At 44.4% G+C, this 69897-nt stretch overlaps 3 protein-coding genes across 5 annotated transcripts; 2 read left to right on the top strand and 1 right to left on the bottom strand.

Moving 5' to 3' along the window:
- The first annotated feature begins 1738 nt into the window (after window positions 1-1738).
- Window positions 1739-13142, top strand: POPDC2 (popeye domain cAMP effector 2). 3 transcript variants are annotated; one of them, XM_021548847.2, is made up of 4 exons: window positions 1739-2460; window positions 4793-4901; window positions 8773-9139; window positions 12697-13142. In XM_021548847.2, exons 1-4 carry the CDS (start codon window positions 1916-1918, stop codon window positions 12777-12779), a joined length of 1104 nt encoding a protein of 367 aa, XP_021404522.2. In that variant the 5' UTR covers window positions 1739-1915; the 3' UTR covers window positions 12780-13142. The 3 variants fall into 3 exon arrangements, with proteins under 3 accessions (XP_021404522.2, XP_021404521.3, XP_021404523.1); XM_021548846.3 differs by having other exon boundaries at window positions 8773-9277; window positions 12697-12784; XM_021548848.2 differs by having other exon boundaries at window positions 1959-2460; window positions 8773-9227; window positions 12719-13142.
- A 2474-nt stretch (window positions 13143-15616) lies between these two features.
- Window positions 15617-30863, bottom strand: PLA1A (phospholipase A1 member A). Its single transcript, XM_021549045.3, has 11 exons — window positions 30766-30863; window positions 28968-29169; window positions 27800-27977; window positions 26943-27051; window positions 24090-24191; window positions 23205-23294; window positions 22193-22360; window positions 21021-21110; window positions 20436-20544; window positions 16928-17092; window positions 15617-15701 (listed from the first exon to the last, which is right to left on the bottom strand). The coding sequence occupies exons 1-11, from the start codon at window positions 30836-30838 to the stop codon at window positions 15617-15619; spliced, it is 1371 nt and encodes a 456-aa protein (XP_021404720.3). The 5' UTR covers window positions 30839-30863.
- Window positions 30864-35594: 4731 nt separating this feature from the next.
- CD58 (CD58 molecule) lies at window positions 35595-57767 on the top strand. The gene is made up of 11 exons (XM_021548880.3): window positions 35595-35688; window positions 44383-44676; window positions 45315-45569; window positions 47556-47651; window positions 49929-49991; window positions 50172-50228; window positions 51714-51761; window positions 53148-53216; window positions 54126-54194; window positions 54908-54976; window positions 56344-57767. The coding sequence occupies exons 1-11, from the start codon at window positions 35646-35648 to the stop codon at window positions 56355-56357; spliced, it is 1077 nt and encodes a 358-aa protein (XP_021404555.1). The 5' UTR covers window positions 35595-35645; the 3' UTR covers window positions 56358-57767.
- The last annotated feature ends 12130 nt before the right edge of the window (window positions 57768-69897 follow it).

Genomic DNA, 69897 nt, shown 5'->3' with positions numbered 1-69897 from the left:
GGCAATGGTATGAAAAACAGAACCTGGATCCCAAGATTTTTATTGTGGTGCTTTAGCAGTAAGATCATCTGTCCTCCTTTGCAGAGACGGTCAAGAGAAAGTTCTTAATTTCCCCATAACTCTTGCAGATGTTCTGCTTCAGTAGATAGCATTTATTTCTTCACCTAGTTAAGGGGCCTCTGAAGACCAGTTTCCCTATTTCACTTTACCCTTAACAGAAAGCACCTTTCTGAATGGACTGTGCTCACCCTGTGCAAGTTTAATTTGTCTTCTTTCCTTCCCGCATGTCAACCTGCCAGGATGGCTCTTAGGAGCCATGCAGCTCTGTATTGCACGTGGCCTCATCATTGCAGAAATAAGATTGTACTGGCCAAGACCTCTATAAATTCTTGAAGGTTGCCATAAAGCATTGCTGCAGCCTTGCCTGGGAGACAGAGTTATTCCAGAGTACTATTAGTTAGGAGAGGCGATCAGTGTGTCTTTAACTGAATGGTGCCAATGGGAATGGCATGTTAGGCAGGGCAGCTGCAAGCTCGGTCTGAAACACGACCACCCTTGAAACCCTATCTCTACCCCACTGACCCATGCAGGCTGACTTCATACTGTGATGGGAGACCACGTGGGTTGCGTCAATGCCTGAAATGTAACTGCATCCTGGCAGTGGGGCAGATCCTGCCTGTGTGACTGATAATTACTTGAAGCAGGGGAGGAATTGCATTTATGCGTGTTTTGTGTAGCTGACCATGGAGGACTGACCTCAAAGGCTCTTTCTTGTGCCTGTGTCCTGGGCTACCTGAGTGGAAAGTGTTGGCTGTCGTCTTTGGGCTAAATGAAGGTCTGGGGCAGGTTCTAAACAGCTATTAGAAAAATGAGAATGTGAGATGATGTTTCTCAAGGGTGCTTCCCAACAGAGCCTGTAATTCCTCAACTAGGATTTCTCCACAAAATGTGCTTCCAAGTGTTATATGCTCACAAAGCTTTTGGCAAGCAGGATAGTCTCGTCTTCATGATAGATGAAACTGAGGTCCAGAGGCTCATTTGCTCTAGTTTTATCCCTTGCATTCACAGTTCTCTGGCTGTGCAAAGCTTTTCCTTGTGCCCCTTGATCTAAAACACCCCATGAAAGGAAGCTCCCTGGAGTAAGGGAAGGCTGTAATGGACCTGGAAATTACCAGCCTCTCTTCCTTTGCTAAGTCCTTGTCATAGTTATGAACCACAGTGAGAAAAGGGGGTGACCTTTTTCTTTGTGCTGGGTGAAAGTCGCTCTCTTGCAGGAGTGCAGAGCAGGGGAGAGCCCGATGTGTGACTGGAGCTCGCCACGATAAGCTGGTTGTTTTCCCTTCTCCTTTCCCCTCCTCGCGCTGCGCTGGGCTTATCTGGCTGCCTGAGGTATGTTAAGTAGCGGGTGCATGCTTGCTGTCTATTCTCCTCACTGCTATTGCTCCTTGGATTTCAATTCCAAACATGGTTATCCATTTGGGGTCTCTCTCCGTTCCACTGCCAAGAGATACACATTCCACACTCAACACCAGCTCCCTCTGCTGCTCTCTCACGGTCGCTATTCCATTTGCTGCAGCGCAGGCGGGACAGGCAGTGCAAGGAGATCTCTGTCCTGTCTTTGAGTTTTCCAGCTAATGGCCTCGACTCTTTTTCTGACAGAGCTCTTTTGGCCTCACGTTTGCCAGATTCTTTTCTCACTGTTGTGGATAAGAAGGGAGCCAGCCGACGCTTTGTGAGCCACAAAGAGAAGAAGCAAATGCTTTTGGAATTTTTCGGGTGCAAAAACATTCAGTAGCACTTTTTTAGCATGTTACTTTGAAGCACTGCTGTGGGATCAGACGGTGCACAAGAGGAAGAGGAGGAGGAAGAGCTACCCAGCAGCTCTGGTTTCCAACGTCTGCAGCACTCTTTGTGTATGACAATTAATTCTGAGCGCAGGACGGCTGGGGAGGGTGGGGAGTGGGGCAGGATGAGCGCAAAGAGCCCCTCTTGGGACCAGGCTGTTCTCCAGCCTCCAGTGTGTGATGCCTGGAAAGAGATTATGGAGGAAGCAGCCTACCAGCTGGCCAGCTGCATTGTCCTCCTGGGTTACATGGGGGGAAGTGGCATCTTTGGGTCCCTCTATATCTTTGGCCTCCTGGCCCCAGGCTACTTCTGCTATGCTCTGTGGGGCTGGCTGAGCGCTTGTGGGCTGGACATCTTCATCTGGAACATGCTGCTGGTCCTCGCCTGCTTGCTTCAGCTGGCTCATCTGGCTTACCGGCTCCGCAGAAACACCATCCCAGAAGAGTTTGACCTCCTCTACAAGACCATGTACCTGCCCTTGCAGGTGCCCCTGGAAGTCTACAAAGAAATCGTGAAGTGCTGTGAAGAGCAGGTCCAGTCACTAGTCAGAGACCAGAATTACGCAGTGGAAGGCAAGACGCCCATTGACCGCCTCTCATTGCTGCTGTCTGGCAGGTAAAGGCTCTCCCATTTCTGAACAAAGTGTGATAGCAAACTGCTGTGCCTTATTGGTGTATTATCACCCTCTGTCCAAAACTGGGGTGAGGATTGTTTTCTTCCTCTGAAAAGGATCTGAGTTATGCATCAGTTTGTTGGGGAAGGGGAATATTATTTGTTTTTTAGGGTTTTAGTTTTGTTTTGTGTTTCTAACTTAACAGTATTTCAGGGGATGCAATGAAGTGGCCAGCTCAGCCTTACCTGTGATACTTTTGATGAATCCTTACCCCTTTGTCTGTCATTTTGAAGTGATCTTATTTCTGATGGGAGCAGAATGGCTGTGGGAATGTGTTTCTCAAGGCAGAAAAACAGTGTTTCTGTACCTGTGGACCTCTGGTGGTACCCAGCACACCTCTGTGATGTAATGAGCTGTGTGCTGAGTATGCTGAGTGCTGAGGCCTCACTTCACCAGCTCTCCCTGGCCAGCAGTGATCAGGGAGACTTTCCTGTTCCCAACACCCCAGCCCTCCTGTTCCCAACACCCCAACCCTCAGGGCTTTGACATTTTTCACTTTGAGCACCTTTTCATCAAAAGAGAGTATTTTCCTGTGGTGGATCCTGCCTAATCAGGTGTCTTTCTTTCCCTGTGCTGTCAAGCATTTGTGATATTCCTTCTTCTGGACCACCAAGGAGAACCTCAGGGACCTCTAGAGAGTCACACTGGAGATTTGATTGAATGAACTGTGCTGATCAAGTACTGGCATTTGTTCACCTGAGATCCTGTGGCATGCCTTTAGCAGCATATCCACTTAACTGGATTTGCAAAATCCAGATGCATACAAATAGCAATAGTGTTGGCTTCCAGCCTGCTGCCAGAGACTTGGCCCTAATGTTACATAAGAATGGGAAAGGAAGAAGATCTCTAAACAGGAGCAGTGCTGAGCTGCAGGAGGTGTGTCTCACAAGGATTTTCCTTTGGGAATACAAAGCATCACCTTGGTCTCTTGTTCTACTGCAGTGGCCAATCCTTTCTGGTGAGGGAGTGTGCAAAGAAGAACCTTCTTTGTGACCTTCCTTTTTTTGATGTTGATCGCTTTTCTGAGACGTGTTAAGAGCACCCTGGGTACATCAGGTTGTTGAATGGTAAAGCACTGGAGGGATATTTGGTATGTGTGTTTCCAGTAGCACTTCACCATACCAAACATCTCTGGTAAGCAGCTGGCTCTGAAATTTACTGCATCTGTAAATAATATTGATGGGGAAGACTCTGTGCTGTCTTGACCTGCACTGGATAATGTGATGCTACTCTGTGGGCATGAAAGTGCTGCAACAGACAGTAAGATGGTGATGGTGAGCAGTTGTTGGGCTCTCTTTTGCAGTAGGAAGTAAAGGATGCTTCATGGAGATAGGAGTGGATTTACATTTCCTAGTATCCACTCTATTGCCTTGTGAGATCCATGTTGACCAGCAGAGCATTGCTGTTATGGTGCTCTTTCTTAAACTGAGCAAGTGGGGTCTTAGAAATGCAGAATATGCCTGGACTGGGAAATGTGCCTTACAATCCCTGAGCCTTCCAGGCAGCACTGACAGCGGATTAGAAGCCAAAGGGGAACAAAATCTTTTAACTCCTGAAGGCAAGAATTGCCTTTGTGCATCATACAACAGGGGTACATGGTGACAGGAAAGCAAGAGGCCCCAGGTCTGGTGATGCAGAGCTATGAATAGAACTGCAGAGTGCCCTGGCATTGTCCTTGCTTCAGGCCTGTGCAGGTCCTTCTCTATTCCCACAGCAGAGCTCAGTGCATGTTTGACCTTGACCTGGCAGGCAATTGTATCAAAAGTAGGCAAAAAGAATACTTGGAAGGCCAAGAGAAAGTGAGTGGTAACGTGCAGCAAAATATGAGCTCTCAGGGTGATCTGTGAGGAACCATGGGCAGTAGGATTTTGTGGGATCCTGAGTGTAATGACTTCCCAATACTGGAAATGCCCTCATGCAATCCTGGAGGCTGGAGGAAGATACAAAGAGCCACAGGCTGGCTTAGAAGTACCTAGAAAGCAGCAGTCCTGTGGGCTGAGAAGTCCTGAGTTAGGACCAAGCATTGCACCTGTGAGAGCTGTCTTTGTAGCAAGAAACAACACAGATGCAGTATGGGGAAGTGGCAGCAATTGGTTTTCCACAGAGAAAGGAGGGATAGCCTCATCACTAAAGCACCTGCAGCTGTCCCGAGAGGGTACAAGACATGTGTGAGACAAGTATTTCTTTCCTCCCTGGTGGAACACACTGAGCTATCAGATTTGTGTGACATCTGTTTTGTGCCCTAAGCCTGTCTGCCTCACCTGTCCCCTGCAGGATCCGAGTGTGCCAGGATGGACAATTCCTTCACTACGTCTTTCCATACCAGTTCCTGGATTCTCCAGAATGGGAGTCTCTGCGACCTTCTGAGGAAGGAACTTTCCAGGTAACTGCAGCTCAGCTTCTCTTCTTGGCTCCTTGGCCCTTTGCTGCATGTCTGAGAAGGAGGTAGAGAGGTCACATTCAAAGCTGACCAGGAATACTTTCCTCCCCTTCCTGGTGGTTTATCCAGCACAGGATTGTGTGATCAGCTGTTTAACCTGAAGACCTCAGGGCATGCTCCTACTATCTACTGATAGCAAGGAGGGTGGAGCATGATGCTTTGTGAAAAATGCCAATCACTTGGTTTTTAAAATTTTAAAAGTTTAATAATAATAAAATGGTAATTAAAATAGTAATACAATTAGAGTAATAAAATTTAGAGTTAGGACAATTACAAGAGAATAAAAAGCAAAGAATTACGGACGTCCAGATGCTTTTGGACACTAAGTCACAAACAGCATGCCTTGTGAACAAAGGAATAACCTTAAAAGCAATAGCCTGTTGCATATTCATATATCTCATATATGATGCATAAATTCCTTGCAAATTAAGAACTTTTCTGGTTTTTGTCAACTTCTTCCCCTTAATCTGGGTTGTTCCATAAAGACAGAGAGAAGGTGGAAAGGAGGCAGTAACTCTTTATGGGCCCTAGGTCACTCTCATCTCTGTGTGAAGTTTCTTGATTATCTCATCTCTTGCTTGAGCTAGTGAAAAAATCCTACATCGCAGAGTTTCTATTTCAACATTATGTTGTAACCTAAAACTACATTTAACACATTACTTAAGAGAATTAATACAGCATAATTTTCTAACATTATACATATAATATTCATTGTAACATTTGTGAAAAGCCAACTATAAAATATGCATTTTTCACATGCTCCTTCCAGTTTATCAGGGAATCAAGGTGTCAGATTGCCTGCTCCCTTCCCTTACCATGTTTTCTAGTACCTGTACTGATGCATTTGCCCTGCACACTGCTAACAGGGTGCATTGTCCTAGCATCACAATGGCAGCCATGGCAATGTGCAGCGGTGATGTAAATCCATAAACATCCTGTTCCTCACCGGACTTTCTGGTGGTCATGTGTTTTGGGTGGAGGAGCAGAAAGGATGATTCACACCCAAATATGGTTCTTTCGGAGCAGAAGGTTTCCCTGCTGAGAGGCCAGACCAATTCTCAATTGCAGTAACTGAAAGGATTTTGGCCTTGCTGTCAACACCCCACAGCTTTTGGCTTTCCTTCTGGAGAAGATTACTTAAGCCTACATCCCTCTGTCTTTAACACACATCCTAGGATGGCCTGATACCTATCAGGATGTCAATCCTGATGATGTCAATTAGGGCATATGAGGAGGGATTTTGCTAATCCCTTGGGAGCATGGGAGGGTCATGAGGGAATGATGCTTTCTCATGAGGGTAGGTAGCCCCAAGCAGACTTGGTTAAACCAGGGCAGCTCTCCAAATCTGCTTTCCTAGGGTCTGAATTTGGCTCATGTGTGAAAGGTTCATGGTGATTGCTCCTGAAAACAGTGCCATCACCAGTGATTATGGTTGTAGGAGATAGCTGGCTGTAACTGTGGCACAGGGCTACAGATTGTGAGCAGAAATTGGGATGTTGGACCAAGGTAATGAAGTAGAAAAGGCAACAACAGCATGGCTGTGCTAGGGCTGGTGGTATCTCATGTTTTGCACAGGTCTTCAATCTGGAAGCAGACTGCTGCTAGCTCCTGGGCTGTATTTGCCCAAGAATCCAGCAGGGAGAGTGATGGCTGCCCAGTACTTCAAGCAGGGAAATGGCTGACTGCAATGGCTGACTGCAGGCATGCAACCTGCAAAGACATCCACAGCATTTTCTGAGCTGATTTCTGTGGAACTGAATGTTCCCAGACCTCCTGAGGGTCTTCATCTGTGGTGTGTGAGACAGCCTGGGAGCAGGCTGGGGCCAGGCTGCACCAGCCCTGCCAGCACCACGCTCTGGCACATCTCCTGCTCTGCAAGACAGGGCTGGTCAGTGAGGTCAGCCGTGCCAGGCATCAGGATAGGGAGGTAGAGCCTTAGGTAGGGAAAGCCATATGCTGAAAATGCCTAAAGACATGTGTGCTTACCGAGGAGCATGAAGAAGTACCAGCTGTGTGAGACCAGCAGTCATCAGGTGTCACTTGACCAGTCCATGTACCTGGAAGGACCTTACTCTTGGTGGCCATGCTGAACCATGGCAAGGTGCTGCTTTTGGCAGATGTTTAACAGATTAGTCCCTCTCAACTGAGTAGTAAAACTCTGTAACTTATCTCAACCTTGTCTTAGCAACACAATAATTTGGTTTAAAAAGTGCATGTTGGACTCTGGGTTTTTGCTGGAGGAAGGCATGGAAGGTTTTTTTTGCCTGAGGTTTTTCTTGCCCGTGACTCTCTGGATTGAACAATTTCAATTCTGAGCCCACTGAAAAATGGCAGAAGCATGACTCAGTCTACAAGAATAGTTGGTTTCCTTGAGCTTTCTGCTTTGGCTGTCTGCTTCCCACAGGACTGTTGGGTTCCAGTGCCTGAAGGAGTTTGGTTTCAGGGCTGGCACTTTCCTCCAGAAGGCTGAATTACAGGCTCTTGCTGATGCTGGAGCACTTAGGGGGGATTCAAGAGTGAAATCTTCCTTGCTGTCCTGGTTTGATGGCAGGTTTGCTTATTACATCTCAATCCCTCACACAAAGGGATCACTTTTGATCGCTGTGCCAGAGGTTGGCTAGGAAAATGAGATTCCAGTAATTTCAATTTCCATGTGACCCTTTTTTTTGCTTGCCTGGCCTGGGAAAGTTCTCAGGTTTTATCTCCTATATTTCTTTCATCAAACAGCTGTTTGCAGGGCAATGGCATTAAATATCAAACCCAAGGACACACACACGCCGCCAAGCCATGTTCAGCTTCCCAGTGGCCCTCTGCCATGGCAGCTGACCAAGGAGACCCCTGGGCATAGAGTGAAAGGGAGCCCCCGGAATATTTTGGCTCCGGCACTTGTTCGCATGCCAGTGTCTCCATTACACTCGGATGTTCTTCTTTGGCCCAGGGCAGTCTGACCCTTCCTGCATTTCTTGTCTTTATTATTATTATTTATTATAATATACACTTACATACTATATAATGTTTTTGACTGAAATGGTTCTTGTTCTATACTTAGGGGGAAAAGGTCTCTCTTTACCCCTCTCATTTTCCTGCAAAACCAGCAGGAAAATGAAACATTCTCTAAAATCAATCGAATAAACCCTCACGAGTTTTCTTCATATGTACAAACACAATAAAACCTTTTTATTTCCCCTCTCACTGAGCTGTGCTGCCATGTCTTTCAAGGCCATTCAGCCCTATAGAGTCCAGCAGAACTGCTGAGACAGGATGTCCCTTGGGCACAGGATGACCAGACAAGCCTTTCAGATGGCCCTTCCAACACTCAAGGCCTTCTTGGAGCAGGGCCTGTGGGACTGTGCAATCCAGCAGCAGAATAGGTCAGCAGCCTCCCCCAGGGCTACTTGCTGGCAATTCAGACTGACTGAGCATGCAAAAAATATCCCCCTCTGTAGCATTTTGAGGGATAAGGGTGTCTGTGCTGCCCTGTCCATTACAGCTACATCCCTCGGATGTCAATAGGGAGCATCATCTGGAAGCAAGAGAGTGAATCATAGACATCCATGTGGCTGGGATAAATGAGGACATGATACTAATTGCATAGGAAAATGGAATCTTTGCCTCCTTAGGGAGAGGAAACAGCAGCAGGTAAGGATTTATCCAGTCATTCAACCAGGACAATCTGGCTCTCCAGCTCCACCATATCCAAGGAGATTAGGATTCAAAGGGGCTAAGGGCATTCCCTGGAGTGAAGCACATGGCTCCAAGGTGGGTGACCCCGCCCAGGCAGTGGCACTTACTCCACTCACTCCCTGCCCCACAGGTCACCCTCACAGCCGAGACCGATTGCAGCTACATCACCTGGCCGAGGAAGAAGCTGTATCTCCTCCTGAGGAAGGACCGCTACATCGCTCGGCTCTTCTCCTCCCATCTGGGCTATGACATCTCAGAGAAGCTCTACTCCCTCAATGAGAAGCTCTTCGCCAAGTTTGGCCTTCGCTTCGACATCCGCTTGCCCAGCCTCTACCATGTCCTTGGGCCAGCCTCCTCCGAGGGGGAGTCGGAGGACTGTGAGGAGCTGCTGCCAGGCTCTGGCCAGGCCAGCGTCTCTGAGCCACCGCCGCAGCCGCCACCGCCGCCACCGCCGGCTCCGCGCCCCCGGGCATCCCGGCCCGACAGTGATGTGCTGGGTGAGGACTCCACCAGTCTTGTCTTGGAAGATTTTGCTGAGTTGCCGGGGTCTTTTATGGACTATGTGAGCGAAGGGGAGTATATGAAGTGAGGGCACTCCTGGCACGGGCACACCTCACCCTGTGTGGGACCCTCACGTAAGTACCCACTTGCAGAGCAAGTCTTTCCCGTGATGCATCTGCCTGGATGAGCACTGGACCCCATTTGCCATGGGTTTGCTCCTCCGCAATGTTTTTTGGCCTGCTGCCCCAAGGAATCCCAGAAGGTGGGCTCAAGCTATGTGGTTTTCCTAAGGAAAAGCAGCAGGGCAGAGGCTTGACTGCATGCACCAGCTGTACTGTGGGGTAGAAGGGCCAGTAACCTGGCCACAGAAAGCTCTTACCCTGCCCAGTTCTCTCCCGATCCCTGAAAAGAGGCAGAAACACTCAAATGGTGTCCAGGCTGGCAGGTGGTACACAAGTGGTCAGAGAGACCATGAGATAGAGCAATGCCAGGAGATTCTCCAGTACTGAACTGAGCAAGAGCTCTGCAGGTGAGAAAGCCCACATCCCAGGAGATGCCAACAGGACTAGAAACAGCTCCAGGTTTTACAGCAGATTGGTAGCAAGGAGTTGCTAAAACCCTGCAAGTGCTCAGTCTGGGCAGGAGAAAACTCAGAGTCCTTCCTCTCCCTGCCCACTGCAGCTCATCCCAGCATTTGATCTGTCCTCCTTGTTTCTGCTCAGATTCATCTCTGCCAGATCAGTAAGGTGTTGTAGGTGGACTGACTGTTGTAGGTGGACTGTCCCAAACTCTGCTTTCCAGTGAGTGGGAATGAGATTCTCTCTTCCAAAATGCCAACTCCTTACTCCAAAAGGGAAAAACATTCTTGTGCCTGGTGGCTGTTGGGGCAGAGGAACAATGCAGGCAAACAGAAACAGATGGGAGACTGGCTTGTTCTTGAAATTCAAATCCAAGTGGCCAAGAGAGAAATTCCACCCTGAGCTACTTTTAGCTATCCACTGCATGCCAGCTGCTACACACCAGCTGCAGACCCCAAAACATGCATTCCTGCTGCCCCCCACAGTAATCCAGCTGCCAGGCACAAGCTTTGGACTGGGATTTCTGTCCTAGAAGTGACCCCTGCCTGTGTCTCAGTTGGGTCTGCATAGCAGGGAGGAAGTTGCAGGGCTGGGGTGCAGCTCGGGAGGCTGCCTTCCATCAGGCAGCCTTGAACACAGCAACATTGCACTTTGCTCTTCTCTGTGCCTGCTTGGGTCTACCTACTTCTACCTCTGCTATGGACTCAGTGGCAGGGAGCATTGGCTCCTGGCATGAGCCCTGACAAGTCTGCAGTATTCTTCATATTATCTGGGATATGAAGAAAGTGCCCGAGAAAGAACAAGAGTATTTGTTTGTGGTTGAATCAAATAAAGAGTTAGGAAGAGTTTTGATTAGGGTTTTGTTGTTGGGGTTGTTTGGTTTTGTGTAGTTGGTCGTTGTTTTCTTTTTTAAGGAGGCAGAGAGAGGAAAAAAAACCTCCACATTTGTTCTAGGAATGTGAAGCCCCTGGTTTTGCTGGTAGGCTGCTGGAGATATGAATTTGCAGCTTTTTCAGTCCTTACTTGGAGAGGCAGGAACACTGAATCACTTATGAGACATCCATCCTCCTAGCTGTCAGAGTGTCTGTGAAAACATGCAATCAAAGTGAATGCAAGGAGTCTTGTGAACATGGTGAAGTTACTTTGCCTGTGTTTCATTCTATTTTGCCTTCTCAGGAGGATGTCCATTCTCAGATCACTAGTTAATTAATTCTCCTAATTAATCAAACTCAATAAAACCAGAATTTCAAATGCAACTAAAAAAGGAGGGAGGCAAGTAACACTGTAGCTTTTTTGGAAAAATTTGCACCCATTTTTGGCAGTGAGGCAATACTGTGAACATACACACAAGGGGAGTTTTGTGTGTTGGGCAAAACTTTGCTACACAGCAAAAAGCTATTCTTTCTTTCACACAGTCCTGTTGTGAGCTGGAAGCTCTTGTCTTTCTAGATCTTGTGACAGAGACAGTGTCAAGGAGTACTGCTATTAGCAGCAGAGACCTGCAGTAAAAGCTCAGATGTTTGGAGGCTTGTGTTTGAGGTAGGAGAGAAAGATGATCTTCCATGTCCATCAGTCTGGAGACAATAGACAGTGTGGTATATTAATTTTTAAGGTAATTAGACAAGGAATCAAAAACTCTCATAAGGTAGAATGAGAGCTTCCCTGTTGCCCTACTTGGCACTTGTGTGTCCTAACCACATCATATCCCAGCACATCCCATCACATCTCACATCACATCCCAGCAGCACAGCAGCAGTTGTCACATCTGGACAATATTCCACAGGGACTTGAGTGCCTCACCACAAAAACTAGTGATACAGAGGGGCTGCAGGTTTTCCCTTTCTCCAAGCACTTGTCACAGCTCAGAAAATAATCCAAGCCGGTCTGCCATGGCTCAGGTAAAGCACTTCCCTAAAGTTTTCCTACATCTGATATAAACAGGGAAATCCCCTGCAGTGTCATTCTTCAAAGTCCCTGAGGTCAGAGTTCCCCTGGGGCTTTCCCCTGGTCTGTGCTCTCATCTCCTTTCCCAGTAACCCCCTATGTGGGTAATCACCTTGCAGCTCTCTAAATTCTCTGTGCTGAGGTGTTTCTGTGGGTGGCGTTCCTTTTCCTTTTCTGCCACTACAACAGCCACCTTGCAACACTGTGGTTCAGGAGGGCAATTCTCGAATGCTCAAAGTGCTACGAAGGTCATATGCAAGAAAATATTCATGGAAGATATATTGGCCTACTATTCATGTAATCTAGTTCCTTGAAAGTGTTTCTAGTCTGCATATGAATAAGATGGACAGTGATATCCCACTGATGAGCAAATTCATTCTCTAAGGAGGATGCTGCCTGTTTGAAGGAGGCAGGTTCAAAGGTTCTGTTCAGTATTGCTTTAACAGTATAGTGTATCTCAGTGCTCCAAAGAAAACGAAGCTTTATTCCTTGCCAGGAAATTTGAAAAACCAAAAGCCACCAGCTTTTTCTCCTGTTCATATTGCATTTGTTCTAGTTTGTTGCTATCAAGTGCTTGCAGGAAGTGTAGCTGTTGCTACCTGTTTTTTTACAGTTACATCTTGGAGCTGTCTTTCTGTTTGGTGGGTGAGATGGGTGGATGGATGTTTGGTATCTAAGTTAGTAGTTAATGTTTTGTACCTGCTTTGAGAGCAAAAGCAAAGGAGCTATCGGCTTTGTTTAACCCATATCACCGAAGGCACTTTGGAAAGGTTTGTTTTTGCCATCTCAGAATGGGTGCATAGCCCTGTTTCCTGATTTATCAGTTGTTGAAGAATTACATAGTTTTGCATGCTCATTTATGAGGGGAGGGGAAAAGAACAGGTAATGAAGAACATGGTGGGCTCCATGAGGTTTGTGTCTTGGAAAAGTTTGAAAGTGTGATAGTAATGGTGTGCTCTCTTTCTCTCTCTCTCTCTCCCTCCCCCCTCTGTTCCCCTTTTCCTCCCTCCTCTACGTCATTCCTTCTGCAGCCTCTGAAAACCATCTCCAGAGTTCTCACCCTCTCTGCAAAGGACGAGCCCCTCTGGCTCCCACCCAGACCCCTGAACTCTAGGGAACAACAGGCTGTTTTGATCCTGAAGCCCCTCCAAGGGAGCAGATGCTCACACAGGTTTTTGACCAGAGACACTCTTTAGCATGCAGAGACGTCTGCCAGCAGATATCCACACTCAGGAGCACATGAAGCACATGCTTAAGACTGCAGTGTGACACTCCAGCACCTCCCACCCCATGGCTGTTCACCAGAGCTGCCTTCCCCAGTGTGCTTCCATGGTCTGTTTTCTAGTCCTGCCTCTCCAAGGTTATCAGCAGCTCTGTCACCAAAGTGCACCAATATCCTGCAAGCAATACCAGCCTGCTTGCAGAATCTGTGTTCCCTTTGATTCAATGATTCCCATTAAAGTCAGAGATGAAACTACTGGTGTTTGAGTATTTCAAGAGGGAGAAAACAGCTGGAGGGAGGGAGGGAGGATTTGAAGAGGGGGATCATTTGAGGTGATCTCAAGGCACAGAGTGGATAGGGCAAGGGGAAATGGGCCACCTGACAGCTTTGGTAAAGGGCTTGCAATGGAGAGTTCGATAATATGCATCTCACTGGGCCTCCACTCTAGTAAGTCCAGAAATTACTTTTCCAGGAGTTAGGATTTCTCATTTATGACAAGTACAATTTCTCTAAGAAGCTGGTGAAAAAAGACTTCTGGTTGGTTGTTCGCATTGATTCTTGAAATAAGAAAGAGAATGAATTGAGATTGGGAACAGGTGTAGGTAAGAACCCTTTCTTTTTGTGTGCTCAAGGGGGCATGACCTCAAGGTGCTCAAACATCAAATGAAGAAATGAATGGATACAAAACATCTGTGAAGAGAGTAGCCATTGGTAGGAAGAACAATGCCTTAATGAAAATAGTCTAGAGATGGAAGGCCTCTTCCAAGTCCAGCTGCAACAGGATTTGTCTCATGAGCTTCCCCAGCCATTTCCTCAGTCAGGGAATTGGAAATACCTGTGGAAGAATCCTCACAGAGCCTGGTGCAATCAAGTTGAGCAGTGGGAGTAGAAGCCTTTCCAGGGCAGGTATTCAGGGAAAGAGGAAGGAGTGTTGGTCCTTCCATCAGCACAGGGAAGGGTGTCCTTCAGTGCCTGTTGGCACACAAATGCTGGGGCACAGCTATTCTGCCTGTGGGGCTGGCTTTGTGTCAGCCCTGGGCTGGTGGAGGTGGCCTCACCTGCCCTGCCCTGCTCACACAGGGGCTGTGGCCCAGCGTCTGGTTTGGTCTTGCAAGTCTCAGCTGGGCAAAACCTGTGCCCTTGGGATCTGGCACTCTTGCCAAGGGCCTCTGGAGTGGTGGGTATGTGAGATCTGTGATGTACACAGCTCCTTGCACTGCTCGCATTTGCTGCCACACCAGAGCAGGAGAATGGGGCTGCCCCAGGCCTGGGAATCATCCTGCTCATGGTTGTTACCATGCTCTGTCAATGCACTGGTGCTTCAGCCTGACCCCATTGCCTTTCACAGCTCATAAATGTCTGCAGCAGATTGACATGGGAGTTGTCGGGCTCTCTTCTGCAAGGGAGCTGAAATGTGCAGTGGAACTGGGTCCATCTGTTGAGGTGCTTATACACCTGCCTAAAGCAATGGACCAGGCTGGGCTGAATTACACACTGCCCTTCACAGGTGTCTGCTGAGCTTATATTCCAGTCTTCAACAAGAAGATCCCAGGAAACTCTTCAGTCATGGTGCCAGCTAACATGGATCTCTCTCAGGTTGTCAGAGTCCAGCTCTGTCCCCCTCCCAAGTGTGTGTTTGTTAGCTGTCCTTGCAAACAGTCATAAGGCAGGGCCTAAAATCTTGGATGTGAACTAAAAGCAGGAGCTAATCCTGCTGTGACACTGTCTAGTGGAGCAGGAGTGACAGCAAATGACTTGAGACAATCCTTCAATGCTTTTAGCATGTCCCTCACCCTGATTATGGAATTCCTGGTGCACTTTTCTATTGCTCAGTGAAGCCAGTACAGGGAACCAGAGAAAACAGTCAAAAGAAGATGTGATTTGTGGGCAGAAATTATGAAAGACTTGTCACCTCTTTAATTTGCATATGTATCGTGGCATGGAAAAGGTGTGGGTGGGTGTGTTGTTTCTGTGGTCATGCATCCACCGTAATCTTTCACCAATTATTTCCAGACTTCATCTACTTTTTCAGGTCTGAACAGCTGTGCTGAGTTCCTAGGATTAATTTGTGTTAGGTGGCCCCGTGGTTGCAATGCTCCATTCTCCTACTATCTTCTAGGCAGATGGTGAACGCAGCGCAAAATTGCAAGTGAGAGCTCTGTGCTGCTCCTGGTGTTTGCTTCACTTCATGTGAGCTTCAGAGAGAATTATGTGCTGTGAAATCAATAGAGTCTCCCTCTGAAAGCACCTTGTGGATGGAACTAGTGAGTTTCCCATTGGAGCTCTGGCTAAGAATGACTCCTTCATGTGCCCTTGCTGAGGAAAAATAATACCTCTTACCTTTAATAGGAAGATTTCAGGACAGTTTAATATAAAACACTAATGAATTATACTAATACTCCCACTATATAAAGAGTAATATTATCCACTCCTTCTTTCATACAGATTCAAACCTTGAGATTAAATTACTTTCCTGTCTCACTTTGAGAGCTGGGTACAGAACTTGTGAGACAAAAGTGTCAATCCAGTCTTTTAACTGGAATATTTTGCTATAACCAGTTAACCTTGTATTTTGTCAATCTGCCATGCACTTCAGTTCCTTGACATCTTGCCCCTTATGCAGGGAGTAACAAAACCCATCCAGTTTTATGGTGAAAGGATCATTTGAGAGCAGAGAGCAGCAATAGGTTTAGGACTCCTTTCTGCTTCTGTGTACCCTGAAGGTAGAGCTAGGCACAAGCAGCAGGCAGTTCATAGGAGATGTCTGTTTTGCTGGGGAGGGTGAGGCTCCAGGGCAGACATGACATTGTCCTGCTGTGGGAAGAGCACAGAGAAGTCAGGCTGGGCACTGACAGGTGGAGATTGCTATCCTAACACAGAAGCAAGCAAAGTGCTGGACCCTGCACTGCTTTGCAAGGAGTGCTGTGCCCTGGCTGGGATGAACTGGCTGGAAGGATGGCATGGGCTTATGTCCTTCACCTTCCCCTTGACCTGAGCAGCACCACTGTTGCTTTGAGTGCTCCCAGCATAGTGACATGAGCACAGTTGTGAGCCTGTGCAACTCCACAGTTTCTGTCTGTATCAAAGCCAAGTCCAGTGTTTCCAGGGGTGCAGGTTAGCACCTCTTTCAGGCAATGTGCCTTGCTGTCCCATTCATAAGGGATAAAAACACATCCATCCCAACTCTGGAGTGCAACAGGTGCTAGTAAGGAATAGTCCTTATACTCAAGGCAGTACCTGGTATTTATATAGAATTGTCTTTTTTCTTCCCCTGTCTGGGTCTACTGGATATATTTTTACTGCCTAGAACTTCAGCCTCCTTCCTGTCCAACAAAACAGAATTTGAACCTGCTTTGAAGTATCCACTAGCTTGCTTCAGCCTTGAGCCAGCATTTCAGAAGCAATGTAGATGGACAGTTTAATGTGTCAGTATAGACCCAGCTGTTTTGGCCTGCCTGCAAGAACTTTGAATCTGCAAGACTCCTGTCAAGAATATTGTATTATGGAGAAGACAATTATCTCTCTCAGGATGAGAAGGACTTGGCTGCTTTTACTCCAGGAAAGGTAACTATGGCTGAAGGTATATACTCTACTATGTCTGACCTAGAAAATGCCAAAATGGTTATTATTGGTCCTCTGTTGTCTCATCCTGAAAAATGTTCACCTGTCATGTTTTAGATGGAGGCCCATTGTAGACAGGGGAAGATGGACAGGGCAAACAAGGACAAAAGAATTCTAGTTAGTACAAGCTTTTGCCATGGCTTGTGATGTAAGTATTTTCAAGGTGATGTGAGTTGCAGCCCTATTCCTTCCATAGCACAACACTTTTATCCTGGGGAAAGAATTTTAGAAAACTCCTAGAAAACTACCTTTGTAGCTTTTCTCTTTCACAAATGCAAAATTAGTTACATAGGGACACAGAGGTGATGGAAAAGACCTTTTAAGTGTTTCCCTAAATAGGAGGAAAATATGCACTGCTTCAAACCACAAGCTGCATCCATAGGTTCAGTGCATCCCTGTATGACATTGCTGAGGCTTACCTGCTATTGAGAGGCAGTGGTGCTACACAGAACTTGCCAACAATGGATGGCTCATCCTTGCTCCAAAAAAGATTCTTGGGGATATACTTCAGGGTCACACTGTTTATCTGGCAGAGGGGAACTCGGTGGACCAGCAGCCGTTTGCCTGTCTCCTGGTCCTTAGGTCTGCAAGGCAGGATGAGCGATGTGAGGGATGTGTTCAGTCAACCTGCAGACACAGTCCATGTGCAGATCCAGGGAAACACTGGAGGAATCTGCAGTATTATTGGGAAGCCCTCACATAATAAAATGGAGTGAGAAGACTCATTTGTCAAAACAAGGCATTGCATGAGCACCTTACAGGCTGTCTCTCCATGCTTGATCTCTGTATTCAGGAATATTGCTGTATAAATATCCTTCCATCACCAACTCTTCTTACTGTTGCATATTGATTGAAACATTGCTCAGCTTGCCACAGAGGCATATGTAGTAGATAAGTCAACATCTATGAAATGGATGGGGATCAGTGGGAATCAGTACACAAACTGGGGTCCCCAAAGAAAGCTAAGAGGTGTCAGGCAAAAAAGAATACCCACTGCACAGAATACCACTCCTTTCATGCTGTTAAAATTCCTGATTTGGGATGGTGTGAATACCAAGAAGCTCGTATGACTGCACAAGTCAAGGGAGGGGGACTGGACAGGTTTGTGGAATACAAAAGCTAGTAAAGATAAAGATCTCATCTTTGGCTCTGAAAGTCCCTCAGATGTAACTAGACAGAGGGAAACTCTTTGGGGAAGTATTGCTATATGCTTACATGGAGATTTTTTATACTCTTCTCTAGCTACTTGCTTTTGATTATATTGAAGGTGGGATGTTTAGATAGAGGGACCTTTGTCCATCCTATGCTCTTACCCAGGCAATGTGAACTGAGAAATGACAGAGGTTTGGTAATGAGCCAATGACCAGAGCCCATTGAGTTGTGTGCCACAGATCTGTGCTACCCAGGTATTTTAAGTCCCTTCTATGGAGTCCATCCAGGGGGCCTTGCACTTGATCTACTTGGCACCTCCTTGAGCATGGAGATCATTTATTTCCTTGTGCTCACAAAGAATGACATGTGCAGCTGGCTTGGCACAGTCCCAGAACCACCTGGATGACTTATCAGCAACATGATGGCAGGGAAAGGGGAGTGGTGACAAAAGGGTCAGGAAGAGCCTACAATTCTGCTAACCAAACTCTCAGGCACTGGCTGACAGCAGCACTCACAGCAGCCAATCCACACCAGCACACCCAGTCCCTCCCTGAGACTGCAGCAGTAGTTGCTGGGTTTTGTGTGTCTGTGTCTGGCTTGAAGATGCTAAAAATAAGAAGCATGTCAAAATTGTAGTTATAAAAGTGAATAATGGATAGCAAATGGAGGCCATCTTTCTATGGCATATTTTCCATGGACAGAGGAATGCAGTACAGTTAAGCATGTTGAAAGAGCCATTCCTGGGACTGACACTTGGTCCAATCCTGCACAACGTTTGGATGGATTTATGAGACTTAGCTGACTTTAGAGGTATGTTTTCTTGGATGTGGGGGATGATGTCATGTGATGTGCAAGCACACAGCAGTGCAGCTGGGAAGTGTCCTGTGTAACAAACTCCTCACTCATCAGGCCCATGTCAGCTACTGAACCTTTGGGACATGTCTCTTGGGGCATTCTGAGCAACATGTAGGGAGGAGTAAGTCTGGAATGGATATTTGGGGGAGGAGACGAGAAGGGCAGTTTGAGGCAAGACACAACCCATGTGAGTCCTTTGCTGAAGGTCTGAGACTAGCTGAACACTCCCAAGTAAGTCCCACTGCACTTCTGGGAAACTGCAGGATGATATACATGACAGATCATCTGAGATAAGTCACTGATCGATCAGTGTCTCAACTGTGATGTGAGGATCTATGTTTAGATGCCCATTTGATACTCTGAACTTGACTACACTGGAAGGCTGAGCTTTGCCTACAGCAGGGAAATTTGCCCTTTGCTGCTAGTGGGAAATAAAAGGGATATCTTCATTTTTTTGCTCTCAAATCTGTAGGTTTATTGCTGTAAGCAAATTTTTTAGTTTAGCCTTGTGCTTCTAAGAAAGGCGTTTAAGAGAAACACAGCTGCTGCTCCCCCCCGCAGGGCATCTCTGGATAGGTTACCCTGCTCTAACTCCACTGTCTCATTAAAAGCGGAGGGTACAGCAAAGCCTCGGGATTGCCTGCCTGGCTCACTTCCTTTCCCTCCAGCGCTCACATGCCTCCTGCTGGACTCCCACCAAACCTAGTGTCTGACAACTGCCAATGGAAGCGCTGCATGGTCCTGGTCTGACCTGGGCATTACTATTTCTTCCCTCCTGCTGTGAAAAAGGCACATTTGGCTTCCAAACCAGGAGTTGAACAGACTGAGCTCCACCAGGCCGGAGTACCAACCCAAATTGTAGTGCCTGGCTGGAAATCTGTGTCCAAGCATCTGCGTCACTCTGGAAAGTACCCTAGAGTGTGGTTTCCCCTTCCCCATTTCTCCCCCCTACCTCCTGGTGCCCATGACTGAGTCAGCAACACAAGTAGGCCCACAATATCAACACAAGTAGGCCACAATATCTTGGCTTAGCAGTAAGGACTGTGTGGGAGCCAGCACTGTGATCCCTGTGATCCCAGGAGAGCTTCCTAGGACTCTTTAGCAGGCTGCTTTCCTGCTTCCTGAGGCAGCCAGCAGCATGTGTTAGCTGTATTGTGGTTCCCAGTCCAGAGCAATGGGCAAGGAGTAGGAAGAAGTGAGGAAGACTCTGCGGAACTTGTTGTGGTGGGGAGATCCCCTGGTGGCAAGAGCTGTGGAAGCTGTGGAGTCTGATCTTTTAATTCAGACAGTCTGGTGGAGGGTGGTGCTTTCAAGAGGCATGTTTCTGTCTACACAGTGGATCTTGGTCACCTGCCCCTTGCTTTTGTCTGCAATGGGAGTGAGAGCATTGCTGCATTACTGCAGAGGCAGCAAGTACTAACACATTTCTGACTGTGCTGAAGTGCACTTGTCTCCTCTTTGCAACTGCTGCCCTCTTGGGCATCAAGAGATATGTCTAAGCCACAAAGTCCATCCCTCTGGAGCCCCTGGTGGATGGGGGTCTTGCTGTAAGCCACCCCTATCTGCCAGAGCAGGGCTAATAACTATCTGACAGTGATTGCAGTTTAAGTGAAGCCAGGTCAGGGTATGGTGTGGAAAAGGAATCAGCATAGCCACACAAAAATATGCAAATCTGGGGCTCCCAGGGTGCTCCTGCTGCTTTGTGCACTTGGGAAAGATGTGGACCCAGTCAGGGTTACTGAGTAATGGTAGCACATGCCTGATTCTTGAAGGCATTTAAGGAAAATGTGGAGGGACTTAAGAAACAGGATTGTGGTTCATCACTCAGGGAAATATGCTGTTTCTGTGCTTTGCCTAGAATAAACATCCTCACTCATGGAGCTGGGAAAAAACAGGCCAGAAGCATGCACTGTCACTCACATGGTGATTTTTGCTGTGTCCTTGGTGCTGTTGCTGATGAAACTGATCTCAATGCTGGTGACTCTGTTTCTTTTCTTCTGCAACTGGAACTCAACCAGGCTGTGGTATACTGAGCAAGAAGCAAAGAATGTGGGTGTGAGGACACATGAAGCAAAGAATGTGGGTGTGAGGACACATACTCTCTGTAGGACCTGCCCATGACAAAAGAGCACTCATTCCCTGGCCCCACCAGCAGAAAAGATTAAACAGACATATGAGAAAATCAAGTTTCTGTGCTATGTGAGGCACAGGGGCATGTCTGTATAGCCCAGTGTGAACAGACAGGCACTTTCAATCCCTTTTACTTCAGCCCTGAAAACACATGTGGCTGCGCTTCTTCAGGGCTGTGCCCACACTAAAATATCTGCTGGTATGCTTTATGGAGGAGATGTGCAATATTATTGCTCTTCAGTGGTGTGTCTCAGACCCCATAGCCCACAGCAGCTGACTCTGATGTGGTAATGTGCTGTTACTACCTGGGCTCCTCAGAGGATCTGCCTCATTAGCCAACACCCCTCTGGCTCCTTTTTCTTTCATGCTACTTACCACAGAATGGGGCTGAAGGACTGGTCATTAAAAAAACTTTCACTTCCTGGGGCAACCTGCTCATGTTGACACCTCCCTGCTCCAGCAGGCCTGCAGGGGGGAAATAAACTCAGGGCAGGAAAAGCCATGAATGACATAACAAAAATATAAGTAAGAAAATATAACAGAAATATAATATATATCAGTCACCTTTTTTCACCCTGCTTGACTCCCCTGTTTTGGAGAACAGGTCCCTTTCTTATACCAGTGCAAATCAGAGCAAGTACAATTTTGTGGTGTCTGACGGGTTAACATTCCCTCAGAAAACCTCCTCTGGCTACCCCAGGTAATCATCACCAGAGAACCTCTTGGTGGCTTTCTTTTCATTCCTCTGCAACAGACTTTGCTGTCAGATGCATCTGTGCAAAATGAGCAAGACTAAAGACTACCAAATCAGGAAACTTAGTGCAGAGGTAAATGACAGTGCAAACAGAAGGGAAATTGAATTCCTTGGTCAAATGAGGAAACCACCATAACTCATGGCCTGCATCACTGAATAACTGGCGAAATGGTTTGGTGAGATGAGGGAGAGGTGGCTGATCTGAGACAACTAATACCAAAAAAGGCCTCTCTTTATGTTCCTCTGGTACCATACTGCAAATAGTAGCAGCGGACACTTCCTTTCCTCATGCCACAGCCCAGTTTCAGAAGCCTAAAAGAGGAATCTATTACCTTCTCCCAGTCCAAAGAATTCCTCTTTGGAGTGGCCATGGCAGAAATTTATGAAAAGGAAGTGACTCAACAATGCTGAGCAGTTGAAGTAGTAGAAGACTGGAACTTCAGGCTTGAACTAAAATTTTCATCTAGTCCTCTAAACAAGACATTTTTTTGAGCTGACAGCCTTATTCATTCTGGCAGGTGATTCTGTAAACTCTCTTTCAACACATATCTGGACTCTAGGAAATGTTTAAAGATCAGAAATGTTCAAGATTTTGCTGTTCAACTCTGGGCAATATATGAGTTTTTATAGTGCATTTATGGAAGCCTGAAAACAAAACAACTTGTCACTCTTCCCAAACAGATCCAAAGCAAATCCTGCTCAGACAAATCTGGACTACATCCCATGCTCTGCACTGACACCATCAGGAATGTATTGTCATCTGTTCCAGGAAGGTCTCATGCTGGTACTGTACCTATTCTGGGACAGGAGGACAGGAAGGGTTTTGCACAGTCCAGGCAATGACCATTTAGAAAATCTTGATGACTTGCACAGGGGAACCCCACGATGGGACAGGGATGGCTCAAGGCACTGATGTAGAGATGTACAGCCCTCATGTGATCACAGATTAGAAAGTTATAGCCTGCAAGGAAAAAATCAACCAGAGAAAAGCAGCCATGATTCTTCCAGTCAGCTTCAGGCTTTTTGCTCATTCCCAAGGAACTGGGAGTGAAGGAACACATACTGCAGCAATCACCTTCCCATTAATTACATTTTGCAGGGCATTTATGTGGCTACAAGCCCAGATCCCCCTGGAAGAAAGTTCTGCAGGAAGTTACAAGCGTATCTATCTCTCAGACCAAATCCCTTGGAAGAAAGAGACCACAGAGCTATCTTGTTTCTGTCAGTGTCCCATCAATCAGGCCATCAATCAAGCTCTCTGTAAGGGAGTGCAGCAGATTTGACTCCCACCTGCGCTGAAACCCCAGCTATGGGAAATGAGGTACTGTAGGTATCTCAGGAAAGCTGACCCTCAATGCAGCTGACTCATACAGAACATACTTGAATGTTAATGAGTCCACACTGTTTACTGTGGAAAGTCCTCTTCTCTAGAAGAAAAGGACAGTAATTGTACGAACTGTCTCTCTAAGTAGACACAACTTTGAGCACGAAAACAAAAACCAACTTTCGTTACTGCTAAGAGCTTTTCTGCAAAGTGTGACCTCTACTGAAGCTAGGGTTTTGTAAAACAGAGAAGCATTACCAAAATCACATCTCTTGACAGCAGTGCTGCCAAGACACTTGATCTGTATGTGATTTTAATTTCACCTGTTTCTTGTACTGCTGAGAAGAGATGTGGGCTGTGAATACGTTTATCTCGCTTTACTGACTGCCCTGGCTGTAGCAAGAGCTGCTTGCCAAACAGCATTTTCACAGTCTGCTAAATGGCCATGAAAGCTCTCTGCTTGGCCAGAGAGTGTTCTTACCTGCAGAGATGAATCGGGGGCACCCTGGCTGATCTTTGCCTCCATTGACAAAATAATCGATATGGCCTACAGGAATCCGGATCCCGAAATCTGAAAGGAGGTCAAATGCCACTTCATTCTCAGGCTTGGCTCTTGGGTAGGCTTTACCCTATGTGTTGATGACAGGTCCCAATAATTGGTTGAGCATTAGTAGTACTGGAGCCAGCCCTAATGCTGGAGACATCAAGGCCAGATTTCCTGCTTCTACATGTGCAGGTTTGATGCATGGAGAAGAAAATGCTCCGGGCCCTGCCATCAAAATTACTGGAAACTGTGTCTTAACCACGAGCTCAGCAACTCTAGTTTTTGATTCTAAGTAAAGGAGAACTCACCACAGTCTTAATGTGGGATTATAAAGGATAATTGAGAGTTGTTTTGGTAGAGGTTTTTGTGGTCCCTAGGCAAAAGACGTGACTCAAAGGCACCACATTATTCTTTAGCCCATGTTCTGCCCATGTAGATCCTCAGTGCTTTAAGTTACTCTGTTGCTGCACCAGCTGCTGGTTTGACTCTGTTACCTTCCGACTGGGTGGAACCTTTCTTACATCAGGCAGGAAAAAACAAAGTGAGGCTAGACCTATAAAACTCCCTTCTGGAAGTAAAAGTCATGCCAAGCCGGTACTGCTTAAATTCACTCTACTGTAGAAATCTCCTCCTGTCTGTTGTTTGAAGAGCTCTGGGGTATGAATTCATCATCAAAGCCTTTCTTAACAAGAAACTTCCTCAGAGTGAACTTCAACTCATAGTAGTTTGGCAAAAAAAGGGACAATGACCTACAGAATCCTTAGCAATGATGATGTCAGGAGGAACAGAAGGCCAGGCTGAGGAAGGGGGAAGCCAGCTTACTGTCAGCATCAGTATGAATGGCTTCCACGAAGAGGGCATCCCCAGGATCCAGGCGTTCCTCGGGGCTGGCTCTGGTGTACTTAGGGCCTGCAGGATCCAGGGCTGTAACAAAATCAAACACCTCAACAAGTACTTCTCAGCCCCTCTCTTTCTTATTTCTGGAACAGTTATTTTATCTAGAACTTTAAAAATAGTGCTAGGCAGATATAATAAATTATTGTCAGGTCTCAGCGATTAAGCTCCAGAATAGTTTCTGCCAGTGCCAACTTCCGCTACAGCTTCCTTGCATTGTCCCTGCTGTTCCATAACCTTTTGGTATTTGTTTTAACTAAAGGTGACTGAGCCTTAAATAGCTCTGACAGAGAAGATGCATAGTGTCTCTTGGAGTTTTGGTGAAAGAGAATCAAACTTTTTAATGCCTTCCCAAATTGTACTGTTGTGTGTATTAGCACTACAGTCTGAGAAATGTCACTGCAGATCAGCAGTTAGGTGGTGAATTCAGCACCCTAGGCATTAATCAACTCAGGAACTACAGAAGTTTCATACTACCAAACAATTTTAAACCAAAGAGGCTTCTGAGCCCTTTCTCCACAAATAAAATTGAGTCTTTAGCAACTATCTACATTTTTGTCTAAAACTTGTTCCTAGAGCAACTTCAGTGGACTCAAAGGAACACAGAAAAGTATCCTTGGCAATACCCAGGAGCTGATTAATTTTTATTTTTTTTTCCTGAGGTGTATCCTGTTCTCATTTTATAGAAAAGTGACCTCACAAGACTTTTTCATTCCCCAGGCAACAATAATTTAGGAAGCACATCTGTTCTTCGTGCCACTTAACCTTGGAGCTGGCTGGTTTCACAGTTTTGGACTCAGTCTCATTAATTCTGTGTGGAGAAGGCAATATCAACAATATACAAATGGGCATGTCTGCATTTGTGAGGGGAGAGGGAAGGAGGAAAAGAAGGAAAAACCTTCTTTTCTGTTCTTTCTGTAAATAAAAGCTAAAAATAAGACTGCAATGGTCTTTAATCTTGATATGCACAAAAAGCTGAGAGGTTCCCCACCCACTTCTACAGACCAAGTTGTAATTAAAAGCTTTAAAAGCATGAAAATCGTTATTTAGTGTGGCATAAAATTCTTAGTGAGGAGGCAGAAACCTAATATGAACATACACTTCAGCAAATTGTGGCTCAGGGGTCAAATTCCTGTTTGAGGAATTTGTGAGGAGGCAGGAGATGAGATCAGGCATATTTTGGGTCTAACCCAGTATGTCTTCAGGCTTCTAAAGCTGAACTGGAATCTGCAATTCCCAGTGTGCCTATAAAATCACAGGATTAACAGGAATGTGGAAAAGGGATTGTATTTGAGCAGAGTTTAAAATGGAACAAATAAATCTGCAGAACTTCTATTACATGTGGACAACATAGAGAGGAAGAGTGCTTAACTCTGAAATTAATTACCATGGTTTCATGGAAATGTGTCTGCTTCTGAAGACATCACTGATCACAAAATTCTCACGCAGGACAAAGGCTACTCCAATTTTCTCCTAATGTAAACTTTGATTCACAGCTTTAATAAGGGCTCAACATGAAATTCACTTCCTATTAAGAAATTCCTGTATTTCATGCAGCATGGATAGCTGTGAAAACAGAACCAACATTTCTCTGGACTGCCCAGCCAAGAGTGGTGAGCCCTTCCTGAGAATACCTTTGTGAGACAGACTAGCATGAGATGAGGCAGACTGAGAGCTGAGGCCACACTGCTGGAGACTTTGTCTGTTCCTTTTTAGTGACATTCCTCTCCCATCAAAATGAATCTGTCACTGGGGATTCATAGAATTTAGTAAAACCCTTGACAGTCTGATATGACATACAATGCAGCCCCACTTTGAGGAGGGGTGATGGTGGTGTGTGGACTAGTGTGACTTCCAAAGTTTCTTCTTACCTAAATGATTCTGTAAGTTTATTCATGCTTCACACCTAAAGGCTGAACAGGTCCTGATGCACCAAAACCTCTAAATGACAGGATTAACCTATAACCATTTTGCTCTGCAATTCCCCTTAGTGGAGCCTCTTCCTCACACCCAGGAGTCTGGCTATGTTTAAGGTTAGCTCTGATTTGGTACAGTTGGGTGACATTAGACCAGCCTACTGTGAGAACAGCCAACTTGTGGGGGAGAACAGCAAGGAGCCTCATCTGGGTCCTCCCAGCGCTGGCTCAGGCTATTACATTTGTTCCTTGCCTGAGCTGTGTGGTCAGGATGCCATGCCCTGGCCTTTGCCTTGTTGGTCAGGCTTGGTCCTGATTTGACTTCCTGGCTTGATCTTAGGCTTGCCTTATCACTACCAACTAGACTCTGGATGACCCTGGTTCCTGTCACTGGACTGCTCTTCTTGCCCAGACACAGCAGAACTGCATCCCTTGTCTGTGGGGCCACTGCACACCTCACTGTCCCCTTGGCTCTCAGCTCACGTTTTCTTGCAGAGCAGCTCACTCCTGCTTTCCCCCCACAACTGCATTGTGGGCTTTAGTTCTAAGAACCACATGTGCATGCTGTAATTTGGAAGCAAAGGTTATGAGTGTTGTGGGCTTTCACTAGTCATGAGGGCTTGTACTTTGCTGAGCAAAGAGTGTAGCAAAGATGGAAAGACATTTTTACAAATACTTGTGTTCTTTTGGCAGCATGGAGGGGACTGATGTTGAAAGGTGCTGTCAGAATCTAGGAAGAAGCCCATAAGCTTGGATCTAGTGAGCCCTTATGAAATTAAAAGACTGCTCTGAATGACTCCCCTTTCTTGCTCTTTCATTCTCTCTCGTAGGGCAGGTGAGGACCCCAGACTCAGTGTGGTGATACCTGTTATCCGTCCCAGGTGACCGCCATGGAAGTGCCCCACCAGGCCCCCGACATGTGCTCCGAGGCTTACCCCAATGATGTGGATAGATGTCCCTGAGACTCCCAGGGCCTGCAGGGTGACAGTAATACAAATGACTGTTTCTGTAGCAGAAAGGTGAAATACCCTGTCCCAGCCCACCCAGCAGCTCTGTAACTCTCCTAATGTGGGATTGCTTTTGAGGTGTACAGTGGGAAACTAAATATTTAAGGAAATTATGGCTATTGCACTTTCTGTTTTTCAGGACCTTTCTTCAGGTCCACAGATGCAAACCCAGCCCTAAACAGGTTGGTCAGCACTGCAAACATTTAATGGAGAGTTTACAAGGATTACATTTACAAGGATTACATCTCCATTAAAGGAGAGTTTACAAGGATTCATCACCCTGATTGCAGAAGTCTTGTTCAGCTGTGCTTTGCATGAACAGAATGGGACACATCTCGGTATTTTCACATACTAGAAAGTACATCTGAAGTCCAGAGCAAATATAATATAGCCTCAAATCTCACTCCTGCTAGCTTCCTGGACAAAATTTCTCAGCAGAAGAAGACTGTCCAGTAAATATGGATCTGAGAAGACCCAAGGCAGGTTTTAGGTTTGTTCTGAACTGGAGAGGCAGCTGACAATTGGGAATTTTTTTCCAGAAAATGTCAAAACTCTGAAGGAAGAAGTAAAATGCTAGCATGCTCAAGCCTGGATTTGGAGAGGGAAAAAGGAAAAATCTGGAATAAAAAAATTCACTTGTCCAACTCCTGGATACAGCAGGTTGAGAGCAGCTGCCTGGCCGTGCTCCCTACACTGGAAATGCACAGTAGCTTACCAGGAGCTTGCTGATGAACTGTGAGATGGTGAGGGCCAGCTGTGTGACATTTTCCACTGCAGAGGGATAGGCTCCTGTAGACCCATAAACCCAGTCTACTGCAATCACATTCACCTGGCTGGTGTGCAGTATGGCTTGGACAAGCCCTTCAATCCAGGAAGGTTTGGTACCCAAAGCCCTGCGGAGTCACCAGAGACAAGGATGTTAGCTGTTCCCTAAACAGGGCACGTACCACTGTGATGTTCACTGGTGCTGGAGCTTCATATGTCTCAGAGGAGGCTGCCAGACAGTGGCTGGAAGTTATTTTTGGTGCCAGACACCCACACCTGGAAATTTTTTTTGCAGTGGTGTAATAACACTTTCCAGAATGCTCTGATTCGGGAGAGAACCACATATTTTAATGAATGAGAGAACATTTGCAGGGCTCAGGCTGAGATCTCACTCTCTCTGTGATGATTCATTTAGCCACCACAGAGCCCACCTGGAGTAAGTGAGGTGATTGGGAACACCTGGATCCTTCTCTGCTGCCACTGATAGGAAGTCCTTGGCCAGATCACCTGGTCTTTCACTGCTACATTTTCTCATCTCTAGACAATCAAAAATAAGAATCTATACCAAAGAATTCCAGGGAAACCGAAGAGGCTCTGTTTTGCCCAGTTCCTCTAATGCTATCTGGTGAAGAGTGTGCTGTCTCACTTGGAGGCAACAGCTAGCTTTCTGAGAAGACCCTGCAGCATTTGCTATGGTTTCATTTCAGTTTTCTATGCACTTTCTATTCAGGCTTTTGCACTTCAAAACAAATAATATTATATGGTCACACCTGACTGAGAAATGGCACAGAAGTTTGCAGAATGATGGCAGTTAAAAAAAACAGCTTCAGTCCCAACACTTTCAAGAATAGAAGGATAATCTGTCTGCTTGGAGTTCTAAATGGCTCATTAACCCAGGCTATTGGGCATGAAATCCAAGATTGTTTAAAGGGACAAGAATCTTAAAGAAGACTTCTTAATGGAAAATGCTGAAAAAAGGAAAGAAATAGAAATATGTGGGAAGAGAGAGAGAGAGAGACAGGAGGAAGAAAGGAAGGAAGAAAGAAGGAAAGATATTAACTCGTGCTGTGTTTAATTTACCAGTGAAAACTTAGTCACAGTGCTCTTCTTTCTCTCACCTGAAGCCATGGATGATGATTTTGGTTTCCAGACTGCTGTTGAAGCTGCAGTTCTTGATGCTATCATCATCTGAAATCAGCTCTCCGCAGCTGGGGCTTGAGGAAGTGAACAGAATAAACTGGACCTTAAGTTTCCTGCCCCGTAGGAAATTGGCTCTCTGGAAGTCTGTGCAGTGATGCTCTGAAAGTCTGTCTGTATTCCCTGCACAGGAGGGAGGGAGTGGCACATTTAGTCTGGGTCTGTACAATGGGAAAAAAACACCCCTTGTTCTAATTCGTCACAAAAATGAAGGTAGCAATTTCACTTCTATTGATAAAGATTAAAAGTATCTAGCATAAATGAAAATGAGGCAATTCTGGAAACTTTACCTGACTGATAAAGTTGTTTCTGTCCTTTGAGGGAATTCCAGCTCTGTCTGGGGAAATAACCATGAATATCATACCCAGCTTGGACTTCTGAGAGTTGTTTTACCATGAGGTGAGTGATATTTCGCTGGGTTTTTTAAGCAAATTGGCCACCTACACCAGTTACTAAGTACATTTATGAGGTGGCTGTTAGATTTTTAAAAAAACAGTTGCCAACAGGTAGTCACCACTGAATGGGGGGTATTCAAATTCTGGTAGGCTTAGTAGAAGGTGCAAGTCTAACTAACAATTGCATCAAAAATCCAGAAGTATGAGAATGTCGATGATAAAACATGAGAATGCTGATGAAAAAATATGTCAATGATAATTTCACAATTAATTAATTTGCTTGATGAAAATGCTTTATGAGAATGAAAAGGTTGCTGCTGGAAGGCACTTTGACCTAGACAGCAAAAAATAAACATCTGAACTGTAGCTAGTAAAACACCTGAGGAAATTTAGGCTAAAAAGCAAGCACAAAAGTTCAGCAGTACGTGTCACTAGCAGTGTCACTTTAAGAGCTGGAATCCTGCTGCAATAACAATACATGCACCTTTCTTTCTGGACTGGAGGAAGCAAAGCAGCCTTGAATTTGGCATATAATAAAATAATTGTTCATTTATGTATTTTAAAATTGAACAATCAGCTTCCCAATTTCCCTCAGAAGATACTTTACACCAGCTAGACAAAACATGGCCTATGGGTCAGTACAAAGGGGTGAGATTCAATATTCAGATTCCACTAGAAGGATGTGACTATCCCTCACTGCTGTTTATTTGGTCTTCCTGTGCACTGACAAGGAAAAAAAGAGATAATTTTAGAGATCTGCTTGGAAAAACTGTAGGTCATGAGCCAGTCTAAGTAGCAAAAGCAGGGTGAGTACCAGCACAGTGAGAGTCAGAAATGGCATAAGATGAGAGGGATCATCAGTAAAGGAAAGGCAGGAGGTGCACTGCAGTGAAGCTGCAGGTGATGTGGGACTGTAGATGTGATCTCTAAGGCAGTCTCATTGACAGTACAATTCAAGAAAGAAATGGAAGTGTGGCATTTGTTTATTTTTCTCTCAGCTACTGCAGATCACACTTGCTGACCTTTTGAAGCAATGTGGCAAAGATGCCACTGCCAGAGGCCAAGTGGTCCCTTTTCTGCATCCTTACTCTTCAGGTAAACCTGGATCATTCTTGGAAATCAGGTTAATGGAATTAAATCACTGAGGGTGATTGAATCGAAGCATAAGAGAAGAAAGGACAATTCTTGCACCACTTTTTCTCCCCAGAACATAAAAAGGTTATTGCCAGGACCTATTGACATACAGCTTGTTTAGGGAGAACTGAATTCAGATCCTTCTCTGTAAAACCTTCAATCCCTTGCCAGGCAGTCATGTTTTTCTTACCTGTTTGTGCTGAGCTGGGCAGCAAGAGGAGAGCAAGAACCATGAGCAGTTTTCTCTTCGGATCTTCAACCATCTTCCTGTTTGCCCAATACAAGAATAAGGATTGTACAGAGGAAAACCAGCTGTGGTTAATGATCAGCTTGACTCTGTAATGATCAATCAGTCTGTGCACTTTTGGGAAAATGACCTAATTCGGATTTTAAGCAATTACCTCTCCTCTTATTTTACCATTAGTCAAAATCTGAAGCAGAGGCTTCAATGACTTTTTGGTTAAAGGAGATGTTGACCTTCCTTTCCTCTCTACCTCCCTTTCCTCAAGGGAAACTTCTCACTTCAGAAATCAGGCAGTGAAACCAGTTCCAGCAAGTGATAGAGTTACAGTGCTTTATCCTTGCTACCTAGACCTTTCTGCCAAACTCTGACTAGGGATGCTGGTTTATCACAAGGCTTCACAGTAAGTCCATGCCAGGAAGATTCATATCAGCCTTGCATCGTATTTTCCTACTGCATTGCTGTCTTTCCTGTATTTCTGCTTTTGGTCAGATACCTGTAACAGTCTAAAAAAGGCGAAACAGTGGATTACATCTGAAAAGCCAGGGGAAAGGCAGGCTAAAATGCAACTGGTGGTCATATCACCATAACATGCCCAGACTACATTTCTTAGGGTGGGGGCACCCTTCAGTAATGCACCAGCATCATAAGCATGCAAATACTTAACAAAGGCCTTTGAATAAAAAACTTTACCACTTTAATGTATCCAGATGGAGAAGCATAAATGCACACCCAGATGTGCAACATGACACCGATGATGAGGTACCATATTCCTGGCTGAGATGGACTTTCAGGTAAGGACACACCTGTATCCTCTGTGTTGGTCCATCGTGCTGGACAAGGCAGCTTTGCCCTTGGCTGTGCTAAATGGCAGGAAGGGTAATGAGCAAAGTAAAGTTCCCTGTCCGGGTACTAATCTACAGTGGCTTAGTTGAACAACCAAATTAAGAAATTTCTTCAGTCTGATCAGGAAGATGACCAAAGATATTTCAAAAAGCATCAGACACTACTTTTCTTTAGAACTATTGGTGATAGCAGTAATTTCCTTACCCCAAGTTTGTTTCAGCTGAAGGCTTTGGTGCTGTTTTAAGCAGAAGTTCATTTTATTTCCAAATCTTCAGAGATAAATTTCTCTGGTTTTCACTGAAAGGCAGCCTTAGCTGCCTGGCCTGGAGGACTATTGAACCCCACCCCAACTGCATCCTCTCAGATATACATACTGAGATACCTTCTGACCCTGAAGTACTTGCCTCCAGGATCAAGCTGGCTTATTGTCAGAGAAGCAGGTCCTCAGTGTCTCACAAATATATGCCCGAGTTTGTCAGCCCAGTCAGTTTTCCAAGACTGAAAACTGCAATGCCAATAGCCATCTCCTGGCTTCCAGCCCATGCTTCATCTTTCCATCCCCAGCACCAGATTCATCTTGTTTTATCTTACAATTCTTAGATTGTAAGATAAAGCCTGTGCACTCCAACAGGCCCATTCCTTCTTTGCCAAGTCCTATGGAAATTTTGAAATGCCATGTAATATAAAGAGGCACCATTATTACAGCCTTATAGTTAAACAAAACTTTAGCCAAGATTTGCAGATTTGGTTTTATTTTGTGCATTTGCAGAGTTGTTAAACAACATCCTGGTGTTTAACAATATTGCAAATGCACAAAACTGGTGTTTTTTAAAAAATAAATGTCTTTTAAGTTGTCTACTAAATCTGAATTCTCAGTTTAATGAATTCCTGGATTTTTCTTATTATAGCAGCACACCATGGCAATTCCTTATGCAAACAGCAAAAGCCACTCAAGTTACTCTGTGCTTAAAATGCTTTTACTAAGTAAAGCTATTTTGATATAAAGGGTTTTCTTCTTATTGCTTGTGAACTTAATTGCAGAGTAATTACAGTTATATTAATTCAGAAACTTAATGCCACTTATTTTGCTTCCCAAAGGGAGTGATTATAATGACAATGGGAGCACTGTTGCAAAGACTTCCAAACCACTTTCTTTTAACAGTCCCTTACAGAGAAGTCATGAAGCACAGTGTGATTTTCTTGAGAATGTCAGGGATAGTGAAAGCAAAAAACCTTGATTTAGTGCACAAATTCTTTTAATTAAAAAGAAAATTTTAAAAATGTGCTGACTGCACATTCAAGCCAATGCTGAAAAGTGTCCAACTCAGCTGAAAGTGTCGAGTCTCCTCTCACAAAGCAACAGCTGGCAGAGGCATATAAGCACTGCAAATAGCCAATGGTCAAGTGGAAATCTGATCACAGGAAAATTCACTTGGCCTGAAAAACTAATTTTTGATACTAGAAAAAATGCATTTGGGGTAGCAGCACCAGACCTTGGGGGAAACCATGTGTGAGCTAAGCAAATGATGACTATTTAAAACCTCTCCCTGTGGAGAGGTTTGCATTCAAAGAAGGGCATGAAATACACCCAGAGCTTATCTCACTGTTCATTAAGTTCTGGATCCTCCTTACTGCTGAAATACTTGGTCTCAGAGCTCCTGTATTTTCTATCATTTGCCTGTGAAGTAGAAACCATGGTTCTGTGTTAAGCATGCAGACGCCTGTGTATTGTTTCCAAGACTGACAGAGGAACCAGGATTAGTTCTCATCTCAACAAAAAAGCAATTTGACCTTCCTGCTTTCAGAGGTGTGTCTTAGCAATGACAGAGCAGGAAGTAAACGTCAAAGATTTTCTTGGCAACTGAGGAAGGGAAAACAGGGGCAAGTCTGCTTGGGTACTCTGTCAGGAAAGGAGGAAAAACAGCCATCTGAGCCTTTTTTGAGTACTTCCTGGATCTTCCACCTGGTATGCCTGTATAAGTATGCATAAGGAAGATATATCCTTACCATGTACTACCAAGTAGAAGAGCCTAGTTGAGGGCACCAGTCTCCAGTTCAAGTTTCTCTCTGTTTCTCTGCTCTATAAAGCCATAAATCATCTTGTACAATGTGGAGCAGCTCAGTAGGAAGAACGCAGGCCTGCCTTAAGTGCATGTGGATGACGACCTGTGTTCCTTCCATCCTAAAATAACCTGTTTCAAAGTGAAACTGTCTGCTTCCGATTTCTCTCTCCCAACCTCAAAGATTTTGTGCCCTACAGGAAAGCTGCAGTGTGCAACAAGATTCAATCCAAAGCCTCTGGCATCTTGAGAGGACACTTTACCTGACAAGAGGACGAGAACATGTGCTCCTGCCATGAGAGTGCTGCAGGAAGATGGCCATGTTATATTTCTGGTGTAAACACTGTGACTTGGAGGCTTTACAGGGTAGGGATCTCCCTTTGACACTTGTCGGAGATTAAGAACACAGGGGACAAAGGTTACCGAGGGACAGAAAGGCTCCAAGCTGTCACTGAGCAGAAGGAATTTATGGGATGTGCCTGTCTCTGTTTGTGAGTTACATGTCATGGCATTACAACAGAGCTATGGAGATAGAATCAGTATTATTCTGTTTTAGTAAGAACTGAATGAGACAGCATTACTCGGCTCAAGATGCAGTGTCATTCCAGCTCATGGTGCAGCCTTCAGTGATGAGTCAAAGGAGCTTAGAGTAGCTTCTAGAAGGAGGGGAAAAGAATCCCTCAGTATTTACTCTGCTAGGACCTCTGTTTAGAGATATCCATGGCTGCCAATTATTTTTCTGATTGTGTTGTGTGAAGTGCAAAGCTGAAGTCTCTCAAAGGATGGTAAATAGCCCGACATGGCTGCTCGTCAGTGAGTGTGGGAGCCAAGTGTACTGGGAGAAATCTGACTGAGAGATAAACCTGTGGTGAGAACCTCCCTCACAGCACTGTGCTGGTGTTCTCCAGGACAGACAGACAAGCTGCTGGGAGCTGAGCATGCTTTGGGGCTCTAAGGTCTGCAGCTGGACTCTTCTCAGCTGGGGCAATGCACTGGGGAGTGGGATGCAGGCAAAGAAGGTTTGAAACATCCACTCAGAGCAACTCACTGCCATGAGAGGAACGCTCACTCACAGCTGCCACTGGAATATTTGTCAGAGTAGCAATTTTTCAATAGCTGCTATATACTTACATTTTCCCGACTGTTGTGGTTTTCCCTTTCTTCCTCAAAAACACTCAGCAGTGTCAAGAGATCGGTCATTCATGAAAGAGAATCTAAGTGTGTTTGAGTTTTGTGAATGGGCTGCTCAGCAGCTGGTGTCAAAGAAAACCTCTTGAAGTCAGAGTTGGTTTCTGTTCTATTTCTTTTCCTTCACTCCCCTTCCCCAGAGATCAACCTCACCTTGGGTGGAACAGGAGAGCATAGCCAGTCTTAGCCTTGAGCCCACTCCTCAAAAGGAGATATTTCCAGGTGTCCCTCGAAGAGAACAGTGGACATTTTTGTGAGCACAAATGTCAAACACCAGGAGGCTCCAGGGAGTAAAAGGGGCTGGGGCTGTCCCTGCCCATGGCAGAGGGGTTGCAGCTGACCCAAACTATTCCGTGATCATTTTCGGAGGTGGTGAGCTGCGTGCCACCTGCTGAAATTCATTCTTCACCTAATCTGCGTGGCTCCCACTCCCCATAAACCGATTCACTTTCAGGTTTTTAGTTAGCTGAACCTCCCCGAGGTAAGAGCAACGCGACAACTTCCGTCGCCAGAAGTCGCGCCCACAAACCACAAACGCCCTTCGCTGGCACTCCAAGGCCATGTATGGCATCCGACGCGGCACAGGAGCCGCAGCCCCCGCTCCTCACCGCCCGCAGCTCCCAGCCGCAGCGCTCAGGGCGGCCGCCCAGCGGAAGCTGCCGCCGGCTGTGGGCGGGACGGGGCGCGGCCGGCCGCCGGCGCTCGCTCTGCCTCAGCAGCGGTGTGCGGGCATCCATGTGGCGGCTGGCTTCGCTCCTGTGCCTTTCGCCCCTCCTGGGTAAGCTGGGAGAGCGCGGTGGGGACCCTTCCCGGCTCCTTCGCTTTTCTTCCTCCCTCCCTCGCTCCCTCCCTCGCTCCCTCCGTGCCGCCCGGGACAGCGGGAGCGGGGCACCCCCGGGCGTTCGGACGCGCTTGCTCCGGGGCAGGGGTTCGGGAGGGCCGGGAGCTGCCCCAGCCGCCGGCAGCCCCTGAGGAGCCCTGCGACAGCGGCTGCCTGGCGGGACGGGCGTCCCCGCCGCTCGCTGCCTGCCCAGGGGCGGCGGGCACAACCGAGCCGCTGCTTCCGTCCCCCGCCTAAAACCAGAGCTGTGTGTCAGCCTGTGCACCGGCCGGCTGCCCCGGAGCTGTGTGTCAGCCTGTGCACCGGCCGGCTGCACCTTCAGGAGCTCCCCTCCCTAGTGGCGGCAGGCTTCTGCGCCCCGTTAGTTTCAAACTTGTGTTAACGGGAAGCTTGGAGTGTGGGCGATTTTTGGGGTATAAGTCAATTATTACTATTAACTTAAATGATAGCTATTAACAAGTAATGATTACTGTTGAAATTGTAGTCAAAGGCCTTCTAAATGCCACCACTGTGCCATAGGAGCATAATCCTTGCACTGGGCTGTGAACATGAGAAAAAAGCATGATTTAATGTATGAAGACCTTATCATGTATAATGGATTTCTTCTGACTTTCGGTTTTTTGGTTTGTTTTTTTTTTTTTTTTTCTGCTTTGGGAGTTTCCTGAATGTGCCTAAAATAGGAGCTATTGTATCCCCCTGTTTAAAAAGGAACTTCTCTGCTGCTCAGAGCAACTCCCTGCAATTTCCTCCTCATACCATTCCTGAGGTCTTCAGTTTGCTTTATTTAATTGATATGGAGAGATCCTGTTCTGTAAGAGAGTACTGTGGTCCCTGTGTGCAGGGAGGACCGGTGGAGAAGCCGGGACACCGTGCACCTGCACGAGTCTGCCCATGATAAGCCTTAGCTGCAATTTCTTACCTCACCTTTTGCTGAGAGTTCTAAATGAGTGTGACTAGGGCATGATTAACTGAGTATCTTCCTGTAACTTCTTTTGTGAGTGGGAGCACTTTGTTACCTTGCATTATGTAAGCTGGCATGCTGCTGCTACTCTGCACATCTCAGTCCACATGCTATAGATTGGCCTAGAGAAAAAAGATTCCAGATTCCAAAGAACTTACAGTTGAAAGGAAGAGGTGATGGTGCTTGGACAGCTGGAGAGGGTAATTGTGGCTACAAGTATTATAACATCCTCCTCTAAGGAAAAACGTAGCTAGTTCTGTTGTCTTCTCTGTAAAACTTTGATTCTAAAGTGGTTGATTAGGGCAGGAGATCGGGAATGCAAACACTTTACTGTTCACTAAACTGTATAGCTGCGGTTTCACACCATGTTCTTGTTTATATGCTTGCATTATTGCTGTTACATGTATGTTGACTATGTGTAAATGTTTCATGTTAATTTTAACAAAATAATCCATCATCTCTCTTTGTGAAAATCAAGACCCTGAAAGTCAGACTGATCTGCCCAAGTGCATGAAGTAAATCAGTAGCAGTTCAATTTGGCATGTCAGTTTCTAGCCATGCAAACACCTGTTCTGTACACCAGGATGCTGTTGATAGATCCTTGTCCTTTTGTCAGCCTTCCCCTCCAGGATCTTTTCTCCATCCAGATTCAAAGCACTGCAGTTATCCCAGTCACACTTCTGAATGTCTGGAGTAGGGGAGAAGATGTCCCTCTTCATTCCCTTGTGGAAGCCAGGATTTGCAGTGTAGCTTTGGTGTCCAGAGTTCCTCCTTGCCACGTCAGGATTCCTGCTTTTCACAGTGTCAGGCCAAATCAGTTTTTTATCTGATGAAACCTTAGACTTGTCAATTACAGCACAAAACCTCACCTCAAGGCTATCGAAGGACTTTCATTTTAGACCTACCAAGAGCATGCTTGTTCAGTTGTTAGAAGTTCAAGACAAAGCTCTGTTCAGATTTAGGATCCTGGATATTGTATGTGGCTGGAAGGAAAGTCAGTGTGGTATCTGTGGCCTAGTTTGGTGAAGGAACAAAGAGAGAGATCTTTTTGTCCTCCCTGTGGAGGAGGTGAATAAATAATACCACACCAACAGGGGGATCACAGTGCAAGCCACACTGGTGAGGATGTTCTATTGCAATGCAGATGGTGACCAAACTTGCTTTAGCTGCATCAAGATCCTGCCCCAAAAGCAGAGGGGATATAGGAAGTAAGCTGGATATGTGAACTAGAGCATCTAGCAGCATCCTGCATCTGTAGTAAGGCTCATCTGAAAGCCACACACCTCTTTCAGTGTTCTGTGCATCAACTCTTTTTTTATGCAGTATTAGTTCTTGCCTTCTAGTTCTTGCATATTTAGATATGTTCCCTAATGCCATTTTCATTGTATGTTTGCATTAATGGTTGCTTTCTCAATTTAACTTCTTTATAAAAATTGAGCTAAACTGAGAAAACCTGGTTCACTAAAAGCAGAAGTTGCCATCTCCAGTACTGAGCATAGACTGACAATCTGAGAGTTGATAAAAATTATTTTTCTTTCAGACTTCTTCTGAAAGTGACCAGCATAGAAACCAAATTCCCTCAATGTGGATTTTTGTGTCTATGTCATTAGGCAGTTCAACAAGTTTGGGCTTGCTGGTTTTTTTCTTACTATTTTTAAATTTCCTGTCTTTTTTTTTTTTTCCTCTGTACACACAAATATATGCTCCTTTCTGCATTTTTATAGATCAGAAAAACACTGGGGTTGCTCAATGTTTCTTCTGTGTCTCTCCATTCCATGAGAGGTGCCATAGGAACTACACTACAAGGCATTGCGATGAATGTGGGAAAATCTGGACTCCTTACAAATTCAGGTTGTTTGTGGAATGTCGTTATTTTGTGTGTTGCTACTAGAAATGTCAAACACAATATTAAATAGTATAAATGGAAAAATCAGTTATCAGCACTGTGAAGCTGTCACGTGCTTATGTTGTCCTGTCCCCTTACTCTTGAATCTTCCTGAATAAACAGAGGAATTATAATCAGTTATAAATTCCTCACACAGAGGGAAAAAAAAAGTCAAACTAAACCTTTGCCCTCTGCTTAAAAACTCTTGATGAGAGCTGAGGTTGTTATGTCATATTAAAACAAAAATGAAACAATATTTTTGCCATTGCTATTTAACACTACAGAATGAACAGAGTGAATTTTTTGTCAGATAGTTTCTTGCCTTGATGTAATTAATGGTCTTATACTTTAGAAAGCCAAGATTATCTCTGGATTACATCCACAGACTCCTTTGATCCTGGGTGTGTTAAAGGTTTTCATTAAAAATGGGTGTAAGTTTGTTTATTTTTGTTTTTTTCCTTACTGTTTCTCCTATCTGTTCTCAGCCTCAGGAGAGCTTTTTGGCCATGTTCAGGGTAGTGTGACAGTGGGCTGGCTGGCTGATACAGGGTTTGTAAGAGACAGAGGTTGTAATTTGGAGTCTGTTTAAGCCGGTGTTGCCACAGGTTGAGAACAGTTCCTGTCCATGGCATCAGTTTCTACTTTATAAGTAGAACTGCAAAGATGATCTGTCTGAAAATGAACACGACTGAAGGAAAGAGTTAGCAAGACAGATTATTTTCTTAGTGCTGTTGATCACAGAGCCTACATGAAGATGTACTTGTACAGCATAGGAAGTGACCAGAGGATTTGGAATAAGTGACCAGAGTATTTGGAATCATAGAATGATTTGAGTTGGACGAGACCATAATGATCATCCAGTTCTAACCCTCTGCCATGGGTAGGGACATCTTCCACTAGACCAGATTGCTCAGAATGCCATCCAGACTGGCCTCGAACACTGCCAGGGATGGGGCATCCATTCTCTGGGCAACATGGTCCAGTGTCTCTGGACTACTTTCAAACAACTGCTTTTTTTTTTATAGTTCAAGGCAGGCTTAAATGCAAGTCAGTTCTGTCCCTAAGAAAAGCCTAGAGACTGTAATAATCAGTAATCTGCAGCACTCAATGATCCTTCATAATATTTTACCAGTGCTAAAAGTGGTGATTCCCAGTCCTCTCCCTCCCTGGCCTGTTCCAGTGCCCAACCACCCTCTGGGTGAAGAACCTTTTTCTAATATCCAACCTAAGCCTCTCCTGACCAGCTTCAGGCCGTTATTTTGGGTCCTGTCACTGGTCATCACAGAGGATACATCAGTGCCTGCCCCTCCTCCATGCTCTCACTCTTGTTCTTCCGTGTTTTGCTCACATCTGCTCCATTCCATGCACGAGCACTGGTGTTCCCACTGTGAGTCACATCCAGAAACTGCAGTCCTTCTGTGTTTTTTTGTTGTTTCTTTAGTTGGAGTGGGGATGTGTGTGAAGGACAACATGTCAGCAGATTGTACTCTCTGCATGCCTGTTCCACTGCAGGAACAGGCAGACAAAAAAAGGGAGAAGAAAGAATAGGTAAGTCATGCTTTTGGTCACCAGCATGGTTTAAAAATGACTGGGTGGCCTCTGCATGGGAATGCTGCCTGTTGTTGGGCCCTTGCTGAGGGATATGTCTGAAAGGTATGGATTTTGTGGTAGGGAGAGACCCAGGCATCTTGGTAGGTGCCACCCTTGGGTCCTGCCTTTGCTGATGTGTATAGCTCTGTAGATGAAGTCCCATATTGTCCAGGAGAACAACACACACATCTCTGAGTGTGCTGCAGGGTGCAGGAGAACACCTCTGATTTGGATGTTACGTGTAGGATTTGCACTTATTCCTGCACAAATCTGATTTTATCTTGCAACAGCCTGGGCTGCTGCTACAGTTTATGGTTATCTGTGTTCTGTCTCTTCTGACTGTCGCTTTTGCCTGTGCTTTTACACCATGGCTCTAAGTGCTTTCTCACTGGAATTTGGGAAGTGGGTTGTGTTTGTGGCCTGTGGGGGAATTCAGAGGACTATGGTTGGTGAATATTCTCATAGTCCTTCTGGACTGTACATTTATTTCAGGGTTTTCTGCACCTTGTGGTTTTGAGGGTTAGGAGGGAATATAATTGTCTGCTGGTTATAGTTGCTGGGGAAATTAAAAATTCTAAAAAAGCTGAAGAGGGGTAGTTGGGAAGTTTCAACAATTAAAAGAAAAATCTACTCTTTAGAAAATCCTACTCCTGAAGCAAATAGCTCCTTGCCATAAACTAATTAGTAAGGACTTTTCCATCCAGTTTCAGCAGGTGGAATGTTAGTGTCTTAATGGTAATAGGAAAACCTAGCTGCTGCCTGTATAGACCTAATATATACCTATGTGCATTTCAAATAGGTATTTGAGACCAAAAATATTAATGATAGCATTAAAAATAAAAAGGGCTTAGCTTACAGATGTTCTCCAAAATAACTAGGCTTTATGTCAGCTCCAAGAAAAATAGTGAAGCAAGTCAAGCCAGGTAGACAAATACAGTAATTAAGCATTTATTGCTGGTAAATGGAGTATTAACTTCTACTTAGTCTGAACTGAATATGGATGCCTTTAGCCTGCTAAAATGCTGAAAGAGTCAGAATTAGTCTGGGGAGTATTAAAACCCAAGTACAGCACTGAGTTGTGTGGGTCTGGCTGCTGGAGAAGTGTGAGCAGAAGACGATGTAGACAGGGTGAGCTGGTGGTTTGCAGGAGAGGCTTTGCCCACACAATGTTAACTCCTCTTCATCTGTGCCACTTTGAGCATGTGATTTGACTGGAAGGAAAGAACATAAAGACTTGGAATAAGAAGGAATTAGGAGTGGATTTTAGGAGATACAGGAGCCAGTAGTCTGATGGTTTCTGTAGAGGCTGCTGGAGGCCTTAGCACAGCACTATTTTGTTGTGTGAACCTCATCTTGGAATAATAGGCTACAATAAGAAGAGAGGGAGAAGGCAGAGAAATGAAAGGCAGTTCTAGCCTTTCAATAAGAGTGTATGAGAGAGTGTTTGGTTGTCACTTCTCCCTCTTTACTCACCACTGTGGAATAGGAAATATGTTTCCATATAAAATGAAGTAGAAAAGATGGGGAAGGGTTTCACAGGAATTTAGAAAACATGATGACACATGCTTTTCCAGAAGCTCAAAGATGCGTGGTTATGAGCTTATGCAATGTTTCTGTATGATTTCTTTGAAAAAAGGAAGCTGACAACACTGCATGGCAGACTTCACATTTTCACTAGACCAGTGAAACATGGAAATAAACCCAGAGATTGGATGTTTTAAGGTGGGAGATGATTGTTATCCTTGAAGAATAACCTTTTCCTTGTTCTGTTGCTGGGAGCCCTGAATGGGAGGAGCTTATCAGCTCCTTGCTGATAAGATTTTGTTCCACCAGCCAGCGTGAAGGGTGTGCTGAAGACAGCGCTGCCCCCCTGTGCCATGCAGAACCTGTGGAGAGAAAATGTGGGTTTTTTTCAGCTCTGCTTCCCTTTCAGTCTCACTCCTAGACTTGAAGAAGCAACAACTTTGCTCTCATAACTCCAGCCTAGCACTTATGACTAACTGAAAGAGAGTAAAGACATGGAGCATTTACCTGCATCAATACCCAAATGCAGGAAATTATGAGTGGTTGGCTGAGCAGTGGTGGCTGTCCTTGCTTGTGTTCTCAGGGCCCAGCAAGCAGCTGCTGTCCTTGCTGAAGGCTCTTGTGAAGAGCCACTGTGGTTTGGCTTATCCTGATGTCAAGGAACCACAGCCTGGTTGTGTCTGTGAGCTAAAGCTACTGAGAGGTAGAATTTCACAGCGGGAAGAGCAGGGAGTTTTTCTCCATACTAGGAATACCATAGGTCCTTAGACAGTGGGGGATGACTTTTTGAGGAATATGTGCTCCTGGAAATTGTCTTCATGAAACAAAGGTGTCTAACAAGACTCCAGGCTTTGTCAGATTGAAATAATGTTCCACCCTACCCAGGGTCTTGCAATCTTGTGATCTCCAGACACAAAGTCTGGAGTTTGAGTTGTTTTTTCTTCTGGAAATCATTAATTGAGATGGGTGGAAAGAGATGCTCAAGTAAAATGCTTAAATCTGCCTGAACAGGGTAGAATACAAAGAAAGCAGCTAGGTTGTGCTGACAAGATGTGGGGGTTGATAGCTTACCCTGGTTACTTCTACAATCCCTGTGCCTGGAAAAGGTGACTGTGTAGGTACAGACAACAAGAAGTTGCAACTCCACTGGTGTGAGAAAAGTGTTTTCACGGGTAAATTGCAAACAAATTGGATATTCCATAGAAAGTAATGCATGGAGGAGACGTGTGTGCAGTTCTCTAGCCAAGCACACAGAAGTGAGTTGCTATTGCTTGTGTTCATTGTGCTATCAGAGAAAGTCTGTGTTTCTGTAGTGTGGCAGAAGAGCTGACGAGCACTGTCCTTTACCAGTGGGAAAGGAAGGCCTAGCTGACATTCTGTCTGTCAGGATATAGGAATTTGTGGGTCCTTAAACTGATGCCATTTAGGATTAAATAAAAAGAGAAAAAACCCAGAATACTAGCTGTCACCTGGAACCAGTTGGCTTGAGGAGTTTACATCTGAAATTTTTGTTTGACCATGCATAGCTACTGTTTAAAGGCAAGTTTTACATGGTGCAAATTTGGAATCCTGCTTTAATGCGAGACCTCATTTGTATCTTAACCATGCCCTTCCTTCAACATAGGAGTAAAAAGTTACAAGCTACTGTGGACCAAAATCAATTCCTAAATGCAAGGGTAACTTGAACTCAATACCAAAGTGCTTTTGTCTATGTTCCTGTCTGCCATGGCAGTGATCTCGCAATTCTTCTAGAGCCACTTGGAGTTATTTAGAAGTGGGAGGTGATTTCTGAAGACTGAAGAAGAGACACAGAGATGCTGTTAGTTTAAAGGTTGTGGTCCTTTCCCCACAGCAGGATTTTGTCTGTTAGATCAGTAGGGTTTTTTTTTTTATCACAAATGTAGCTGTTTTCAATGAAAATTAGGGAAAATCTCTTATCTCTCTTCTGTTGTGGTTTGTTTATTTATTTATATTGATTGCCTAGGCATTTTTAGCAGAATGTAATTTACTTGAAACTGAGAGCAGTGGAGGTTTCTGAACAGCTTCATTCTTGCTGACAGCTCTGCTCTATCTCGGAGGATGGAGTGCTGTTTCACATATATTGGCTGTGAAATAAACTTGCTTAAGTGACATTTCAAGGGAAATCCATAATACCCCCATGGATTCAGAGCAGGTGCTTTGAGCTCAATAGCAGTTTTGCATCAGAAGTGTACTTTTTACTAACTGTGAATATTCATACTGGGAAAATTGCAGTTTATTTGATCAGCAGGAACTTCAGTCTGGGTGTTCTGCAACAAGATGCTGAAACAAATTTTGGTGGTGACAATTCTTCATTTAATGTTTTTCACCAGATCATGGGCAGGAGGCCTAATTCAAGTGAACAGAGGGAAAGTAGTGAGGATAGAGGGGCTTAGGATAGGGAAGATCACTGGGACAATTATTTTGCCTGGGACCAGAATGTGGAAACTGCATTCCTTTGCCATGCCTGTCATACAATTGTGCTAACAACCTGGGTTTGGGTAATTCTTAACTGATGTGTATCTTAGTTTGCAACTTTGTGATGTGTTTCTAACCTAAATTTGAATGTATCTGATATTGAATAGGGCATTAGTCAAGCAGTGTTTTATAAAACAATGGTTGAAGTAACTTTTTTTTTTCCCCCCCTCTCTAGCACAAATCTACTGTGAGGACATAGCTGGCATCATGGGAGAAAATTTTACTTTTCCAGTACAAATAGACCATAAAATAGTGGAAGCTACCTGGAAGAAAAACAAGGATAAAGTGGCTGAATGGGAAGAGCAAAACAAGCCAATATATTTGGGTCCTCTCCGCAACAGGAGTGTACTTATGGAGAATGGATCCTTGACTATAGTTAACTTGCAGAAGGGTGATGCTGGCACATATGAGTTACTGTACCGAGATTTTATGGGAGATCACAACTTAAACTTTGTACTTTCTGTGTTAGGTAAGTACTGGAAGAACTGCATAAAGAATGTGAACCACTATTCACTTTAAAATGTCTAGAAAGGGCATTATATATTTGTCAAGGAAGCAAACAGAAATAGAGGGGGCTGTTCATTGTCTCTATTTTTAAGTTGCTTAGCCACTTTGAACAAATTTTCAAAGGTGGCATCTCATTTGTGTGCCCATCATTACTCACCTAGAAGGTATGTAGATGGCACACTGCACTTTCAGGTAGACAATGAAACCTTTTGAGCAAGCTGACCAGGTAATCCCAGGCATTATATGTCTATTAAAGATATTCTTGCAGGCATATTACACGCGCCTCAATATCTGTGGCATCATCCTGTGCAGATCTACTCAGCCTCACTAGTAGTCTTTGGGAAATATGTGACCAGTCTGTCTATTAATCCTGTGGATGGTGAACCACGAGGACTCGTGGACTAAGAATGGGAGAACCACAAACAGGTGGTTTGCAGGTCACTTTCAGAAACACATGTATCTCTCAGGCATGTGTGCACATACCCCCACACTTTTGTCTATGCACTCTCCTGCTGCTTTTGTTGCTCCAGCCCTTGTCCTGTGCTGAAATTCTATGTAGTTTGTAACTAAAGTAATACAGAATGTTTTCTCTCCTTCTAGATTCCCTTCCAAAACCTAAAATAAGTTGCAACACCAGCGATGATAAACTTGTACTAAACTGTACAGCAAATTTCCAGAGGTCTCTGAATTATGCTTGGAAGCTCAGTAACAATCCACAAAGCTATCAGACCCAGGAGCTTTCCATCCCTGTGAAGAATGTTGATATTACCACCAATGCTACATGTATCATTAAATTTTCACAAACAGAAAGGAGGTCTGAAATCTCTTTGCTTCCATGCCTTCCAGAAGGAAAAGGTAATAAATGTGTCATGTTGCAAACACAGGTCTGAGAGGTTTGTTTAGGAAGCAGCATAGCCTTTGTAAGGTTTCTCCTGGCTTCCCAGGAAGTTGAATTTAAAGAGTAAAAAGCATCAGAAGTAATTTGTCTGCTAAAAGTGTGTATAAAATTTGTGAAAAGTATGAGGATGACAGTTTGATCCCCCTGGAAAGATACTTTTGGCAGGGATCTCCACAGAATAAAACCTTTAGCTGTGACTTGATTGAGTAATAATAAAGATTAGAAGGTCTTAGAAGATCTCTTCTGAACCTTCTGCCCTTATATAATAAATGCTAGGAACTTGTCCTCCTTGTACTACTCTCCATGAATTAGAGTGAAATTATTCAGCCATTTCAAGTGAGTCATCTAGCAGTCATAAGATAAAATAATTTCTCATCTAGCAAGTGTATGAGTCAATGAACATAGTTCCTTCCTCCCTCATGGAGAGGTATAAGATGGAAAAGAGAGCTTTCTTCCTGTTACTTATTGCTTTGGGACAGTGTTCAGCTTGAGGCTTGAATTTTTAGGGTTTCTTTAAACAGAGTGAGAATAGGTTTGGAACCACCTGGTGTGTAGGGTGCATAAGGCAGTCTCTAACTGACAAAAGTTCTCACTACTGTGCAAAAGTAATCATCATGGTTTACTAGTATAGAATTCTTCCTTTACTGGACAAACTTGTTAGATGTGAGGCATTGCACCAGTGTCAAACCATGACAGAAGCATGTGCTGGGTTGACCTTGGCTGGCTGCCAGGTGCCCTTCAGGCTGATCTGTCACTCCCTCTTCTCTGTGGGACAGGAAGGAGAAAATATGAGTCATGGGTTGAGGCACGGACAGAGAGAGGTCATTTGGCCATTACTGTCACAGGCAAAACAGACTCGACTTTGGGAAAATGAGTTTAATTTATTGCCAGAAAAAATCAAAAGCAGGATAATGAAAAACAAGAGCAAATCTAAAACACTGCCCTGAAACCCCTCCTTTCTTCCCAGACTCAACTTCACTCCCAATATTGTTACCTGAGCAGGTCTCCCTGAGCAGCACAGGAGGATGGGGAATGGGGCTTGCAGTCAGCTCATTACACATTGTCCTTCCTTCTCAGGGGCAGGACTTCCCTGAACCAGTGTGGGCTCCCTCCCACAGGAGACAGCCTCCATTAACTTCTCCAGCATGAGTCCTTTCCACAGGCCACAGTTCTTCATGAACTGCTCCAGTGTGGCTTCCCCACAGGGTCACAAGTCCTGCCAGCAAAGCTGCTCCAGCATGGGCTCCTCTCTCCATGGAGCCACAGGTCCTGCCAGGAGGCTGCTCCAGTGGGGGCTTCCCACGGGGTCGCAGCATCCTTTGGGCATCCCCTGTTCTGATGTGGGGTCCTCCATGGGCTGCTGGGGAATCCCTTTCCCAGCCCCTGCATCTCCTTCTGCACTGACCTTGGTGTCTCTTAGGCAGATTCCCTCACATATTGTCATTCCCCTTTCCCCCTTGCTGTTGTTGTCCAGCAGTTTCTCCCTTTTCTTAGAAGTGGTATCCCAGAGACACTACCATAGTTGCTGGTGGGCTCTGCCTTGGCCAGCAGCAGATCCACCTTGGCATTAGCTTTGACATGGGGACAGCTTCTGGCATCTTCTCATAGAAACCATCAAAACCTTGCAGTGCAAACCCAATACAAGATATTTGCTGAAATTTTATTTGTTTGAAATCTGGCTCATCCTTTCATAGGCCAGGAACTGGAATAGCCATTACTTTTTAAGTGGTGATGTGCCTTCACTGAAATGAGGTACTTATCATGTAGCTGTCCTGGAGATGGCTCAGGGTTTTGCTAATAACTGACTCTGGTGCATTAATTTATTGAGGTTACTTTTTAAAACATAGCTATAAAAATATTTGGGGCTGTATCTCTGCTGAGCTAGTGTATCACACAGTTGCTTTTTAACTAACTAATTAACTTTTTTTCAATTTTTTTTAAAGGAGGCAGTTCTCAGGAACGACACAGATATTACATTATTGCAGCTGTTATCCTAGTAGTAGGCCTAGTAGGAATCACAGTACTCCTGCACAAGAAAGGTATGCATAAACTTCCTAACTGAGCTTTATGTGCTTCCAGATTATACTCATGTAAGGTTCCGTAGAATGTGTGAAAAATTCTGATCATCAAGTGTTTTGTAAAAACAATAGAAGATACAAGTTGAATTTAGGAAAAAAGGAATAGATTTGAAGGAAATCATGTACTGGACTTTCTTGCATTCTGACACAGGGCTCTGAGTCCTAGTAAACACAGCAGTTTGCACTTGCATAGTTTTCATTTAGACTGGGTGTTAGATTTACAGTGTGGTTTTACTAAACAAGTATTTGTAGCCTCCTCTGTTCTTACCTGAGTGTTTTTCCACAGCCTTTTTTGAGAGCATTATAAAGCTGCCCTCAAGATCTCATTTACTATTCGGACAGGCTTGTACCAGATCTGAATATCATATGCTGAGTCCAAACTGACAACTCAAGTCTGGTCGACTGATAAATGGGACCTTCTGTGCCTCCTGGCACAGAATTGCCATCATCTTGGAGTTCTATACTTGTTTTTCAATCCATACCTACACTGAATTCTAGTATCTTTTTTTTGTAAGTCTGACAATTTAATCAGAAATGGTAATTATAGGCTTATTGTGTGTCTTTTTCTGCCACATTTTTGCATGTCTATGTTAAATTGTCTTCTGATTTGAAAAAGGGGGGCACACCATTTTTCTCTTTATGTTGGAGAGTCCCAAATAGGAATACATTTCTTCTTCCTATGTATGCTCTGTATGGAAGATTCATGTTGACTTCCAGATGGGGCCACCACTTGGAGGTAGCTGCAGGGTGAAGAGTACTGGATGCATCTCCCATCTGGGAAGGACTAATTGATGCTATTCTGATCAGGACATAAATATATATATATTGCATGTGGACCTTTTGCTTTCCTGTTCATTGTCCATTTAGTTTCTGTTGGCATGGGATTGTAAAATAAACTAGGTGGGAAGACATCTCTGGAAGTTTCCTCCAACTTGCTGCTCAAAGCATGACCAACTTCAAAGCTAGATCAGGTTGCTTAAGGCCTTGTCCAGTCAAACTTTGAATAGTTCCAAGGGTGGGAATTTCCCAGCCTCTTTCAGCATGTGTTTAAGACCTGAATCACTCTTGTAGGGATGGATATTGTTCTTATTTCTGTTAGGGAGTGCCCTTTGGCAGCTGGTAGCCGTTGCCTCCTGGTTTTTTTTTCTGAGAGTTTTCTGTAGTTAGTTGTAGACTGCAGTGAGTTGTAGACTGAGTTAGTTGCTCACTGCAGTGAGCCTCTTCTTCAGGCTCTCAGCACCTCCTTGCATGGCTCCTGCCCCTAGACATCTTGGTGGACATTTGCTGAATTAACTTCAGAAAGATGGTGTTTTTACATTAATGGGGAGGCTAAAACTAGAGAGAGTGTTCCACATGCGGTGTCCCAAATATTGAATAGAGAGGAGGAATTATTTGTTCTGATGGGCTGACTGCACTGCTGCTAACACAACCCAGGATTTGGAGCCTTCTACTGCAAGGGCACATTTTTCTGAGTAATGCTGAGCTTGTTCATGCTTTCAGGTCTTTTCCTGCAGAGCTGTTTCTTAGCCAGGCAGAGCCCAGCCCCTAGTGGTCCATGGGCTGATTTAAGAGATTCAGACCTTTGTTTGCCTTTGAATAGCGCATCTTTTTTGCCAGCATGTTTCTCCAGGTGGTTGAAGTCAGTTTGAGTGGCAAGCCTGCTTTCCAGCATGTCCCCTACTCTCCCCAGTTTGATGTCACCTGCAAGCTTTCTGAAAGTGCCTTCTGTGTCCTTGTTCACGTTGGTGGTGTTAAACAACACTGCTCTGGGTGTTAACACACAAAGAATGTCAATCAAAACTGACCATCAGTTAGAATCAAAACAGTTCAGTTACTTCCCTTGAAACAATGAGGGAAAGAAAATAAACCTGTTATACCTTGGTAGGATAAGCATTGCACAGGTATAATCAAACAGCAGAAGGTTGCTGTTTTAAGTGCAAGACATAACAATCAGAAATTGTTAAGCTCCACCTTAGATTTGAATAGATGTGTTCTGACTTGCTGTCACAGGAGACTTATTCTGTTAATCTCTCACTGACTGTCTTTCCCTCAAAACAGCATTTCTTTTTTTGTTTTTCCTCCAAGTCAAGTATTCAGTTGCATTTTCTCAGTGAAGTGTATTATTTTTTGGTTGGGGGTTGGAGAAGGGGATGGAATGAATGGAGGCTGTCAACAAGTTTCCAAAGGCACAAAACTTTGTTTCTGAGTAATTTTTCCAAATATTCTATTTGTTTGCAGATATAATTAAACTTGGAACAGGAAGAAGGACTGCTCAGAATAACAGTGCAATGAATGGCTCAGGTAAGATAGTGTCACAAGTGTGTGGAAATCAGACTAAGGCTTGATGTGGGCTTGTCAGTTTTTTTCTGTGTCAGTGTAGTCTTTCATTGGAGGGATAAAGGAGTAAGTTTTCTTTGACTGTAGTTATTTTTTTCCAGGTCATTAATACATACTTTCTAAAACAACTATATTTCGTTACAGGAGAACATGAGCAACTTTTCCCTGGGAACAGCGAACAACAATCTAACTCACAGGGAGGTAAGAAACCTGTATTGGAGTATTAATGTTTCTAAACACCTGCTCTTGGTTGGAGCAGGGAGCCTGATTTGTTATCTCCTTTTTTGTAGGGTCTGAGCTTTTGAATAGGTTTTCAAAGTGTGCACATGCAGAGTCAAAATCTCACTTGAGGTCCAATACTGGATCATTATAGGGACCTGCACCTAGTGAATGTGTTATTGGGGCTGGCAAAGTTACTGACAGTGAAGGGCCTGAGATTTTCCTGGTCAGCAGCTGTTGTTTGGAGGTGAATTACCTTTCTAACAATGGAGAATTGGGGCTGGCCTCAGGATGAGGGCTGGAAAAGTGCACACTGTAGGGCAATCAGTCATTACTCTCCTCTTCTCTGCCTGGGCTTCTGCTATCATTTTAATCTTCATTGAGGTTTTTTGGGGTTTTGGGGGGTTTTGTTTGTTTGGTTGTGGATTTTTTGTTTTGTTTTATTCTTAGTGTTTTGTTGGAGTGCTTTTGGGTTTTTTTACTTCCTTAATTTGCAGCAAGATTGCGCTGTTTTCTGGCTTCTTGTGTATTGGGTTGTGGAAATCACTGTAAATAGGGAGCAGCTAAGGAAGGGGGCAACTCCTTTAGTCTGTGCTCCTTTCATAGGAGTGAACTTGGCTATCATATTCTAGCTTTAACATATAGGAGTTTTCTTGCCAGGACTGTGGTCTGTTTTTAGGAAGCAACCAAAATTAACCCCCAAGGGAGTCAAGCAGGCTGGGGAGCGCAGGGTAAAAGATTCTTAAGATTAATGTTCTGTTACCAGACCAAACAGAGTTTCAGTGGGGAATGGCCAGAGCTCCTGCCATCAGCTGGCAGGCTCTGTGCCCTCTTGGACTGTTCTGGTGTTGAGCTCACAGTGCCTTCATGTGGGTGCTCAGTCTGGTACCTTACATTTGTTAAAACTGTGGTTCTCACCCACGGTTCAGAGCCCACTGAAGTCAAGACTATTGATGAATCTGAAAGTGAGAAAATGAGAAGTATGGGTAGGAAAAAAACCCCAGTAAAGCCCCCAAAAAACCTCATTTTGGTTCTGCACTTAAATTTGCTTTAGAATGTTTCTATTAAAGATTCTTTAAGGTCTGCAAAGAGCAAGGCTTTAAAGTTACAGTGTTAGTGCAATACAGATGAAGTAAAGAAAGTAGATGCAGATTCTCTCCTCAGCTATCTCTGGCTCTTTATGGCAGATCTGTGCAGCTTTACCAATAGATCTACATGGGCAAGACTTTCATAAAGTTGTAGATATAAATATAAACAATGTTGATCATGGTCTGGGACCTTAAGTGGTTGCTGAAGGGAAATTGAAATTATTGTGAGTCCTTAAAGTGTCATAACATAGTGGTTCTCAGGAATATCTTTAAAAAGTGTTATAATGAAGTTGTCACCTTAAGGCTGAGTTGCATATTTTGCAGACTACTGTTGTACCTCCATACACATTTCTGGAAAAGGATTTCTGTTTTCTTGCAGCTGCATTTTCGCACACTGTTGATTGTGGGAATGAAGAGCCTGAAGCAGGTAACAAGTGTGATGGAGCCCTAAAACAGAGGAACATGAAGGGGGAATGTAATTTTGCATATGGCCTTTTGTAGTCCAGGCCGTATTAGCATGTCCTGAGTACAGAGTTTACCATTCCCCTGTTGGCCTAGAAGAACCTGTTGCCTTAGGAACAGTAAATGTTGATGGGTAGTTCACTAGAAGAGAAATCAGAAAGACCTGGAGGCTGTGTTTGGTAAACAGCACAGAGCAAACACCTTCTTGGGGCTTCCACCTTCCCTCTTGATATTATGAGAATTATGCTGCTTTTGCCATCTGTGAGAAAAAGAACTAAGCATGGAGGAAAGATAAGAGCCTCAGCACATCAATTTAGAGATAGGATGCTTACCAGCTTGCAAAATTCATATTTGGGAGATACTTCATCCAGAAATGTACTTCTCTAAGGAGCAAAGCCTGCTGTATCTTCCACTTGCTTTATGCTTTAGGAAAGTCTTTTGACTGCATTCATCAGGCAATTAAGCAAAGCTCCGGTTTTGTTTTCTTAGTCCAGTCAGTATAAATTTCAAGGAAGTTCTGGGACCTGTATTTTTTCTAGAAGTTCTTTTAACTCCAAAGGGCTAGTGAAATTGAACATCAATTCAAGAAAAAATGTGCATTTTTCCCATCTTTTGCATTAGTGATTCATTCATTCACTAATTCTTTCACCATTTCCACAAGTGGCTGGAGGGGTTGGAGAAGGCAGAAGTCTTTCCTATAAAGGAAAAAAAAAATCACTAATGATGACAATAAGGAAAAGAAAACTCAGAAAAATTCAGAAGCCCCTGGGGTTTGCTGCTCATTCTTCCTGCATGTATTGGAACAGCTTTCTTTCATCTGAAGGAATAGGCATTGTGTAGCTGATGGTGAAGGTGTGGTGCACTGCAGGATTGTGTCATCACTTGTGTAACTGTTTCCATATACATAGACATGGGTATAGGAAAAGGAGGCTTATTTTTCGCCTGAGTTACAAAGTAGAAAGGAGGGAAACACACAATTCAGGCAAGAGAGAAATCAGATCCATAGATAAAGATTTTCCATTTGGGCATGAGATACTGAAAATAAAATCCTTTATTTTGTTGCAGAATAGAATGGGAACATCAGGCAGGGGAGTTAGTGCACCTCTGTGGAGTGCAGCCAGCAGCACCTGGGGAACAGGCAGCCACTGCTCTAGGGATGGGAAATAGCAGGCAAGGCTATGATGTTCTCTGAAATGTGTGTACAGAGCAGTGTCAAGCAAGGCTTTTGGTGATAGTACTTAACATGTAGAGGGGAAGGTGTGCTCTGAGCCCTGGGCCTGTGGCTAGGGAGGGCCAGAAGCAATGGACTGTGCTCCTGAGAGACTGCAGTTGTTCTCTAATCTCTTTTCAGACAGAGCACTGAGCAGGGATATGAATGAGGAAGACAAGCAGATAGTTAAGAATGGTGTAAATCAGGAAGGTAAGTGCCTGTTCTATGGAGCAGTCAGTGCTACTGACCCAGTAGGCAAACTGGCCATAATCCCTTCATAGAATCATAGAATCTGTGAGTTGGAAGGGACACATCAGGATTGACTCCAGCTCCTGCCCTGCAGATGTCACCCCAAAAATCACACCATATCCCTGTGAGTGTTATTCAAATGTTTCTCTGGTAGGTTTGGTGTTGTGACCACTTCCCTGAGGAGTCTGTTCCAGTGCCCAAGCACCCTCTGGGTGAAAAAGCTTTTCTTGATATCCACACTAAACCTGCCCTGACTCAGCTTCATGCCATTTCCTCTAGTACTGTAGCTGGTCATGAGAGTGAGGAGATTGTACCTGTCTCTCCTCTTCCCCACACAAGGAAGTTGTAGACTGTGGTGAGGTCTCTCTTCAGTCTCCTCCAGGCTGAACAGACCAAGTGACCTCAGCCACTCCTCATAAGGCTTCCCTTTCAGACCCTTCACCATCCTCGTGGCCCTCCTTTGGATGCTCTCCAGGAGCTTTTTTATATTGTGTATGCACACAGTAGCCATGCAGATAGCCATGATATGAATGAAGGAGATAAGTGCCTTGACTGTGGGGCAGTCTTTGTTCAGTGTGACTTTTGCCTAATGCCACCTAAAGGGTGACACCACGAGCACTGAGAGCTTCCTGTGCTTGGCCTTTACAGGATGTGTGAGGGATTGTGAAGACAGTGCAGAGCCAGGAATGGAGGAGAGATAGGAGGTGTTGGATGGTGATCCAATGGGAGTGAGGCATGTTGGTCAGGGTTTACTATTATTGCCAAACAAATGGTCCAAATCCCAGTCAGATTGTTCTTGATCCATATGGGGCAGAGAGGCAGAGTGTTGTGAGGTCCAGGATTGTCTGGGTATTGCCTTTGTCCTTGCAGAAGTGACCCAGGATACAGAAGGTGGAAATGGGGGGCAGCCCAACAACTCTTCCAGCAGCACTAAAGAAGGTATGTGAGGGAGAAGCTCTCTGTCTTGGGAGAGTGTGCTGACTGACACAGAGGTTAACTGTGAATAATTTTCCTTTTTTGGAAAAAAAAAAAAGGAAAAATGTAATTTTGTTTATTATACTTGGGTGGTGTAACTGTGGGCCTCTCATACTAATTTCTGATTTTCATATTTAGGTAAGTGGTCACCAAACCTTTTGTGATTGTCTACCACATCTGTAAAATACTTTGAACATGCACACCCAATTTATGTATATTTATAAGTTATATACAATTATTACCATACTCAAGTATGACATACAGTATAAAACATGCACAAAATAAAGTTTTAAAAATTATAATGATGAAATAAATAGTACTTATATTTTAAAAATTTTATTAGTGGTGCAGAAATACTTTTTTCCTGCACCACAATGGATTGCCTTGTGCTCACTCACTTTGGAGTCTGCTAGTGCAGATAATCCATTTAAACATTCTCAAAATGCACAGCAGTGTGAAAGCAAGTGGCACCTTACTGCTGTAAGGCTTTTTGTTCTGCCAAGTTTGATACTTCTGTTGAACTACCAGCCAAGCAATCATGTCTACAAATTCTGGTATTTGCTGAAGACAATGTTGAAAAGAGGGGTGAAAAATCTCCAAATGTGAGAAAACATGAATGAATGGGAGGGTGGGAGGGAGTTAGGACTGAATATAAAAAACTTGACTCTGTGTTGCAGACAAAACTGCTGATGAACCTGTCATGGAACCAGGAACGGACTTGGAACAGTGCATAGCTGCAGAGGAAGGTGTGGTGTGTCATAACAACTGAGTCAAATGCTATTAGTTAACAATGAGTAATACTGAAAGGCAAATGAAGTAATTCAGTGTATTATTACTTTTCCATGTGACACGCTGTTTTGCTGGGCTAAACAACTGTGCTCCTGTATCACCCTTAAAGGTTTAGCATGTGAAACTGGCCTGTTGGTATGTCGTGCTGAGGCAACAGATGCAGCTGTGCTTGCTTCGATTCTGTTTGCAAACCATGTGAGAGCAGAACATTTTGTGTTCTGGGGGTGGAGGGGATATGAAACCTGATGCTTATCCTTGAAGCTGTAAAGTGACAGAACCCTATTTCATATGCAGACCCTCTCACTTCACAGACATGAGGAAATAGCACAGAAACACACACACTCACATGCAACTGACTTTTTGATCATGTTCTTTAGTATCATCACTAGCAGTATACCTGCTTGGATTTTAAACACAGAAATCATAAAAATACTTCAAGCCTCTGCAGGGATATTGTGAAAACCAGACTAGGGACAGCTTTCTTTTTGTCATCACCTACAGAGTTTTGTAGCATATGTCACCATCTCTGCTCTCCTAGACCATCTCCTGATGTCTTATCCTGGAGTGATGCTGAGCTAGAGATCAGTGGAAGGGACGGGTAGTGCTATCAAAATGGGAGCAAAGACCAAGGGGCATGGTGTCTTGGCACATCCATGTGACTCCCCTTATAGAGTTGCTACATGTGTAACAAGGTGGAAACACCAATATAAGTGAGCTTGTGGGTGCCTTGTTGGAAACCAGCCTGGTTAGGGGCTGATGCATGTTTCATGTGATGACTTAGGCTGTAGTCTTGAACTTCCTACACTGTAGCTTCCTTTCCCTTCAGTCTCTTTGTCAAATAAGAGCTGTATCCTCAAAAGCGAAAATTCCAAAAGCATTATTGTGTGGAAAAAATAGCAGCAGCAACACATGCATGTGTAATGCATAGCTGATACTGAGATCATAGACATAAAATATTTGAATAGAGGTGGTGTCTTAATTGACTGATTATGTGATCCAAAATCATGGAGTCAGAACAACTTCACAGGTTACCAGCTGCTTAGCAGATGGCTGGCAGTAAGTAAGAAATGTTCTAAATGTGGTGCAGTTGCAGAGGAATGTGCCTAATCATAAACAGATAATTTGCATAAAATGTTTAGAGGCTATCATATACCACTGGTCATGTACCTTCTCTAACTGGATTGTTATGAGTGATGTGACAGTGTCGTGGTCACAACACCTCATTAGTATGTAAAGCCTGCAGTATTCACATGTAGCTAGCTCAATTTCTAGAAGAAAAGACATAGTAATTTACCTGTGTGCTTTTCTTATTCTTTTGTTTCAGATCCTAAAGCATAAGCAAATTATTGCTTTGTTGCCCAAAGAAATATGGAAGAGAAGCAATAGAAATCAATGATGAAGGAGGTGCTACCTTTTCCCTTGAAGGGCTTCCACAAGCAATGAAGTTGTCAGAGCTTCATCGAGAAGTATTTGAAAGTATTTTAAAGACTGAACTGTTTCCAGTGCCTATTTTTCTGTTCCTTAGGAGTGACAGCCTTCTTTTTCTAGTGCTACTATGTGAAAACACATAGGCCAAACCATGGACAAAATCTTTTCAATTGTTGTATATGATTTTAACAAACCATATGGTTCAGCATTTAACAAACCTTATGGTTTGTTATATGGTTTGTTTTATAGTTATTTTTACTAACACACTAAAGCCTCTTTGTAGTTGATATTTAGAGATTTAAAGTTTTATATATTTGCATGAATGTGGAAAAATCAAAAACTGGTCAGCTTTCACTTTTTTATCAGTGCCTTTTACAGTCAGAAAAAACCTTCATCCTTCAGCAGGTCCAGATGGGTGGAAGTTTGCATTTTCTAATCTTGGTTCTAGACAAAGCTATGTCCTAGAGTTGCTAGATGCCTGGCAAACTGATCATGTCCTGACAGTCTTTCATTCTGTGATAAAATTACATTTCAACTTGTTGCACTGATTATTAACAACAGGTTTGGGCTTTTCCTAAAGCTTTTTATATTTTTTTAACTTTTAGGCTTTTTAAGCCTTTGCACTTCATATTTTCTAAGAATGTCATCTCACTACTACTCATTCCTAGGAAATAATAGTATGTTTTTAAGTTGACTGAGAGTAGAACAAAAACTTGAAAACTGAGGTTGTGTATATAATGAATTTTAAAAAGAATCAAAAAGAAAAACACCATGCATTAATGCTTTCAGAACATCAAGCTATGGAGTGTTTTTCATTATGTTTACATGCTGGTTGTTTATGAAAGTTGAAAGCCAGTTTAGTTGAGTTTGAGCATGGTATATATAAAGAATCATGAAGGTTTGACACTGGTAACCAGAGATCAGAAGCTTCAGGTTTTCCCTTGTTTCAATTTATGCCCTTTCCACTCCCTCAATTTCTTGTTCTATTTGAAGCTGTACTGCACAAGTCTACAGATTGTACACTGTACATTCAAGCCACATTTGGCAGGACTTCTGTCTACTACTTTTTGTAAATATTTATAATTTATTAAAAAAATACTTAAGATGTAAAAAACTTTGTCATGTCTTCTTGTAATATATACATGCGTTTTTTAAATTTAACCTTAAAAGTTACTAACTGATCCCCAAAATAATCTTAACCAGAGTGATGTATTTTATACGGGTTTTTATTTGTTTGTTTGGTTGCTGTGTTTTGGAAGATCAGTATTCCTGACCCAAGTGTCCTTCCCTGTTCCACCTTCAATAAATTTATCAGGATAATGCTGTCTGCTTCTTAACTTTTTAACTAGTGTCCACACAAGATATTCTTTGTTGTGGTTATCATGGTAAATGTAAACCTGTAGCTTGTTTGCCTGCTTCAGCAAAATCTTATTTTCTGTTATTAATGTGAGAAATAATACTAAAAAAATGATTGGTGGAACTGGCTGAAACTGCTCCCAGAAACTATAGCAGTTTGTGTCATGGTCTCCATTCATCCCATGCAATTTCATGCTAAACAACACAGAAAGGTTTCATATAGTGTGGTTTTTAAAATTCTTTGACATCTGGTATAACTGACATTGTTTCCAAGGCAAGAAGCAACAGCCTTCAAAAATAGTAAGCAGTTGTGGTAAATTAACTACAGTGGCTGGAAGTCTTCAAAATAGTTTGTGGAATTTTGGAACTTGATCAGAAGTAGAAAAGCCCATTTACATGGCAGACTGACATAGGACCAAGAACTACAGGCTCTACAGTCTCTCACTGCCAGCTTTCACCCTTTTACACTGCACAGGTTCTGTGCATGAGAAATTTCTGGTAGAAGTGGAAGAAACTGCAGTTTTCAAAGCAACAGTTGAAGCATTCTTTAAAAAATTTGTATTGGTTTTTCTTTGGGTTTTGTATGGGGGTAGCTTTTTGGGCTTTTTTTTTTTCTGTTAGGATGTGAAGTCAGACATTTGGAAGAATATATTCACCAGACTTCCTGCTGGTTTTGGTGACAGTATTTGCAGTGACATTCCCTGTGTCCTTCTCTTCAAATGTCTCCTCAGTAATTAAAGAAGAATAAACTGTTTTTCTGTGAAAAGCTTGTGTCCAATCTTACTTTGCAGTGAGTGGAAAAACAGGCAGTTTTCAATAGCAGAGAGTAGAAGCTCACTTGAAATGCAGTTATTTTTGGCCTGTGAACGACTTGAACCCAGGAAATGCTGCTTGTATTCCAGGAAGTGAGCCTGCCCTCCAACATCCCTGATGCTGGTGGTAAGACCTGTTTTTGCTAATAAGCAAACTCACAGTGAGTAGAAGCTGCTGCTAAGTACTTGTGCTCACAAGACACAGCCTGATTGATTCCTTGGTCCTGATTCTCCTTGCTTTATACCAGTTTTAACCTATGAAAGCAGTGACTACAGGAGATGTTGTTCCTAATTAATCCCAGAATAAATGAGATCAGAGCTCGATATCTACTGTAGAGCTGAAAGTGTGGATTTTGGTCACAAAACTCAACCTACAGTTCAGGCTTCTTTGTGTTGTAAAGCAAACACGCAGTGCTGAATCTCTCTGTGCTGGTTGAAAAGTTGTGTCTTCCACACATTAGCATTGGCTGTGCAACTGTTGGGAACAATCCCTTACAGATTGCAGTGCGAAAGCAATCCTGTGAGTTAAGACAGCCTTCATCAGTGCCTAAGAGATAGCTTCATATGGAGCTGCACAAGCAGAGGTGAGAGGATTGGCTTCCAGGAGCAGGACTGCAGCAAAAGCTCGGGGCAGCAGGAGCAGCAGCAGGCAGCGTGGTTGCCTTGTGAGCTGACTCGTATCTGTGCCTTAAAACCGGGAACTGGTTATGCCTAGCAGACTGCGAGGAGGTGACACACACGTGTGGCATCCTGCTGCTGGAACACAGCTTTGCAATCCTCTTCAAGGAGTAGCAGTGTAATTTAGGGACACCCAAAGCAAAAGGGTGAAGTGAACGTGTCTGCTCGACCATCTCTGGGCGCAGCTTGAACTGTGGAACAGGTACAAGGAAATGAAAGATTTTTAGGGACCCTAATGAGCACATAGCAAAATTCTGAGGAACTTTGCCTTAGGCATGACCTCAAAGGAATTTTCCTCCTTAAAAGGTGGTGAATAGGGTTAGTTGTGGGGTATCAGGTTGGCCAGTGTGGCTTAGCAAGTGCAGTCATGGGAGAAACCATTGCTCAAGGACACATTAGAATTTCTAATCTGTGAAGTTTTATATGAAAAACGCAGCTGCTTCTTCATCCCTGTTGGGTATCTGAAGATATGCTTGTGGGTCACAAAGCTTATCCATTTTTTCTATCAGCTGTGCCTCTCTACCTAGAAAAAAAATTCCTAGCCTTATAAGTTGCAGGTTTCTTTCCAATTTAGAATGTGTTTTCCTCTTCTATTATATCCAGTTATATTTGTTTACCATTGCTTTTCACTGGGGAGTGTCAGTGTGCTTCAAGTATGCAATTTGGATTCTCTTTTGCTTCCTGGGGAAGAGAGGGGAGAAAAGAGTGTAGAGTTGGAGCAGGAAGATGGAATGTAAGTGAACAGAACTGTCAGTGATTGGTGAGTGCAAAGAAGGTCCAGAAATTCTGTGCAGAGTACTGCAAAACAGATGATTTTAGGGCTACAAAGATAAATTAATTCCAGAACTACCTCTTTTAATGCTGGCCTTATACTGCAGTAAACTATGTCTTGCCGTCCTGACAACAGAGGAGCCATGCATTTCCACTGATGCATTTTCCTCTAGGTCTGGTTGAGAATTACATTTTCAGATGTTTGACTTCCAGTTGCAAATTCTCAGTTTTGATAAATGTTAAGCTAAACTAAGCAACTAATTTAACTCAGCTAATCACCTTGATGTTGGTGGTGATGTCTCTCACTTAAGCCAAGGATTGTCTCAGAGAGACAACACTTGAAAAAGAGGCAAGAAGCTTTAAGTGCCAGAATGCCAGCCTGAAGCTCTGTGTGTCTGGGTGACATTGCTCTGCTGGGGCAGGAATTAGACCCAGCAGTGCAGGAAATTATTCCCAGCTTCCCTTTGCTGTGTGGAGTGTGAAGCTTCCCAAGGAAGGACATTGATTCAGAGGGAGAGAAAAAGGCTCTTTGAGATTAATCACCTATGGATTAGCTGTTTTGCATTAAAAGCTGTAGGAGGCAGGTTGATGTCCACTTACTCAATGGGCATTTGGTAAGTGTGAGGGTGATTTGCCAAGTGGGATGATTTGTTGTAGATGTTTTCAAAGGCCAATACAGTTGGGTTTTTATCCTAGAGAAATTAGAATTTGGTGAAGACATTAAATATTTTAACTTATATTTAGGACATCTGTAAGAGGGGCCTGTATCCTTGGGGAATTGATCTCACCAATATCATCAGGATTTAGGGTAATGCAAAGCCAGCAGGCAGGATGAGCCAAAGCTTGGATTTAATAAGAAAATTATAAGGAACTGGCTGTGGGACTTTGAGGTTGAAGGCCTTTGTGGTTGAGAGCCAGCCCACAGAGATGGGGGCCTTGTTTCCTGTGAAAAGATGTTGTGACTCAGGGATGCTGCAGATCACATCTTCCCTTTGCATCTACTCTGAAGAGTGCCAGGGTCCTGGGGAAAGTTGCACTGGCTTCCAGTGGTGTGGACCTGGTTGGTTCCTGTGCCCAACCTAACAGGCAAAAAGTCATGGGAAACAATACTTAATTTGGGATCACTGTCTTATGATTTCCAAGTAAATAACTGTATGGAATGCAGTCAGACAACAGTTCTCAGGCCCCATCATGGCTCTGAACCATGAGTTTTGCTGAACAGCACTGATTAAGTATGAAAGTCCTCTGGTCAACTCTGGTGTATATTAACCAGAACTCATGATATACTTTTTCTAATCACTAGAGTATCACAGTGGTATGCATATGGTGATTTGGAACATTGTAATCACTAGTAATGTACTCCACATCAATAATTATTTATTATCTGTTTGTTTTCCAGTTCTGTCTTTCTGAAGCCAAATAAATTAGGACAGAAGTTCATTGCAGTGCCAAAGTCAAACACTGAAAGACTAGAAATTGCTCAATTCAGTACTTTCTGCAGTCTTCCCTTATTCCCCCAGTTCTCAAAATATACTTTAATTTTCAGCGGATTCCTGTGGTTGGTAGAAAAAATTATCTGCTTCAACATTTCATTTGATTTTTTTTCATTAACTTTGTGTAACCCACAGGCTTTTGTGCATAACCTGAGATGTACTTTTAAGTAAGTCACTTTCTTTCAGATGTTTTTGAGTTGGAAGGACCCTCTCCCCACATCCACTCCAGCTTGGGAAAAGTTCAGATGCTATGATGTATCCTTACATCTTCTGAGACAGTAGCACAGCTCAAATTTGTGCTGTTGTCAGTTCAACACAGACATTTGTCCAGTGTTTACCTTAAATACATATTCAGCTGAGCGTTTTGGTTTATGTACAGCATGGGGGAGCTCAAACAGATGTACAGATAACATCCATTTCTTCAGAAAGGCATTTAGCAGCCTTATTGTTGTTTTTGTCTGCCTGCCCACCTCCCACCTATATCTGCCCTGCTCATGTTGAGGATGTAAAATGTCAAGCTGATAGTTCAATTGCAGCAAAACAGCAAAAAAATGTGAGAAATGGGGTATCTCCACCTGAGTCTGCCCCACCTGCCATCACTGGGAAAACATGGGTCCAAGACAGAGTTTGCTGTACTCTCTCAGGCCCTGGAAGACCCATGAAGATGCATGAAATCCTCTGCCACTACCAGTCTTAGTCATTTTAAGCTCCTACCTTAGGAGTAGAGCTCTGTGTCTGTGTGTGTTTGTGTATGGAGAGGTGGGTGTCATTGCCTGGAAGAACTGTGGGCTTTGGGGGGACATAATTCCAATCTTCTGATAGAACTCTATTTTCCCTCATAATATAAGTTCAGGAATTACAAGATACACTACCTATTTTCTTTTGTTCATATCTAAATTATCTCCAGATCCTCAGGCTGAGTATGAATCCAGTTTAGTACCTTGTTATACATGTGTGATGGTGGCATAAGAGTGCTACATTATATCCCTGGACATAATTACTTTCTAGTTTCACCGTTTTTGTATTTTTCTGTTTGTGAGCATGCAAGACACTACCTCTGTGATCAGAGCTTTCACCCACAATATCATTTATTTGACCAGCATGTCATAAGGACAGTAAAAGAACAGTGGCTTTGGCAGCTGTTTCATCCAGCCTGCACAAATGGCACTGTTGCTGTTTTGAGCATGTTTCTGTATGGCAAAGGTATGTAAAATGTCAGACTTTTAAAAAGCTCGAAGTGTTGTGAAGTGCTTTATGTTCTCAGCATACAACACCTAACAGGTTAAGGATCTTGTTGGGATGACACTGTTGAGAAGCTGAACTTTTACAGGGAATTGCAGTGTCAAGACAACATCTGTTATCCAAAAACAATAAAGTCATCAATTACATTGTGATTGGCTTGAAAATCTTAAAACCTTAATGAGTAAAGACAAGAAACATTGTGGGGCTGGAGATCTGATAGAAATAAATACCATACTGATTTACAAAATTAGGACAGCTTGTTTGCAGTAGGTGGGAACTTGGATGGCAGAAATCTGGCAGAAGCACGGCAGAGCTGGACACACAGCTCTTCCCTAGAAATGACTACAACTCTTCCCTGAACTTGACTACAATGTACTTTGTCCGCCGTGGAAATGTTTTCAAGTGCTTCTGATATGACTGGCCAGCAGGCACCGCTCTAAGATCAGTAATTGCTTGGCTGCTCTTGCTTTTGACAGCGAGCTGGTCACAATCTCTTCCATTTTCCTTTTATGGGGGAATGGTGTCCTTATAGCTCAAGGCACCAGTCCGGAGCGTATTTACCTGCTTCCTCACCTAGGGAAGGGGTTGCCACTTTTTTTACACTTGGTTGCTGCAGGCAGTTCTTTGACTTCTCCTGGGTTTCAGAATACATAGATACAGCAATGAAGCATTGCTGGCAGGTAGCTGGACAGGAAGGAGGTAATTTTAACAGGTGATTATTTAATGCTCTGTGCTTGGAGGTTTCTGGAAGAGCTACCTGCAAAGAACTGGAAAAAAAGATTTCCTGAGGAAAGGCTTCTGCTTCTAGCATTGGATTTTAGCCCCTGAAGTACTCAGTGACTTGCAACCAAATGTCCTTGTGCAAACAGGGTCTGTGTACTCCTCAGCCACATCTAGACAGGACCTGTTCAACTGCACTTCTTTCAATATAGCTGCAATGCCCCCTACCCCCTTGTGCCCCCCTCCTGCCCCTCACTGCCCTTCTGTCCATCCTCTGGTCATACAGGTTTTGATCCCAGGCTATTAAAGCAGTGCAAAGCCTGAATATTGCAGACCAGCTCTAATTAAATCTCCCATCCACAGAGTAGTTTAAACAGGTACCACTCAAATGGACCAAATTTTTCCTTTACTGCCTTCTGTGCTTAGACCAGAGCAGGGATCCTGCTGCCTCCCTGGAACAGGTAGGGGAGGGAGCTGTGTAGGAAGAAGGCAGAGAAGAGACAGCTTTGTCACTATCTGAGTGACCTTTCTGCTTTTTGGACTGAAGTGGCACCATTTCCTCTGTGTGCTGACATTTGCTCCAGCCCTGTCCTTCTGACACTTTCTTCATCTCCGCTTCACTTTGTAATTGCCTTTTGTTTAACGGGTTTGCTCCACCCATCCCCATGCTCCTTCCCTTCAGCTTCTCCTCTCCAGGGATTCCTCTGCATGAATCTGGTCAACACAGCAGGCAGAGAAAGGACAGCCATTGATCTGCTTTTATTAGCTAGTTCTCTTCATTCCTGTTGGGTCCGTCTTCTTTGAGATCTCAGGCCATTTAAGGCTTCTGTCTGAGAAGGAAAAAAAGAGGTATGAGGATCTCTCTCTTGCTCAGCAGATTTCCTGGGGTATTCAGAGTTTGACCTCTGTGGATTCTCACACCCTGTCTGGAGCTGCAGGAAAATCAACTCTTGAATAGCACATAATTTCTTAGTGATATTTTGTGTGCCATTTTGTTACTGTGTTTATGCAGTTGTTGCTTGCAAACAGCACGTTGTGAGTTTGGCTCGATCTCTTCTCCCCTCTCCTCTTCTCCACCCCATTCTTGCCCTCTTGTCTTTGTTTGGTCCTAGTTTTTTCATGATCTAGACAGACTGGAGACTTTTAGGCTCCAGAAGACCTGCATTTCTAATGTAAGAAAACAAGTGGAAAAACGCTTAATTTTTTTCCATTGGACTGAAATCCTACAGGTTCCTTAACCTATTACGAAGTCACATAAAGGGCACAGGTGGCATTTTTTTTTTCTTTGGCAGTCACCTTTGAGGGGGGGCGAGGGGTGGAGCAAAGACAATTGAGTTGATAAATCAAGAAACCAAGAGATAGGATTGATAGGATTCCTGATTTCTGCTCTTGGAAATCTTTTGCCACTTGTTGGGTGTCTCACTCAGAGCTTGTCTTTTTTTTTTTTTTTTTTTTTTTTTCAAAGTTTACCTAGCTGTTAAAGAATAGCTGTTGCACTTGCCTGCAGGAGGTGATTATGGAAAAGGCAACATTTCCCTTAACGGCTGAGCTGCGGTCGATTTAATTTGCAGTTTGTTATGAAATGGTAGGTATTGTTTTACCTCTCTTCATCCCCAGGCTGGGAGAATGGGCACAGAGAGTTCCAGAGATAAATGGTGAGCTAAATAATTACAGGTCTGGCTCCCAGGGATGGTTTGAGGATTAATGGCTGTTTGTACAGCACTTCAAGATCTTTAGCTGAAATCTGCTTTGAACTCTGGGGCATTTCAGGCTGCAGGTGATGGGTACCCCCAGGCTCTGGCAGAGGCCAGTACTCAGAGTATTTCACATCTTTTGAAGCAGACATTCAGCTCCAGGGATGTGGCTGGCCAGGCTCATAGGGGAGGTTTATTTTAGATCTGAGAAGTGCTCCTATGTAGAATGGGAAGGTGACAGGGAGGGCCTGTCCCTTCAGGCTCATTTCTTTTAAGCAGATGAGGCTGCTTCAAAGAGGGACCTGAGGATAAACACATCCAGTGAATGCTTCTCTAGCCATCTTTCTGGTCTTTCTGTTGATTAGCAGTGTCCCAGCTGGTAAGAAGAAGTCAGTGCTCAGCTGTCATGGATATAAGAAGCAAACAGCTTGAGTTGCCTTCTGATGCCTGCCAGAGCTTCCTTGGTCTTTTCTCCTCAGGACCCCATGAGTTTGCATTAAGCCAGAACACTGCATTTCAAGTCTTTGGAGCTAATATGCCATGAATAGCCATAACTTCTCTAGGCTGGGACATTTTCTATCATTATCACAAATGAGGAAAATTTTCTGTCAGGTGCCTGCAAAATGTTGGAGTGCCAGCCTGGCTTTTACAGCCCTAGAAGGAAGTGCTGAGAGCATTGCTTTCTAATCTGGCAGCGGAGACTTTCAAAGAGGAGGCTGTACCCTGGGAAGCAGTGGAAGATTAAAATGGATCCCGCCAGCTTGCACTTGTTTGATTACAGAAGCGGCCACCAAGGCCAGGCACCTGGGGAAAGTTCTCCCTATCCTGTGGGAGGAGCACATGCATTTGGGAAGGTCCCTGAGTGCAGCAGCCACTGAAGGTGCAGGAGGGAAGGATCTTTTCCCATATCTCAGGAGTCCTTCAGGGTGGTGCAGGGAGTTCAGTGCTCCCAGCACGGTCCTAAGCAGCAGCTGGTGGTGCTATGTGACAAGGCTCTGGTGGCACTGAGATACAGGGACTGTCAGGGGGCTGATTGTGTCCCTGCAGTGACCGTGGGGAAATGGGACAGGACATGTTACAGCTGGGGAGTCTGCACTGAACAGATGCAATGAGTCCATCCCAAATCCTTTGCTGCTCACCTCATAATGAGGAGGAAGGGAGAACAGCTCATCTTATGTAGTCAGGGACCTCACCAGCATTATTATTGTCCATCTAGTTGTGGAGAATATGCTGGGGAACAGATGTCATCTGATCTTTGTCAACCTTTTTCTTTTTTATTCTCTTAGAAAGTGTTGAGTCCTGGTTACAGGCAATGCAAGTAAAAGTGTCAGTTCTCACCACCCCTGCCTCTGGAGAGCAGCACACTGGAGAGGAATGAAGGGCCGTGGGAATGCTAAGCATTATTTCATTATGGAGACTGTGTGAGGACAGAGGAGGAACACAAGGAAAACACTGTGGTAAGACCACACAGACGGTGCTTACGCCGGGAAGAATAAACCCAAAGAGACTTCAAGAGACAAACAGAGAAGAAGAAAGATGGAAACAGGAGACTGAGCAAGACAGGCAAGGAATTGCAGAGCCACCTTCTTCCAGTTTATCCAGAGAGTGGCAGGAGCAGACCTGGGGCTCTTCATCTGTGAAAAAAACAGTTTTCTGCGCACCCATTCTCCCATTTTCCTGAAATCTCTGCTTTTGCTCCTCCAGGCAACCATTAATCTAATATTAAGCCCCTTAACCTCTCTAATTGTTCCCTTTCAGTGTCAGCTGGTTTCCTATTAACCTTTCAATCTCTCAGTAATGCAGTTACTTCTGACTCCAGCCAGACCCAGCTCTAAAGCTTTACCTCCGGCAGTGAATTTTCCAAGCTTTCACTTTTTTTTTTCTCTTTCTTTTTGGTAATGATTATTACTGCTGTTAAGGAGCCAGTTTGAACCAGCCTCTAAGTGCACGAGGCTGAACCAGTTGGAGTCTATAAATAGACCTTCACTAGCCTTGTACTTATTTCATTAGGTTGATTGGCTTCCCTCTCTCCACTTCATTGCACCTGTATGTCTCTCTCCCCTCTCCATTATTGATGCTCGTTCTTTTGTTAGTATCTGAGACACCTGCCTGTTGCTAGCAGCATGGATCAGCCCTAGGCTTTTCCATCATGAACAAAATAGTGATGTTGCTGGAGAAGTGTCTCTAGAGTTTTGTGACAGAGGGAAGGCAGAGGGTGAGGCAGGTCTGAGACAGCAAGTCAGAAAGTGAATGTGCTGTGCAATAGGAAAATTGCGTGGCTGAGCACCAGGAACAGAGTTTGCCAGCCACAGGCTGCTGGGTCTCTCCTGTGGTTATATTTGAGTGCAGTCCCCTGTGTGAGTCCCGCTGGGCTATGTCAAAGCCAAGGCATGTGCCCAAGAACAAATGGTGCTGCAGTTCAAATCAAATCAGGCAGATGTACAGATCCCAGAACTGTCTGCTGTACCTGAGAGCAGTCCTTTGGCCATTTTGATATCATTAGTCAATTTACTACTGCTGCTTGTTCCTGCAACCTGGCAGAGCACAGTTTGCTTCTTTGACCATCATCATGTCTCAGCTCAAAAGCATTTTCATGCTGTGCCTCCTTAATTCACCTGCTTCTGCTAGTGCTAATGAATTTTCTGAGCTCTGCTCAACCCTGGTGCTTCTCACTAAAAACTGCTTTTTCTGTTTTTTTTTTTTTTGTAAAATACAATGAATGTTTGCACCAAAGATTGAATTAGGCAATTGCATAAGCTGACCTGAAATGTCTGGGCCAGTGTAAATCACAGCTCAGCTTCACAAGTCTGTGCCTGAGTGGCACTTGCAATCTGCTCGTGTGCAGCGATGCAGTGGGGCAGAGCACCTGCCAATGCTTCACAAGTACTGGAGATGCTATTGCAGAAGCTTGACAGGTTTTGTTTGGTGGATTCACCAGTAGCCATGGTTTCTACAGGTGGGGAAGCACCATCCCAATGCAGAAGAGCTGGGATCAAGGATCCAGTCCATTTTGCTCACTGAAGAAAGGCAAGTTCTTTTCTGTGAAGCCTCCTTTTTCCCCAGAGAGAGAGACTTAGAGGAAACTTTTCCAATCTGAGCTTAGGCTGACGTTTGCAGCCTTTTGCTTCAGCTCAGAAGAAGGATTTGTGTGTCTAAAAGCTCTTCTGTTTTTTCTAGCTGTATCATTTGTCTAACACCAGCTGTTACCTTTCCCTGAGAGTCCTGCCTCAAAGTCAACAGCAACTTACCAAAATAATAGGAGCCATTCTCTTCTGCTCTCTGTACAGCTCTGTGTGTTCCTACTTGCTCACTTACTGCTATTCCTTGTTGTTGGAAGGGCAGATTCTGGCAGCAACAAGCCTTTGTCTTATTTTCTGGCAAACAACCTCTGTCTGCAACAAGGCAGGAAAGGCAAACAGTGAATAAATGAGAGCTGGTAAAACTGGGGTTAGAGGAGAAGGTTAACTTCTGGCAGCTTCATTTTTTAAGTTTGATGGGGGAAAGGTTTTGAAGAAGCACCACATGTATGGAAAACAAATGCCCTCCATCCCCTCCAGAGCAGCTGGCAGCTGGCATTTACATCTGTTTAATAATGCAGGTTCTCCGGGATGGCCGTGTGCTCACTTTCCATTGCCCACAACCTCCTTGTCTCCATGTTTATCCCTCTAAAATCTCGTGTCTTGCCTTTGCTCCTGTGTGTTTTAGGTACCCAGGTCTCAGCAGGATGAAGGAGCCTCCCTGGGGGCTGCAGCAGGGCCCCAAGGTGGTCACTGGGGCAGCGCCTCCCTCCTGCCTTTCAGCCCTCAAAGAGACAATTTTGGTTGCTGTGAGTTATGGAGGGAGCTTGGGAAACTTCATGTCAGGGCTCTGAGTGCCTCATGGTGAGTGGCTTTGTGGCTGAGTCAGACCCTGGCTGTGCTTATGGAGGCCTGGGCTCTGGCCACAGGATGTTGCCCATCATTTATGGTAGAAAAAGGAGCCAGTAGCCCCTCTGCTCCCTGAGGCCAGTCAGCAGCCTCCTAACAGAGGCCCAGCACAACAAGGGGAACAGCCTGGCCCTGGAGGGGGACCTGGGGGCTGAGTCGTGCTGGGTTCCACTCTTCCCCACACACTGCTCACACACTGGCATGGTCTGGGGGCTGTCAGAGCCCCTTTGAAACTTCCCAGCCCTCCTGCCCTTCAGGGAGGGTCCCACGCTGCCTGCAGGGAAGTCAGAGCCCACGGAAAGGCCACTTGCCCTGCTGGGGAGCCCTGCCCTGGCTGGCCCTGGCTGCGGGGAAAGGGGAGCACGACCGAGCCGAGCCAGCACAGCCTGGCAGGATGGGGCTGTGGGGCTGCAGAGAGACATCTCCCTGTCCCACCTCCTGAAAAAGCTGCTGAAAAAGCTGCCTGTCAGTGAAGGTGATGCAGAGTCCTGTGTTCAAAGGAGAAGCTGATGGCAGAGGGAATGCCCATGGCAGAGGTACCCCTGCTTTTTTGATCTGCATTATGACAGGTGTATGCTCTCAGACCCATCGTTAGCTGCACTCCACTTGCCCATTTTGCCTGGTTTCTATGGCCAGTCCCATCTATTCCCCTTCCCTTGGGAAGCTTCCTAAATATTTATCCCAGTGATCAATCATATGACCCCACTGTAGCAATGTGATACGGCTTTAGCTGTGCTAATCAGCTTAGCTTGGGCCCC

This window comes from Lonchura striata, chromosome 2 (genome assembly GCF_046129695.1).
Source record: "Lonchura striata isolate bLonStr1 chromosome 2, bLonStr1.mat, whole genome shotgun sequence".
Taxonomy (NCBI): domain Eukaryota; kingdom Metazoa; phylum Chordata; class Aves; order Passeriformes; family Estrildidae; genus Lonchura; species Lonchura striata.
The sequence above is the reverse complement of the archived record's forward strand: the minus strand, read 5'-3'. Positions and strand labels throughout refer to the sequence as shown.

Excerpts from the sequence above, each read along its gene's own strand:
- PLA1A (XM_021549045.3), bottom strand. The coding sequence starts at position 30,838 with ATGGTTGAAGATCCGAAGAGAAAACTGCTCATGGTTCTTGCTCTCCTC. Across the intron at positions 27,978-28,967 it reads ATCATCATCCATGGCTTCAG|GGCTTTGGGTACCAAACCTT; the intron begins GTGAGAGAAAGA and ends GTGACTCCGCAG. Across the intron at positions 15,702-16,927 it reads CCACTGCCTCTCAATAGCAG|CAGGACAATGTCATGTCTGC; the intron begins GTAAGCCTCAGC and ends CTCTTCCCACAG.
- POPDC2 (XM_021548848.2), top strand. The coding sequence starts at position 1,970 with ATGAGCGCAAAGAGCCCCTCTTGGGACCAGGCTGTTCTCCAGCCTCCA. Across the intron at positions 2,461-4,792 it reads TCATTGCTGCTGTCTGGCAG|GATCCGAGTGTGCCAGGATG; the intron begins GTAAAGGCTCTC and ends TGTCCCCTGCAG. Across the intron at positions 4,902-8,772 it reads CTGAGGAAGGAACTTTCCAG|GTCACCCTCACAGCCGAGAC; the intron begins GTAACTGCAGCT and ends CCTGCCCCACAG.
- CD58 (XM_021548880.3), top strand. The coding sequence starts at position 35,646 with ATGTGGCGGCTGGCTTCGCTCCTGTGCCTTTCGCCCCTCCTGG. Across the intron at positions 44,677-45,314 it reads CTTTGTACTTTCTGTGTTAG|ATTCCCTTCCAAAACCTAAA; the intron begins GTAAGTACTGGA and ends CTCTCCTTCTAG. Across the intron at positions 47,652-49,928 it reads AGTACTCCTGCACAAGAAAG|ATATAATTAAACTTGGAACA; the intron begins GTATGCATAAAC and ends ATTTGTTTGCAG.